We start from the raw sequence: 60,948 nt of genomic DNA on the forward strand, positions 1-60,948 counted from the left end.
TTTGATACAACGTAATGGAAGATTTTTGCATTCTCCGCTAACGCAGGAACATTGTTTTTCAATTTAAATCCTGCCGTAACGCTGAACTTCCGCCGTAAGGAAATCTCTGAATCAGAGAGGTGCGGGGGGCTGCCTTAATCGACATCCACATCTTTGGCGGAATAGGCTATGTCATGCCCTCTTCAAGACTGTCTTAGTGTGTTTAAGACCATGATAGTTTGTTGGTGATGTTGACACCAAGGAACTTGAAGCTCTCAACCTGCTCCACTACAGCCCCGTCGATGAGAATGGGGGCGTGCTCAGTCCACTTGTTCCTGTAGTCCACAATCATCTCTTTGTCTTGTTCACATTGAGGGAGAGGTTGTTATCCTGGCACCACACGGCCAGGTCTCTGACCTCCTCCCCATAGGCTGTCTCATCTTTGTCTGTGATCAGGCCTACCACTTGTGTTGTCGGAAAACTTAATGATGATGTAGGAGTCGTGCCTGGCCATGCAGTCATGAGTGAACAGGGAGTACAGGAGGGGACTGAACACACACCCCTGAGGGGCCCCTGTGTTGAGGATCCGCGTGGTGGATGTGTTGTTACCTAACCTTACCTCCTGGGGATGGCCCGTCAGGAAGTCCAGGATCCAGTTGCAGAGGGAGGTGTTTAGTCCCAGGGTCCTTAGCTTAGTGATGAGCTTTGGGGGCACTGTGGTGTTGAACGCTGAGCTGTAGTCAATGAATAGCATTCTCACATAGGTGTTCCTTTTGTCCAGGTGGGAAAGGACAGTGTGGAGTGCAACAGAGGTTGCATCATCAGTGGATCTGTTGCGGTGGTATGCAAATTGGAGTGGGTCTAGGGTTTCTGGGATAATGGTGTTGATGTGAGCCATGACCAGCCTTTCAAAGCACTTCATGGCTACAGACATGAGTGCTACGGGTAGGTCTGACATGCACTGTCAACTGTGGGACCTTATATAAACGTGTTGTGGGTTTGAATTCTTTCCGAAGGCACTGTATAACGTCTGTGTGTTCAACACTGTATAGATAGACTGTTGTTCTTAGAGAGGTGATGAGTTTTACTCTGACGGTTTTTCCTTTCACATGCCTGTCTCTGAGTCAATGTGCTTACTGAAATGTGGTGTAACAGTTAGCCAATAAATAAGTAAATTCTTAACTTCTTACTTGCTCAACACATCACAAATTGCCAAATTTTTATTCTTTGTGCAATACTCCTGTTCGCTGCAGCTGATTCAGCTTTTTTGCTCTTAGGCAAATTCTTACATTGATTCGATCATAGATTACGTAACGTTCCAATATTAATACTAACATGACACTTAGAATGCATTCCCTATACAACACATTCCTTAATAAGTGGTAGCCTATGCTATGGATATTGGAACAGAGCATATGGAGCCCAATGGCATTCATATGCAGACCTCGATCAATAGAAAGGTTGTTCCACAAAATGAGTGTCTTTTATTTGAAGTAGAAATTGTGCACAAATATGTCATTTTAAAAGCCTGTTATTTTAAATAAAGTGCCCTTTAGTGTAGACCACATGGAAAGTTCAATAAATCAGATATTTATATATAAATAAGACTTGCTAAGGAGCAATAATTCTGCATTCTGACATGTCCCTCTGTGCACCCACTGTGATTTTAACCCACTTTTTAACATTTTAACACCAACATTTTCACCATCATTATAAAGCCCTAGATATTTTGTGGTTTGACAAAGTCATTTCTGAAGATTATTATTTATTTCATATGATTTAGTCATTCATAAAAACTGTCCCTTGTTTTAAGATCAACTCTGTTACGTGAACTGAACTTTTGTTTTAATATGGTGAAACTATGCTTAAAAAAAAATCTTATTCAAGGAAACATTCAACATCTAATAGTCAAATCATAGTGTTAAAGTAGGTGAGCTGGTTCTGGCCCTTTTCTTTTTGGGTTGAGCATAACACGCCAATGTTACCCACAGATAGACAGGCTAGAAACGTTTTCAATTGTTTTGTGAAGCTTGTATTCCCCCATTCCCTCTGTCAAAATGGGATTTATAACTGAATTACGATGAAATCGTCAACCCTTTTTGGTATTTAACCTCTTGAGATGGGAAAACATGATTATATATTTTTTTTACCAAGTTACACTACTCAAAAGGCACCTAATTGGTGGAACCACCCAGAAGTCTGTTGGAATGATGTCTCATTATGTTTTGGTACCCTGCTTTAGACAGTAAGATGGAAATTATATATTACTCCTATCACAGGCTCTAATTTAATGTTCAGTTGGAAGAACTTTAAGGACAGCATATTTGCTTCTCTATTGCCCTATTGTCTTTCTGTAATAACTCATTATTACATTATTTTAATCATGAATAGGTGTGCAGCATAAGCACCATAATGCTTGATAGAGGGCCACTGTGGCCGTTAAGGGCACTCAGTCACAACTCTTAGGGAAAAGAAAATAAGACCCATTTATAACCCCCATGGATATTAACCAGCGTCTTTTTGGTCTTCCCTCATCCTCTTATCCAGGTACAAGGAGCTGGTGACGGGTACGAGGGCCAGACGAATCATCGCCATCTTATGGATCCTGTCTTTCGTCATCGGCCTCATCCCATTCCTGGGTTGGAACCTGAAGGTGACTTCCTGCCGTCAGAATGTCTCCAGTAGCCTGACGAATGGCAAGTCTTTGGGGGACAATGCCAGTACCACCATCCCCCCCCTGGTGGATGATCTGGGCAGAGCAGGTGACTTCCTGAGCAGCTGCAAGCTTAACTGCCTGTTTGAGAGTGTGGTGGACATGCACTACATGGTCTACTTCAACTTCTTCGGCTGCGTCCTGCCTCCTCTGTTTATCATGCTGGGCATCTATGTGAAGATCTTCACCGTGGCCCGCAAGCAGATGCACCAGATTGAACTCAAGTGCTCAGTGAGCAGCAATGGGGACAGCCACCATCACGGGCTCCTGCAACGTGAGATCCGTGCTGCCAAGTCTCTGTCCATCATTGTGGGGCTGTTTGCCCTATGCTGGCTGCCCGTGCACATCCTCAACTGCCTGACCCTGTTTTACAAGGACCTGTGCAAGCCGGCCCCCGTCATGTACATAGCCATCATGCTGTCACATGCCAACTCAGCCGTCAACCCCGTTATCTATGCCTACCGCATCCAGGACTTCAGGAACACATTCCGAAAGATCCTGACGCGTCACGTCCTATGTCAGAAGGAGGAGCCTTACCTCCACTCCTCCAATGGGAGCAGGCGGAACAGAGACCAGATCCACATGACCATTGACCCTTTACTCTGAGGGGTGGGGCTACATGGGGCATGACCCTTTACTGTAAGGGCAGACACCAGTGTTCGTGAGGCGACTAGCCCCGCCTACATAACTTTACTTCAAGGGTGGGGCCACAGGCCGGGGGTATGACTCAAGGAGAGACCCAACCCCCCAAAATACTATCTGTGTTCATGTTTTTGTTGTATTGTATTCTTCAATGACATTTTAAGTGAGATTATAAATGTTTACAGAACAAAGAGAGTGGGTATGATGAAATGTGAAACTGAATAGATGATCTGCCTTGAATGGGGAGCATTGCTTATGAGTTAATCTGAGTATCAGGGGCCAGGTGATGAAAAGGTAGCCTGGTCCCAGATGTGTTTGTGCTGTCTGGCCCACTCCTATGGTCATTGTCATGGCCATAGGAGTTGGCAAGACACCACAAACACATCTGGGACCAGGCAAGTGAAAAGCAGGCAAGAGTCTTAAAGCTGGAATCCGTATTAGGTAAAACTGCCACGTCCTTTTGCAATTTATAACAACAAAGAAGTTACTTCAAACAACGAACTTCGAGTTGTTTTCCCTCTGATATAATTTCACATGCATTAGAACAGCCACTCTGCTGGATGCTTCTCTCCTCTGTTTCATCAACAAAACAAAAACAATAACAAATGCACTGGGGTGAACAATGGCACAGTTCACCTTATGATTTCAACTGTTAAGGATTTAATTTTTATTTTGTCAAAGCTAACTGGATTTGCAGGACTGTGAAATGAACCCATTACTACAAGATAACACATAATTTACCATTCCTACACATTAACCATAACTCAAAACATTGCTTTTTCTAAGCCTTAACGTTTCAAAATAATATACATCAATTGTTCAACTTTTATACCAATGTTTGGTATTTTATTTATTGTCATGTAGCAGACATTTATTTAACCTGGCTGAGGTGTGTACTGTATTGTTCATCATGGGCTACATCGCACTTGCTCAGTACAGGTCTTGTGTAAAAAACAGACATAGGAAAGTCTGTCCAGTGGAACAATTTACGACAGCAACATCAGCAAAATCTCCAGTGAGAGGGCATAACACACACGCAACACAGCTCGGAGTGGAAAAGTATTTTTACACATAATATAAACTTGTGGGGTGTTATTGTGCTCTGCTTAAATTTAGCAAATGTCATGGCTTCTTTCGTGTCATGGAGAAAGCTCAGGAATATACAGAATGTGGTGAGGAAGACTGACTGAGTGGGGGGAAAATAACCCTGAAATTCACAGACACAGAGGATATTTGGAGGTTGAGATGTCTGGCAAAAAAACTATATATAAATCATCACTCACAAATACAGTTGAAGTCATAAGTTTAAATACACTTAGGTTGGAGTCATTATATCTCGTTTTTCAACCACTCCACAAATGTCATGTTAACAAACTATAGTTTTGGCAAGTCGGTTAGGACATCTACTTTCTGCATGACACAAGCCATTTTTCCAACAATTGTTTACAGATAGATTATTTAACTTATAATTCACTGTATCACAATTCCAGTAGGTCAGAAGTTTACATACACTAAGTTGACTGCCTTTAAACAGCTTGGAAAATTCCAGAAAATGATGTCATGGCTTTAGAAGCTTCTGACAGACTAATTGACATCATTTTAATCAATTGGAGGTGTACCTGTGGATGTATTTCAAGGCCTACCTTCAAACTCAGTGCCTCTTTGCTTGACATCATGGGAACATCAAAAGAAATCAGCCAAAAATTTGTAGGCCTCCACAAGTCTGGTTCATCCTTGGGAGCAATTTCCAAACGCCTGAAGGTACCACGTTCATCTGTTCAAACAATAGTTCACAAGTATAAACACCAGGGGACCAAATAGCCGTCATACCGCTCAGGAAGGAGACGCGTTCTGTCTCCTAGAGATGAACGTACTTTGGTGCGAAAAGTGCAAATCAATCCCAGAACAACAGCAAAGGACCTTGTGAAGATGCTTGAGGAAACAGGTACAACAATATCTATATTCACAGTACAACGAGTCCCATATCGACATAACCTGAAAGGCCTCTCAGCAAGAAAGAAGCCACTGCTCCAAAACCGTCATAAAAAAGCCAGACAAAGGATTGCAACTGCACATGGGGACAAAGATTGTACTTTTTGGAGAAATGTCCTCTGGTCTGATGAAACAAACATAGAACTGTTTGGCCATAATGACCATCATTATTTTTGGAGGAAAAGGGGGAGGCTTGCAAGTCAACATCATCCCAACCGTGAAACACGGGGGTGGCAGCATCATGTTGTGGGGGTGCTTTGCTGCAGGAGGGACTGGTGTACTTCACAAAATAGATGGCATCATGAGTTAGGAAAAATATGTGGATATATTGAAGCAACATCTCAAGACATCAGTCAGAAAGTTAAAGCTTGGTCGCAAATGGGTCTTCCAAATGGACAATGACCCCAAGCATACTTCCAAAGTTGTGGCAAAATGGCTTAAGGACAACAAAGTCAAGGTATTGGAATCCTGACCTCAATCCTATAGAATATTTGTGGGCAGAACTGAAAAAGCGTGTGCGAGCAAGGAGGCCTACAAACCTGAGTCAGTTATGCCAGCTCTGTCAAGAGGAATAGGCCAAAATTCACACAACTTATTGTGGAAAGCTTGTGGAAGGCTATCCGAAACGTTTGATCCAAGTTAAACAATTTAAAGGCAATGCTACCAAATACTAATTGAGTGTATGTAAACTTCTGACCGACTGGGAATGTGATGAAAGAAATTAAAGCTGAAATAAATCATTCTCTCTACTATTATTCTGACATTTCACATTCTTAAAATAAAGTGATGATCTTAACTGCTTTGAATTATATTCTACTTCCTTCAATTCAAAGCCAATTCAAAATCACGGTTTGAATTGAAATAAATTCAAAAAATCCAAATTGACCCCAACCCTGCTAGGAACACTTAAGCCTAACCAAATATTAGGGGGCTGACAAGTTCTTGTTCTGTGAAAGACAAAAACATGCTTTGTCAGTGTAAGAGTGTCATTGCGGTATTGTATCTGTGAGTCTGAGACAGATCTGTTAAATAGACGGTGCATCGCTCTTGGTTTGAATTCCAAGATGTCTCTCTCTACTTGACCACCCAACGTATGGTCTTGCACATGTTTCCTGTGTGGAGATAGAAAACCAAACCTCAAAAGAATTCCAGTTTAACGAGGCTCCGTTTGGACATAATGGCACTCTGTTATGAGAAGAGCCATCCTTCGTGTGGTCAGATGAGGATTTAAATGCACTGACATTTTAGATAACGCTATTACATTTTTATGCTTTAAGATAAAATGTGTTATGTAGTGTTTTTCGAGTGTTCACAAGGTTAAAGAGATTGAACGGGATCTTAAGCACTTACAAATTCATAATATATTGTACAAATTGGAGGACAGTATTTCCATTTCCTTGTTTTTTTTTATTTCTTCACCATACTTCACCATACTCATCAACCTCTTCAACTTCAAGGGCTAAACTATAGGAGTGTGTAGAACCTCAAGTACATTCCATTTGAGACTGCACTGTACTGGTATTACTATCATTTGTTCACTCAAATGTGACCTTAGCATCAAGATACCAGGGCTGGGGTCAATTCCATTCCACTTCAGTCAATAAACTGAAATTCCAATTTCCCTAAAAGTGCTTCTCAATTAGCAAAATGTGGAATTGGAATCTCAGTTTATTTCCAGAGTTGACTGAATTGAAATGGAATTGATCCCAACCCTGCTAGATACTGTGGGTTGTAAAAGCCTTCAACAAGCATGACTTGTGAATGAATGAGAAAAACCATATAAAAACAAGCTTGTCATAGTGATCCTGCCTTCCATTCCAACCTGTGTGTTTGCACATGTTATAGTATTGATGTCACTAATCAGTAGCCTAAACAGTCCACTGTGGTTCACGTCTATGATGTTCAATGTTTAAATAATAATTATTTCACTCAACTGACTACAACTGTAAACCAATACTGCTATTTAACATGAAAAGATCTGTATGTAAGGCAAATTATTTTGTTAATAAAAGCTATGCTTATATTGTTACAGGTCAGACTTTCATATTCTTACAGGAAGAGTTTACAAACCTATACAACAATTTTCAATGATTTTAGTTCAGAACAAATAATAAATATACAAAGCCTTCTGAAAAACTGAAACATCTTTGTCGTCTCTGGTCACTGAACCACTGGACTGAGTAAAATGCATCTTACCTTTATAGTTCCCTTTCAGCAGGCAGCACCATAGGGTGACTGACTTGTCTTCAAATAAAAGGAGAGTCTAAGACTAAAGTCAATGAACAGATGCACATTCTCTGGCAACATATTAAGAACACTTACACGGTCACAAACAAATGTAACGTCTGTTGACAGATTTTCTGAAAGAGAACCACACCAGATGTCCAGAAGAACAGCACAATGACCTAAAAGCCATAAAATAATCTTCACACATGCAGATAGACTGGAGGGGACCATGCAGCAGCAGTAGGCTTTGGCTTTTAAACATCTTTCCCCAGGATGTGCTTTAGCAGCTTGGTCTTAGATGGTTCTGCAAGGCTTTGAGTCTGTTTCAGTGACCTGTTGGGCTGTGATCTACGTGTCTGTGCTTTGGGTCTGTCATAGCTGCAGTCTGGTGGTCTATGTATAGGTCTGGATGAGTGTCCAGGGGTCAGGTGGTCTACTTGTAAGTCTGGATAAGTGTCCTGGGGTTGGGTGGTCTACCTAAAGGTCTGGGTGAGTGTCCTGGGGTCAGGTGGTCTACCTGTTCCCATCAAATTGATATGTTGCAGATAAAAGGCTGTGTCTGATGATGAGGTGCACACAAAAATAACTTTTTCTGTTAAATTCACACGTACCGAATAAAGAATACAAGTTAAATGGGTTTCCAAAGCATTTTCAACTCTACTGATGGTTTTGTAAAACAATATGTATATTGTGATTGTGCGTTCCCACTCTGGTGGTGGCAGGTGTGCTCTAGCCAACAGTTAGCAGATCCAGTGCGGGTAGGATAACCTACATGATGACATTAATATAAAAGAAAAAAGAAGATTATTTGTATTTGTCAAACTGCAGACAAGTATCGATCATCATGTATCCAGGATAAGACCCTCAATATTTATTGGAAAGGAGAACTTTCACTTTCACCACCCCGTGAAGTTCATCATAATATATTTCATCTGTTGCCTAATAAACTGCATTCTTTCAAAACTAATTTCTCGCAGAATAAATTTTACCGACACAAAAAGATTGAGCATATTTTGTTTTGTCGACATTTGTACATTTTACCGACCGATTTGCTGTTTCCATCAGGTCTGTCATGACATTTTTTTCCCGACATGTACTTTACTTCCATAAAAAGGTTGAATGGAATCATGGTTACTAACCACTTTTCCATCCACAATTTTTATCGCGTAAAGTCATACTGCATAAAATAATGACAGCTGTGATGGAAACAGCAAATGTGTTGGGAAACTTTACTAATCTCGACAAAACAAAATACGCTCGATGGGTGGGACTTTTTTGTGTCTGTAAAATAAATTATGCGAGAAATGGCAATGGAAACGTCTTTATGTGCAAATATTGATATAATAACCATCATATCGAAGTAAATTTGGAGTCACCGATATGGTGTGTGGTCCTCCCACTACGACTTGGGAAACCATGGCGTTTTTTAGATTAAATAAATGATGATGAACTTCCCAGGGTGGTGAAAGTGCATGGTGATGAGCTTGATTATCCTTTCCAATAAATATTGAGGGTCTTATTCTGGTGACATGATGATTGATGCTTGACTGCCATTTGAAAAATATTCTCGCTCTTGTGATGTGGTGAGGTTGGACCCAGGTGCAGAGAAGAGACCAGAAATCAGTGTTTAAGGATAAACATAGTACTGAGAAACAGTAGCCGCAGGATCACAGTGCACTTGAAAAACACCAAACACTAAGTGACACAAACGCACACAGTAAACAATTCAGTCCTCGGGACCTGATTGGTGTCACACTTTTGCCCCAGCTAACACACCTGACTCCAATTATCAACCAATTATGAACTTCAGTTAAGAATGCAATTAGTTTAATCAACTGTGTTTGCTAGGGATGGGGGAAAAAAATTGAAAAATGTCTGCTTGTTTTGCATGCATGGCTGCAACAAGATGTTTTGGGGTGGGGGGTGCTGTCAAGAAGCTGATATCAAGAAGCTGATTAAACAGTATGATCATTACACAGGTACACCTTGTGCTGGGGACAATATAAGGCCACTATAAAATGTGTAGTTTTGTCACACAACAAAATGCAACAAATGTCTCGGATTTTGAGGGAGCTTGCAATTGGCATGCTGACCGCAGGAATGTCCACCAGAGCTGTTGCCAGACAATTGAATGTTAATTTCTCTACCATAATCTGCCTCCAACGTCGTTTTAGAGAATTTGGCAGTACATCCAACCCGCCTCACAACCGCAGACCACGTGTATGGCATCGTGTGGGCGAGCGGTTTTGCTGATGTCAATTTTGTGAACAGAGTGCCCCAGGGTGGCGGTGGGGTTATGGTATGGGCAGGCATAAACTACGGACAACGAACACAATTATATTTTATCGTTGGCAATTTGAATGCACAGACATACCGTGATGAGATCCTGAGGCCCATTGTCGTGCCATTCATCTGCCGCCCTCACCTCATGTTTCAGCATGATAGCCACGGCCCCATGTTGCAAGGATCTGTACACAATTCATGAAAGCTGAAAATGTCCCAGTTCTTTCATGGCCTGCAAAACTCACCCATTGAGCATGTTTGGGATGGTCTGGATCGATGTTTATGACAGCGTGTTCCAGTTCCCGCCAATATTCAGCAACTTGGCACAGAGGAGTGGGACAAGATTCCATAGGCCACAGGCCACAGTCAACTGCCTGATAAACTCCATGCAAAGAAAATGTGAGGCGTTGCATGAGGCAAATGTTGGTCACACCAGATACTGACTGGTTTTCTGATCCAAGCCCCTACTTTTAAAAAAGTTCTCTGTGACCAACAGATGCATATCTGTATTCCCTGCCATGTGAAATCCATAGATTAGGGTCTAATTTATTTATTTCAATTGACTGATTTCCTTATATGAACAGTAACTCAGTAAAATCTTTGAAATTGTTGCATGTTGCATTTATATATTTTTTCTGTATTTATGTTTTATATTTTTTTCAGATTTATCAGGGGATGCTGCAGCACCCTCAGCACTGCCTGCCGCAGTATACATTCATAGACCAATAACAAAGACAGTTTCAAACCTCTCTACCAATAACAGGTAGTTTTCAGGTGACATATCCCTCCCATTAGGCTCATCCAACTAGGCCCCTTACTCAGACCACTCCCAGACAGTCCTAGCTAAACAGACAGTCTAGCTTGAGAAATTGCTCTTTTTGAAGAAGCTATTTTTGTTTATTTTTGACAATTTTAATTGAAAACAATCACTGTAAGGTACTCATTAACCAGAAATTATTTGATATTAAGATACAAATGGTTGCATCCTGTAAAACAACACAGACAGCTCTGGCTCTATGTGGGAGAGGGGGGAGAAGTGTAGTCAACCTCACTGTGAGGTATGGATATACAGTATTCTGTTTTCAGGGATATATTCAGAGGCAGCTGAGGGTTGATGGGATTTTGGGGTCTTATTGGTTTTGGGCTCCTGGGTGTCATATGGGATGGACAGGTTTAAATGAGACGTAAAAAGACCCCTAGTGCCAGTGTCCAATAAGGATCTCTTTTGTCTCATGGACATCAATGGTAGAAGCAGACTTTAAGAATATACAGTACATGGTGAACCCTTTAGTCTCTTGCTGCTTTCTGTTTCTCAGGCTGATTTTTAGCTCTGCCTCTCTAGGGACTGGAGTTGTCCTTATGCAAGGGGTAGCTAGGCGACCCAGGATGTTTTGTAGAAAAAAACTGATATTTACAATCCAAATAGAAACATTCAATCAAAGATGAGACCTGACCAAAATATCCCGTCTGCTCAGTGCAACTGCTATATCGGTCCGCTAATACAGGACTAATAAAGGCCCAGTGCACTACTTTTGTGAATTTCTTTCATGTTTACAGAACAAAGAGAGAGTGGTATGATGATATGTGAAGCTGAATAGATGAATCAGTCAAATGCGCCTTGAATGGGGAGCATTACTTATGAGTTAATCTGAGTATCAGGGGCCAGTTGATGAAAAGCTAGCCTGATCCCAGATCTGTTTGTGCTGTCTTGGCCATCGGAGTTGGCCAGACTGCTCAAACACATCTGGGACCAGGCTTGTGAAAAGCAGTCTTATTTAAAAAAAGAAATCCCACTCTGCTGGATGCTTCTCTCCTCTGTTTCATCAACAAAACAAAAACAATAACAAATGCACTGGGGTGAACAATGGCACAGTTCACCTTATGATTCCAGCTTTAACGGTTAAGGATTTTATTTTTATTTTGTCAAAGCTAACTGGATTTGCAGGACTGTGAAATGAACCCATTACTACAAGATAACACATCATTTACCATTCCTACAAATTCCTACAAAACGTAGCTTTTTCTAAGCCTTAACTTTTCAAAATAATGTTTTTTTTTTACCAATGTTTGGTATTTTATATATTGTCACTAAGCTAAGAAACCTGGCTGAGGTGTGTACTGTATTGTTCATCATGGACTTCCTCAGTACAGGTCTTGTGTAAAAAACAGACATAGGAAAGTCTGGACAGTGGAACAATTTACGACAGCAACATCAGCAAAATCTCCAGTGAGAGGGCATAACACACACATACTGCTTCCTCGCAGAGTTACGCGGAAGATTAAACTACCAACGGGACATTAAAAACGGTAACATCTTATGCTTCATGGAGTCATGGCTTAACGACGACAATATCAACATACAGCTGGCTGGTTATACGATGTCCCGGAAGGTTAGAACAGCAACGTCTGGTAAGACAAGGGGCGGCGGACTATGTATTTTTGAAAATAACAGCTGGTGCACGATATCTAAGGAAGTCTCGAGCTATTTCTCGACTGAGGTAGAGTATCTCATGATAAGCTGTAGACCACACTACCTACTAGGAGAGTTTTCATCTGTGTTCTTCGTAGCTGTTTACATACCACCACAGTCAGAGGCTGGCACTAAGACAGCATTGAATGAGCTGTATTCCTCCATATGCAAACAATAAAACTTGCACCCAGAGGCGGCGCTCCTACTAGCCGGGGACTTTAATGCAGGGAAACTTAAATCCGTTTTACCAAATTTCTATCAGCATGTCACATGTGCAACCAGAGGAATTTTTATATATATATTTTTAAGTTTGATATATTATTAAGTTTTACACACACACACACACACACACACACACACACACACACACACACACACACACACACACACACACACACACACACATACACACACACACACACACACACACACACACACACACACACACACACACACACACACACACACACACACACACACACACACACACACACACAGACACACACACACAGACACACACACACACACACACACACACACACACACACACACACACACACACACACACACACACACACACACACACACACACACACACACACACACACACACACACACACACACACACACACACACACACACAGACACACACACACACACACAGACACACACACACAGACACACACACACACACACAGACACACACACACACACAGACACACACACACACACACACAGACACACACACACACACACACAGACACACACACACACACACACAGACACACACACACACACACACAGACACACACACACACAGACACACACACAGACACACACACACACACACACACACAGACACACACACACACACACACAGACACACACACAGACACACACACACACACACACACACACACAGACACACACACACACACACACACACACACACACACACACACAGACACACACACACACACACACAGACACACACACACACACACAGACACACACACACACACACACAGAGACAAGACAAAGCAATATAAATAATATACTCAACTAGAAAAAAAATACAAATACAAATAAAAAAATGTCTTTAAAGATCCCAGACTTTAGACAAGTTAAACACACCAGGCAGAAGGCTACAGAGGTTAAAGGGCAATCTATAGTACAGGGACAGAGCAAACACCTCACCATTGTTCCTGTAAACAGTCAAGGGATAAGGGGGGAGAAATGCAACTACTCACAGAGAGTCATGGCCACAGACCGACCATCCACTGAACAGATTTTCTTTTTTACAATGCTTTAAAATAAAAAAATAAAATGATTATTCAAACAAGCTCACACTTCAGTCTCTGCCCGAGCAAGATGAACAAGGCATCTGCGGATCACAATCAATAAGCACATGGACCTTAATGCCCCCCCCAGCAAAAACACAGAGAGAGGCTCCTCCAACCCTTAAGTCACAGACTTATTTTAGTATGAATTGGAATGCCATCAGAGGATGGACTGTTTAAAGTAAGACCGGAATGGAACCCAAGCCTCATCAAACAGTTTGGGGTTCCCACGTGAATTGAATTGAATTTTTTCTAGTTTCAGAGAGCACAACACATCCCTCACCCAATATTTATAAGATGGGGGAGCTGCCATCTTCCAGTTCTGTAGTATTAGCCGTCTAGCTAAAAGAGTTGTATAAGCAACAGTGTCCGAATGGATTCTTGATAGGCGGGTACCCATGGGCAGTACTCCAAAAAGTGCTGTAAGGGGAGACCTAGATCTATAACGGTGTCATATATATCAGAGAAACATTTAAATATTAATTCCCAGAAACCTGACAGTTTATGACAGCCCCAAAACATATGCAACAGTGTGTCTGGTTCCACTTTACATCTGACACAGGTAGGATCAAAATCAGAGAATATTCTTCCAAGTTTGGCCCCCGACCAGTGGATACGGTGAACCACCTTGAATTGAACGAGGCTGTGTCTAGTGCTAAAAGAGGACGAGTGCACCCTGTGCAGCACAGATTCCCAGGCGTCTTCCCCAAGTTCCTCCCCCAAATCCTTTTCCCATCGAGTCTTTAAAGGCACCAAAGAAGGGTTCTGTAAGTCATGAACGATTGCATATACATCTGAAATTGCGCCCCTAGGAAGCTTGTTCAGCTCCAAGATGCTCTCTATAGCTGTATTCGCAGGCCTATTGGGAAATCCAGGTGTGTTAGCCCTGACAAAGTTTCTAGTCTGGAGATAGCGGAAAAAGTGGGATTGGGGGAGATTGAACTTTTCCTGCAGCTGAGAAAAAGAGGCAAATGTATCATCAAAGAATAATTGGGCTACCGAGGAGAGAGCTAGTGAGTGCCAAATGCCAAAAGCCCCATCATTCAAAGATGGAGGAAATAAAATGTTCTGATTGATTGGGCCTGATAGAGAAAAGCCTCGGAGGTTAAAGGCTAAACGGAACTGATTCCAAATTTTAAGAGACTGCTTTACAATTGGGTTGACACACCTTTTGCCTAGGGACACTGGGAGAGACGAGCACAGCACAGAGGAAAGTGCTGCAGGTTTACACGATTCAGACTCCATCTGGACCCAGAGTGGTCTAGGGCCAGTAGGATCAGTCTGCAGCCAGTACAGAACGGCTCTGAAATTTGCAGCCCAGTAGTATGTCTGAAAATTTGGTAGAGCTAAACCCCCCAATGACCTAGGCTTCTGTAAATGTTTTCTACCAATCCGTGGTACCTTGCCATCCCAAATAAAATGCATGAATGTTTGATCCAGTGAAATAAAAAAAGATTTTGGAATAAAAATGGGTAAACATTGAAATAAATATAAAAATTTGGGCAACACATTCATTTTAATGACATTAATCCTTCCGATAAGAGAAAGGGGTAGCGAATTCCAAAAAAGTAAAAGATTGAAACAATCTGTCTGCTAGAGCAACAAAGTTTTCCTGAAACAAATTTGAATATTTCCTTGTCACTTTTACTCCCAAGTAAGTGAATTGATCCCGGACAATCCTAAACTGAGAACTTGTAAAAGAGCACTTTAAAGCAGCCTTGTTTACCGGAAAAAGCTCACTCTTGCCTAGATTCAGCTTGTACCCTGAGATTGATCCAAACTTTTTAAGAACAGATAGGGCACGTGGCAATGAGGTATCGGGGTTGGAGATAAACAAAAGGAGGTCGTCAGCATATAGCGAGACTTTCTGCTCCCAGCCCGCCCTGATTATGCCTTGAATGGCATCATCAGAGCGTAGTGCAATGGCGAGAGGCTCGATTGCCAAAGCAAACAACAAGGGGGAGAGTGGGCAACCCTGTCTGGATCCGCGGTGCAAGGGAAAATAGTCAGAGGACAAGTTATTAGTCCGTACCGAAGCCATGGGGGAAAAATTAAGAATCTTTATCCACGCAATGAATTTGGGGCCAAAGCCAAATCTATAAAGGGCAGCTGTTAGGTAATCCCACTCAACGCGGTCAAACGCTTTTTCGGCATCAAGTGAGACCACCACCTCCGGGTCCTCCGACGCTGGGGAGTACAGTATATTCATAAGGCGCCTAATATTGAAAAATAAATGCCTATTTCTCACAAAGCCAGTCTGGTCAGAGTGTATTACTTGGTGCAGCAAGCCTTCCATACGGATGGCTAAAAGCTTAGCTAGGATTTTGTAATCACAGTTTAAAAGCGAGATTGGGCGATAGGATCCACATTCCAGGGGGTCTTTGTTTTTCTTTAGTAGTAATGAAATTGAAGCCTGAGAAAGACTAGGCGGTAGCTTTGAAGTATTGAGGCACTCTGCAAATAGTCGAGACAAGAATGGGCAAAGCAGACCAGAAAACGTCCTGTAAAATTCGGTTGGAAAACCGTCCGGACCCGGTGATTTACCACTTTTCATTGCGGACACTGCTGGTGCAATCTCCTCAAGCATAAATTCTTCTTCTAAACAGTCATGGGAGTCTGTATCAATTGAAGGCATATTCAAGCCATTAAAGAAGGAGTCAATCAGCAAGGGGTCTTGAGGGGATTCAGAGGTGTATAGCGCAGAGTAAAATTGTTTAAATTGATCGTTGATCTCTTTATGTATAACTGTGGGGGCACCAGACGGGGTCCTTATTTGTGGGATTAAACGTGAGGCCTCAGATTTACGGATCTGATGCGCAAGGAGTTTACTGGCCTTGTCGCCTTGTTCATAGACTTTGTATCGAGCTCGCAAGAGTAACTGTTCAGCTTGCCTGGTAGAAAGCTCATCAAATTCAGATTGGAGTAGTTGGCGCTCTTTATGCAGATCAGAGGAAGGATCCGTAAGCATACTTCTCATCCAGTGTGGCTATGGATTCGCTCAGGTCCCGAAGTCGCTGGGAGCGAACTCTGTTTTGGTTGGCTGTATAAGAAATAATTTGGCCACGTAGGTATGCTTTGAGAGACTCCCACATGGTAGAGCAGGACATACCTGGTGTTGAATTAGTTTCTAGGAATAAGGTGATTTCAGAAGAAATGAGATTGACAAACTCCTATCTGAGAGTAAAATGGGGTTGAGACGCCATTGATAACACATAGGAGGTCGCTGGGGAAACTCTAGTTCAAGCACTAATGGTGAATGGTCAGAGATAACAATACTCTCGTAAGTACACTGCCGAAGGTTAGGCAAAAGTTTTTTGTCCAAAAATAAGTAATCAATCCGGGAGTATGTTTGATGAACATGAGAATAAAAGGAATACTGTCTATCTGTAGGATGTAGGAAACGCCAGGCCTCAAACATAGCATATTTCTGAAGAAAGGATTGAATAAGTAGGGCACATTTAGATGGGCCTGTATTTGTTTGTGAGGACTTGTCAAGAACTGGGGACATTTTACAGTTGAAATCCCCCCCTAAAATCAACAAATGAGAATCTAAATTGGGAATAGCAGACAGAAAGGAAGACATGAAACTTGTGTCATCCCAATTGGGAGCATAAACACTAGCCAAAACAAGAGGGGTAGAAAACAGTTCACCGGTTACTATGACGTATCGTCCCTTAGGATCAGCAATAACCTCAGAAGCTACAAAGGGAGTAGCTTTATCAACCAGAATAGCAGCACCTCTTGATTTACTATGAAAGTTTGAGTGGAACACTTGACCAACCCAGTCCTTACGCATCCTAAAATACTCACCAATCCTCAAGTGAGTCTCTTGTAGAAATGCAATATTTGCATTCAAACCCTTTAAGTGTGTCAACACCCTCTTACGCTTCACCGGGTTGTTAACCCCTTTGGTATTCCAAGAAATGTACTTGATCGTATTATTTCGGCCCCTCTGGGCATTCCCGTTATTCAACCCTGTCATTAGAGCATAGAATGGAAAAGCAATGAGCGCCCAAAACCCCCAGAATAACTTGTCTCAGAGTAATAATGTACGGAGGTAAATGTTTGGAAAAAGTACAGAAAAAAACAGATAAAAACCTAAAAAGACAGAATGACAACATTAGAACTGAACAATTCAACCTGCCCCCCCACCCCCTCCCCCCATCCCAGACAATACCTTCCCAAACGAGATACAAGCCTAAATAGAACATGTTCTCTTCGCACAGTATGTCTGTGAGAGTGCGGTCTTAAACCTAAACCCACAGTCCCGCTCTTTAAAGTCGCGTTTTGTTAGTGGATCAAGCAGCAAAAAGAAAGATTTGTATGTATTTTTTCAAATAAAAAAAAGGCGAATCCATTGTGCAAACGGAATGACAAAAGCACCACCTGTAGATGTATATAATTGTATTCCCAGTCTTATAACAGGCATTGAGAGAGAAAATAAATCAAATGTATAAAGGCTCTCAGCCAAAAATCTAATTTGAAGTAAGGAAATCGTAGTAAGACAATCAAAAATAATAGTAATTATAATAGTAGTCTAGTTGAAGCTGAGACAGCTTACAACTAATACCAAAAAACTACGTGTGCTGGTTGAACGTTTGCTGGGCATAAACTTTTAAAATTAAAGTGAGGCCCCAAAAACCGTGTAGCCTCGGGAGACATTTACTGTTTACTGGGTCAATGCAAACGGATGCAGTAAACAAATAACCAAAAATATTTTGAGTCACCGAGACAATGTGTAAACAAACTAAATAGGTGAGCGAGATAAGGCACGCACACTAGATGATCAAAACATTAGATCACATCAAATAAGCCTGAATAGTTTCACCAACTATACAAGACTAGCCTGTTATATCTAAGCGTAATTGTACCACAAGTGGGTTACTTACTATCCACAGTTCGCAGGCAACAGTTGCTGAACTGTGAGCATATTCAAGACTTCTTGATGTGACGTTGAATGTGAGCCATAGCCTCATCCGGAGATTCAAATGTGTAGTCTTTACCCTCATGAGATATCCATAAATGGGCCGGGAATCGCAGTCCATACTTCACACTTGGATGGTCCCGAAGTACTCGTTTGGCCTGTCCGAAAGCTGCGCGCTGCCTGGAAACAGTGGGGGAGTAGTCCTGGTAGATGGAAAAGCTCTGTCCTTGAAAGCTCAGAGTGGTATTGCGGGCTAGTCGGAGGATCTCCATCTACTCATGAAAAAAGTGCACTCGAAGAATTATGTCACGGGGCCTCTCCCCATCCCGGGGCTTTGGGCGCAGCGACCGGTGGGCTCGATCAATCAGGGGCTTTTCATCTAAGGCAAGAACATCCTTCAGCAGCCCTGAAACGAAATCCGTGGCGCGATGCATTTCCGCGGACTCTGGGACCGATACAAGTCTCAGATTATTGCGGCGAGAGAATCCCTCTAGACTCACACAGCTCTCCTTCACCTTTTTCAAATCCGCAGCTAGGCGTTTAACTTCAGCCTCCAGGGATGTAGTTAAATCGGAGACATTAGTAGCGGAGGTCTCTAGTGCTGCAATCGTTGTAGTGTGTGACGCAGTTGTTGTTTTGAGTATTGTGATTGCTGGCACAGTCTCGTTCCGCAGGATGGTTAAATCTGCTTTTAAAGAATCAGAAACCTCCTGTATTCTGGCCTCAATCGTAGCAACCACCTGTGTTTTCATTTCAACTATCTCAGAGTGTAGTAGTTTGATAGCCTCGAGAATGTTCATTTCAGTGCCGCCAGGCCAAGCCGCGCCCCCGGTTAAAGTGTGCGTCCCCGGGCCCTCAGACTCAGGAGAGGGCGGTGATGAGAGCGGGTCTTGTAGGCCGGGTTTTCTCAAAGTCATGCTTTTGGCCTTATGTTTGGTCGACATGCTGACATTCGGAAGCAAAGTAGTCTTGTTTTTTACGGAAAGGGATCACCAAATTCATATTTGAAAATAAATACGGTTCTGCTGCAGAATTCACATAAACTTTAAGAATACCACGGGAGCAAACGGAAAACACGTCAGTCGCACATGGCGTCCCCTACCATCCCCCCCACCAGAGGAAAATTAACTCTGGATCACCTATATCCCACACACAGCGATGCATACTAAGCTCTCATTCTCCCTCCATTTGGCAAATCTGACCATATTTCTATCCTCCTGATTCCCGCTTACAAGCAAAAATTAAAGCAGGAAGCACAAGTGACAAGATCAATAAAAAAGTGGTCAGATGAAGCAGATGCTAAACTACAGGACTGTTTTGCTAGCACATACTGGAATATGTTCTGGGATTCATCAGATGGCATTGAGTAGTACACCACATCAGTCATTGGCTTCATAAATAAGTGCATCGATGACATCGTCCCCACAGTGACTGTACGTACATACCCCAACCAGAAGCCATGGATTACAGGCAGCATTCGCACTGAGCTAAAGGCTAGAGCTGCCAATTTCAAGGAGCGGGACTCTAACCCGGAAGCTTATAAGAAATCCCGCTATGCCCTCCGACGAACCATCAAACAGGCAAAGTGTCAATATGTCAATAGATCAAATCATACTCCACCGGCTCTGACGCTCGTTGGATGTGGCAGGGCTTGCAAACCATTACAGACTATGAAGGGAAGCACAGCCGAGAGCTGCCCAGTGACACGAGCCTACCAGACGAGTTAAACTACTTCTATGCTCGCTTCGAGGCAAATAACCATGAAACATGCATGAGAGCACCAGCTGTTCAGGAAGACTGTGTGATCACGCTCTCCGAAGCCGATGTGAGTGGGACCTTTAAACAGGTCAACATTCGCAAGGCCGCAGAGCCAGACGGATTACCAGGACGTGTAATTGCGAGCATGTGCTGATCAACTGGAACGCGTCTTCACTGACATTTTCAACCTCTCCCTGTCGGAGCCTGTAATACCAACATGTTTTAAGCAGACCACCATAGTGCCTATGCCCAAGAACACTAAGGTAACCTGCCTAAATTACTACCGACCCGTAGCACTGACGTCTGTAGTCATGAAGTGCTCTGAAAGACTGGTCATGTAAGAATATGCCTAAGAGCAAAAAAGCTGAATCAGCTGCAGCGAACAGGAGTATTGCACAAAGAATGACAATTTGGCAATTTGTGATGTGTTGAGCAAGTAAGAAGGTAAGAATTATATATTGGCTAACTGTTACACCACATTTCAGTGAGCACATTGACTCAGAGACAGGCATGTGAAAGGAAAAACCGTCAGAGTAAAACTCATCACCTCTCTAAGAACAACAGTCTATCTATACAGTGTTGAACACACAGACGTTATACAGTGCCTTCGGAAAGAATTCAAACCCACAACACGTTTATATAAGGTCCCACAGTTGACAGTGCATGTCAGACCTACCTGTAGCACTCACGTCTGTAGTGATGAAGTGCTTTGAAAGGCTGGTCATGGCTCACATCAACACCATTATCCCAGAAACCCTAGACAAACTCCAATTTGCATACCACCCCAACAGATCCACAGATGATGCAATCTCTATTGCACTCCACACTTCCCTTTCCCACCTGGACAAAAGGAACATCTATGTGAGAATGCTATTATTTGACTACAGCTCAGCGATCAACACCATAGTGCCCTCAAAGCTCATCACTAAGCTAAGGACCCTGGGACTTAACACCTCCCTCTGCAACTGGATCCTGGACTTCCTGACGGGCCGCCTCCAGGTGGTAAGGGTGGGTAACAACACATCTGCCACACTGATCCTCAGCACAGAGGCCCCACAGGGGTGCATGCTCAGTCCCCTCCTGTACTCCCTGTTCACTTATGACTGCACGGCCAGGCATGACTCCAACATCATCATTCAATTTGCCAATGACACCGACAACGGCGAGACAGCCTATAAGGGAGGTGGTGCCAGGACCACTCCTTCAACGTGATCAAGACATAGGAGATGATTGTGGACAACAAGAAAAAGAGGAGAGTTTCAAGTTCCTTGGTGTCCACATCACCAACAAACTATCATGGTCCAAGCATACCAAGACAGTCGTGAAGAGGGCACAACAAAACCTATTCCCCATCAGGAGATTGAAAAGATTTGGCATGGGTCCACAGATCCTCAAAAGGTTCTACAGCTGCACCATCGAGAGCATGGTTGCATCACTGGTTGCATCACTGCCTGGTATGGCAACTGCTCAGCCTCTGACGGCAAGGCACTACAGAGGGGCCAAGCTTCCTACCATCCAGGCGGTGTCAGAGGAAGGCCCTAACAACTGTCAAAGTCTCCAGCCACCCTAGTCATAGACAGCTCTCTCTGCTACCGCACGGCAAGCAGTACCGGAGCGTCAAGTCTAGGTACAAGAGGCTTCTAAACAGCTTCTACCCCCAAGCCGTAAGACTCCTGAACATCTAGTCAAATGGCTACCCAGACTATTTGCATTGCCCCCACCTCTCTTTACACCACTGCTACTCTCTGTTGTCATCTATGCATAGTCACTTTAATAACTCTACCTACATGCAAATACTACCTCAACTAACCGGTGCCCCCACACATTGACTCTGTATCGGTACCCCTCTGTATATCGTCTCGCTATTGCTATTTTACTGCTGCTCTTTAATTACTTGTTACTTTTATATCTTATTCTTTTCTGTATTTTTTTGAAAAGGCATTGTTGGTTAGGGGCTCGTAAGTAAGCATTTCACCGTAAGGTCTTCTGTTGTATTCAGTGCATGTGACTAATAACATTTAATTTTATTGAATGTAGTGAGGAAGACTGACTGATTCATGTGAATAAAATACATCTGAAATGCACAGACACAGAGGATATTTAGAGGTTGAGACCTTTTGCAAGAATACCATGTAAATCATTACTAACAAATACATGTCTCATTATTTGATCATTACTTACCTTTTTAAATGTATGGATTTACATTATTATTCCTGACAAAATGCAGACATATTTTAGGGTCTTGTTCAACATAGCCTAAATCATATGGGAAAAACAAATCTAGGATATGATGTCACCCTCTTTTCTTGGCATCCCTAAAAGGCATATTATACAACCCTCACATGGACACATATACACAAACACAGACTCGCACACACAGACACACACACAGACACCTACACACCCTTCACATGGACACAGCTGTGATCATTTGCCCAACTGGCACATTCCATTCCACCACAGGCCACCATCGTCATAGAGTGGCAACTGTGACTAACTGCCTCTGTAATAAACGAGAAAAGAGAGAGGCTGGCATCTCCACAAGGACAAGCTTTTAACACTCAATATTGTCAAACTGCATATTGTCTGTCCTTGTCCTAGCAGTTAAGTGCCATGTGGCTCTAGTTTTTAATTTCTTCACCATACTCATCGACCTTGACCTCTACAACCTCAAGTACATTCCATTTGAGACTGCACTGTACTGGTATTACTATCATTTGTTCACTCAAATGTGACCTTAGCATCAAGATACCAGGGCTGGGGTCAATTCCATTCCACTTCAGTCAATAAACTGAAATTCCAATTTCCCTAAGTGCTTCTCAATTAGCAAAATGTGGAATTGGAATCTCAGTTTATTTCCAGAGTTGACTGAATTGAAATGGAATTGATCCCAACCCTGCTAGATACTGTGGGTTGTAAAAGCCTTCAACAAGCATGACTTGTGAATGAATGAGAAAAACCATATAAAATCAAGCTTGTCACAGTGATCCTGCCTTCCATTCCAACCTGTGTGTTTGCAAATGTGTTATAGTATTGATGTCACTAATCAGTAGCCTATGATGTTCAATGTTTAAATAATTATTCTTTCACTCAACTGGCTACAACTGTAAACCAATACTGCTATTTAACATGAGAAGATCTGTATGTACTGTGGACACCTGTCATTCAAGGCTGTTTTGAGCCCCACCTGTTTAGCAAAAAAAGTCAATAAAAATGATGGTTTTTTTGCGTGTTATTTTGGCATTAGTATGTGTCACATATCAGTTTGCAAACAATGCAAATCAAATAAAGAATCCTTGAATTAATAAAGCCGCATACAAACCTGGTCTCTTTTTGCTTTCTTGAATAAGGCAGCTTCGAAATGCAGGTGTTTCATCATCCTAGTGCTTTCTTGGTGGTGGTGGTGGTGGTGGTGGTGGTGGTGGTGCAGCCAGCGAAAAATAAGAAGCGTAGGGTTGGTAATGTTCTCTTGTTGCACCGTAGATTGGTTCAGTGTTCTGTCACTCATGTGGACACTACGTCACCGCAGAATCTACGTGGAGAGCACGAAAATTCAAGCCCCATGGGGGCTACCATAGAGTTGCATTAGAAGTGCCCATTCAAGAAGGCTCAAGGTCATTGGCCACAGATAAAAGGATGTCAAATCACGTTATATCTACCATAGTGTTGATTGGACTGATCATGTCAACATCATACTTTCAACATATTAGCTAGCAAGCTAGCATTCATCATCATATATCAAGTTGATTATCTACTGGCAAATCCTTTACAATCCTTGTCATATGAAGAGAAATTATAGATAAAATGTATCGGTGCTCATCGGCCATTGGACATAAACATTACACAATAAGTTTGAAATTGCAAATTCCACAATGAGTGGTTTGGAAGGAATCAGTGGCTAACTGCAAGCATTGCAAAGCAATCACTAGCCTGCTATTCAGTAGAGTGGGTGTGTGGTCCAAGTCTGGGTTTAAGGGTCTCTTTTCCAAGCTTAAAATTATAAACATTCAACATTGGCCATGCTGTCAATCCAGCATGACTTCTGCCTTGTTCAAAACAACTGGAAACTCGGAACTGGGAAATCTCAGAATTCAGTGAGTTCAAGACAACTGGGAACTCAGAAAAAACGAGCTCCAACTGGTAAAATATGTTTTGAATGGTCATCCAACTCTGAATTTCTAGTCGGAACTCAGACCTATTTCTAGAGCCTGACCTGTCATCATGATTCAACATTGTTTTTTCTGAGTTCCCAGTTGTCTTGGAAGCACCATCAATCTAGAGAATGCCAGACTTTGATGACAAAATTTTCACACCAAGGACCGTTGCACCATCTTCCTGTTCACATGAGCACAACAAGGTGAGTCCAAAAATGTATTGCATGCTGCTGCATAAGTGATGCAATATGCCAGGGAGATACTAAGAAAGTAATACTAAGTGTATGTTGTGTAGTAAGATGTTAGTAGCCCATGTGCCTCACCCTAATCATTTGGTCCCTTTTCCCCTCATAACTTAGCCTACTGTTCTGACTTGGTGGTACACATTTAGCCTATAGCCTGTTTTAGAGAAATGTAATCATTGAATATTGTAAGAGCTTTCATTGTCTGCATATATGCCCCCTTTATTTATCCTACGGTTCAGACTTGGTGTACAGGGAGAATACCATAAGAATCGCCCATGTTCTGAATTCAAAAGTGCTGAACAAATAGTTATATTGACTACATCCATCCTAGCTCGCTCATTAATGTCTTAATTTGTAACGCTCTGATCTGTTTCACCTGTCTTTGTGATTGTCTCTACCAATCTCCTGGTGTCACCTGTTTTCCCAATTAGTCCCTGGGTATTTACTCCTGTGTTCTCTGTTTGTCTGTTGCCAGTTCGTCTTGTCTTGTCAAGTCAACCGGCGTGTTTTTTTTCAGTGCTCCTGATTTTTTCCTTATCTCCTTTTTTGTAGTCCTCCCAGTTTTGACCCTTGCCTGCCCTGACTCTGAGCCCGCCTGCCACTCTGTACCTCCTGGACTCTGACCTGGTTTATGATCTTTTGCCTGTCCATGACCTGTCTCGTCTGCTCCTTGGATTATAATAAATATCAGAGACTCAAACCATCTGCCTCCCGTGTCTGCATCTGGGTCTCGCCCTGTATCGTTATATAATGAAATTACGGATTGCCTCTTATTCGCTCGAAGTCCCCTTATGCCATAGTTTGTACATCTCAGTTGTCAGTAGAAACCTCATTTGTTTAAGCAAGTCAGCAATATCAGCTATGTTTTTTTTAAGACAGTAAATGAGGCTGAATGAACTGTTTCGCTGACAGACAAGGCTCCACTGATAGCCAGGTGTAACAGTGGTAATGTGTTGGGACTGCTGTTGGGACAGCTTTATGTAGGCCCTAACAGTTTCTGGGCAACCTTTGTCACCGTTATAGTGCAATTAATGTATTGTTTAGTGTTGTGTTGTGTAGTGGCTTTGGTGGCATGCATCTAAAACATGTTTTGGGAGTTTTCCCCACCAAGATTTACATGCTAAAATTGCCAATGTGTATGTATGGTGAATTATTTTGTTAATAAAAGCTGTGCCTATATTGTTACAGGTCAAATTGTCCTATTCTTACAAGAAGAGTTTACAAACCCACATATAACAATGTTCAATGTTTTAAATTCAGAACAAATAATAAAGATACAAAGCATTCTGAAAAACTGAAACATCTTTGTAGTCTCTGGTCACTGAACCACTGGACTGAGTAAAATGTATCTTACCTTTACAGTTCCCTTTCAGCAGGCAGCACCATAGGGTGACTGACTTGTCTTCAAATAAAAGGAGAGTCTAAGACTAAAGTCAATGAACAGATGCACATTCTCTGGCAACATATTAAGAACACTTACACAGTCACAAACAAATGCAATGTCTGTTAACAGATTTTCAGAAAGCAGAGAACCACACCAGATGTCCAGAAGAACAGCACAATGACCTAAAAGCCATAAATATAATCTTCACACATGCAGATAGACTGGAGGGGACCATGCAGCAGCAGTAGGCTTTGGCTTTTAAACATCTTTCCCCAGGATGTGCTTTAGCAGCTTGGTCTTAGATGGTTCTGCAAGGCTTTGAGTTTGTTTCAGTGACCTGTTGGATTGAGTTCTACTGTCCTGCTGGGACAGTCCCATGGCATGACTGAGGTAAGCCATCAGGATATGCTTACACTGACACAGGAGGAGGAATTTTAGGAATTTTAGCTAGCTTATTAAATCTAATGCGTTGGAGCCATGAGAGTGTGCAGCTTTTCTTTTCTGTGTGTGTGTGTGTGTCACAAACAGAATTCAACTTCAGACAAGTTTGCACATACGCTTATCATCATCATGATTAATATATGTATGACTCATTTGTTTTTAACTTACGGTTATTACATATATAAAACATTTAATAACCACAACGTCAGTATTTGTCATACCAATGTAATAAGGTAGGAAGAATGTATTATATTCCCTAAAAACATTTGGCAAAAATAAGTTCCATCATCTCAGGGATATTTTTCAGAGTAACAGTTCAGTACACAGTGGTCTCTCTCATGCTGGTCTGCGGTTCTGGAGCCGGGAGCCTGGGCTTTCAAGGTCTGTAGACTGTCCAGCCAGTATGCTCCATGTGAAACCCCCAGTGGCCCACTAGGGTGACCTAGTTCTGTTTGATAGACATAGACCAATGATGCGGATGATGACGCGGTCTACAGTGAGACTGTGGCCCACCCCCTGGTCTGGTCTGGCCCTGATTTGCCCTAACTGACCCATGACGGGGTCACAATGATGATGACATGGTCTGCAGTGTCCTTAAAACAACACAGACAGCTCTGGCTCTATGTGGGAGAGGGGGGAGAAGTGTGGTCAACCTCACTGTGAGGTATGGATATACAGTATTCTGTTTTCAGGGATATATTCAGAGGCAGCTGAGGGTTGATGGGATTTTGGGGTCTTATTGGTTTTGGGCTCCTGTGTGTCATATGGGATGGACAGGTTTAAATGAGACGTAAAAAGACCACTTGTGCCAGTGTCTTGCTAATAATGATCCAATAAGGATCTCTTTTATCTCTTGAACATCAGTCTAAGAATATAAGACTATGATTGACCCTTTAGTCTCTCGCTGCTTTCTGTTACTCAGGTTGATTTTAGCATTGTCACTCTAGGGACTGGAGTTGTCCTTATTCAAGGTGTAGCTAGCAGCCCACATGGTTTTGTAGCAAATAGAAACCCTAAATCAAAGACGAAACCTGACCAAAATATCCGCTGTCTGCTCAGTGCTACTGTTATACAGATTAACATGTGAGCACTTTCTGGGAGGGAGTAACCCTGAAAGGTTGAATTCCGCATCTTGTCTTGCTCAGGATCTATGCATTATCCAAGACATAGAGCCTGATCCGACAAGGTGGTGTGTGTGTTTGTGTTTGTTTGTGTGTGTGAGTGTGCTTGCGTGCATAGGTTTTGTATGATGTCTTTGTAGTATATGGCTGTATGTTCTATTAATATATGAATACGTTATTATTGCTCTGTGCTCACCAGCAGGCTCTCGTTCTTCTTGAGCACGGTGTAAGTGAAGGCTGGGCAGGGGCAGTAGTGACAGGAGGTGTAGCAGGTGCACCACTGAGAGCATCTTTACTGGCTGCATCAGTGCTTTGTATGGTAACTGCTTGTCATCCAATCGCATGGCCCAGTACATCACTGTGGCTGAGCTCCCTGACATCCAGGACCTCCATACCAGGCGGTGTCAGAGGAAGGCCCTAAAAACGGTCAAAGACACCACCACATAAGTCACAGACTGTTCTATCTGCTACCGCATGACAAGCGGTGCTGATGCACCAAGTCTGGAACCAACAGGACCATGAACAGCTTCTACCCCCAAACCATAACACTGCTAAATAGTTAACCAAATAGCTACCCAGATGATCTGAATTGACCCCCCCCTAACTCTTTTTACCCATCTGCTTATTATTTATCCTGTTGCCTAGTCACTTCACCCCTTCCCATGCGTACATACAGTATCTATCTGAATTACCTCGTACTCCTGCACACGGTACTGGTACCCCGTGAATATAGCCAAGTTATCGTTACTCATTGTGTATTTATTCCTTGTTTTATTATGTTTCTATTATTTTTCTATGTTTCTCTCTGCATTGTTGGGAAGGGCCCATAAGTAAGCATTTCACTGTTAGTCTACACCTGTTGTTTACAAAGCATATGACAAATACCATTTGATTTGATTTAAAGTGTACAGCAGCCCTGACCCGACCATTACATTCAACAAAACAATTTTTAAAATAAAAAAAATGTAACCTTTATTTAACTAGGCAAGTCAGTTAAGAACAAATTCTTATTTACAATGATGGCCTACACCGGCCAAACCCGGACGACGCCGGGCCAATTGTGAGCCGCTTTATGGGACACCCAATCACGGCCGGTTGTGATACAGACTGGATTTGAACCAGGGTGTCCGTATTGACGCCTCAAGCACTGAGTTGTAGTGCCTTAGACCGCTACAGACACAGTAACAAAAACAACAAGTAGGATTCAAAGACAAAGGCAGAGCTGGACAAAAACACAGGACTGTGGATTTATGCAAACAAGGAAATAAACAACCATGGAAAGATTCTCTGAATCATCACAGTGTTGTAGAAGAGAGAGAATGTCTTGTGTCTCGAGCAAGTACTTGATCTAACAAAGTTGTCCAAAAATTCTGTAAATTCTGTTCGTACTTATACTGCCTTTGTCTGCCAGTGATAACAGCTTGAGTCAATTCCACACATGTTCACAACAGCTGAGGAAGGAGCTCTGAAAACGGTCGATCAGTAGAACAGGTTGAGGAATGAGGTGAAACAAGCTCCCACTGACCTCATCTCATCCTTATCTCACCAATCCCTGAGCTCCTCCAAAGAGCCCTAACACATCCTGCTAACTTCACCCCAAGTGGTGAGGGTAGGCAACATCACCCCCGCCGCGCTGACCCTCAACACGAGGGCCCCACAGAGATGTGTGCCTAGTTCCCTCCTGTACTTCCTGTTCACCCACTACCGTGTGGTCATGCACGACTCCAACACCATCATTAAGTTTGCTGATGACACAACGGTGGTAGGAGGTCAGTAACCTGGCATTGTGGGGCCGGAACAACCACCTCTCCCTCAACGGAGCTGATCGTGGACTACAGGAAATGGGAGGGGGCAAGCACACCCCCAGCCACATCGACGGGGCTGTAGTGGAGCAGGTCGAGAGCTTCAAGTTCCTCGGTGTCGACAGCACCTCCTCCCCCTCGGGAGGTTGAAAAGATTTGGCATGGACCCTCAAATCCTCAAAATGTTCTACAGCTGTACAAATAAGAGCATATTGACTGGCTTCATCACTGCTTGGTATGGCAATAGCACTGCCTCGAGCACTACCTTGATCGCTACAGAGGGTGGTCAGGACAGCCCAGCACATCACTGGATCTGAGCTCCCTGCCATCCTGGACCTCTATATCAGGCAGTGTGAAAGGATGGACCGGACTCCAACCACCCAAGCCATGGACTGTTCTCTCTGCTTCCACACAGCAAGCGGTACCAGTGCATTTAGTCTGACACCAACAGGCTCCTGAACAGCTTCTATCCCCATGCCATAAGACTGCTAAATAGCTAACTAAATAGCAAACAAAATGGCTACACGGACAATCTGTGTTGACTTTTGTATTTTATTCTTATTTTTGCACTGTCTCCATTCACACTCACAGGGCCCTACACACTATGCACACTGACACTCCAACACACATACAAACACTCGATCAATTTTTTGCTCACACACACACATACATTTATACTAACTCTACACACACCCACAAACAATCATCATACACACTGCTGCTACTCTGTTTATCATATATCCTGATGCCGAGTCACCTTACCCCTACACATTTCTACCTCTATCGATCCAGTATTCCTGCACATTGTAAATATGGTATTGTAACTGACCTTGTATATAGTATGCTTACTTACTTTATCGTGTTCTTCTTATTTCTTGTTTGTATATATTGTGTGTTTTTGTTCTACCTTGTTATTTGTATTATTACATTGATATAGATTACTGCATTGTTGGGGTTAGAGCTTGCAAGAAAGGCATTTCACTGTACTTGTCCATGTGTCATTAAATCTTGGGGCTTGTTCAGGATGATGTTACGTTACAGAACATTCAGATAGGAATAAATGTATGGTGTAGAACAAATATGATTGTCCGTCAGATAGAATATGGAATTGTGTCAGGTCTGTTCATTCTATTTTTACCTGAAACATCCACAATGTTTTACATCACTAAATACACCCCTGGTGTCTGGAAGAGGGAGCATGTTAAACATCTATTGGATTTAAGAGTGGTAGACAGTAATCTCATAAAGCTAGCCAGGTTTCTCCAAATATTGCATATACTCCTACAAATACTGTAGCTGTAAAGTATACCTAAACTCGCATGCCAGACAACAACTCCTGGCCATACCAGACACTTAGTCCATACTCAGTGGTGGAAAAAGTACCCAATGTCATACTTGAGTAAAAGTATATATACCTTAATAGAAAGTTACTCAAGTAAAAGTAAAAGTTACCAAGTAAAATACTACTTGAGTAAAAGTCTAAAAGTATTTGGTTCTAAATATACTTAAGTATCAAAAGTAGAAGTTAAAATATAAATCATGTCAAAGTCCTTATATTAAGCAAAGCAGACGGCATCATTTTCAGGTTTTTAAATGTATGGATAGCCTGGTGCACACTCCAACACTCAGACACAATTGACAAATTATGCATTTATGTTTAGTGAGCCCACCAGATCAGAGGCAATAGAGATGACCACGTATTCTCTTGATATGTGTGTGAATCGGACCATTTTCCTGCCCTGCTAAGCATTCAAAATGTAACGAGTACTTGTGGGTGTCAAGGAAAATGTAAGGAGTAAAAAGTACATTATTTTCATTAGGAATGTAGTGAAGTAAAAGTTGTCAGAAATATAAATAGTATAGTACAGATACCCCAAAGTACAAAGTATTTCTACTTAAGTACTTTATGCCACTGTTCATACTTGGTGACGGACTCCAGCCCCATTCTGAAGATGAAGCATGAGGGCATTAATTCAGAAGATTACACAGCCTCGTCACCACAACTAATGACTCTCAACATGGCAGAAACAGGCTCCATTATTCACAGTCGTGTAGTCCCTTCCTAGTGACCTACAAAATAAAACACCTCATTCATTGAAATGTTACATTATAAACGAGTTACTCCGCAGGGACAATTCCATGGAGTCGATTTAAAAAGTGACAAAAGCAGAGTAACGAGACTGAAAACCACCCAGCTGAGAGCACTGGAGGGAGACTGTAACTGTGGTGTGTATTCGTTCACTCCCCCTCAAGGATTTATGAGCATTAAATTGATATAACAATGCCGGTATGGTAGACAATCTATCTACAAACTAACTCAATGCTTTTATAGTAGTTGAGGGGGAGTGAACAAGTGCACACTTCAAGGAGAGGGGAAAAATGGGAAATTTGGCCTGACATATTGTTAGGTTCTAATTCTCAGTGTAAAAAACTCAACAGACATTATGAAAGCTTAACCAAGTTTATTCTTCCCAGAGGATCAATACAGCTGCATTAGACAACAAAAAATCACACAACCACTGAAGCACAAGCATTTCACTACACTCGCATTAACATCTGCTAACCATGTGTATGTGACAAATAAAACGTTTGATTTGATTTGATTTGATGTAACCCTTCCTCCTACACATCTTTACTGCTAGGCAGGACACAAAGTGATACGGCCTTCATCAGTAATACATGGCTCTCTCCCCTTATCAATGCCTGCCATGTGACCTGATATAATGTAAACGTTATACATTACCCTCTCTCCCTCAGTGACATGAATAAGTATATTTCATATTCTCAGAACCCAACAGTATGAAGGACTGGCCATACAAGATACCTTGGCAAACAAAACTACCATCTGTGTAACTGAAACCAGGGAAATGAAAAGAAAGGATAGCAGATGAAAAAAAGAGGAGAAGGGAGTCTCATTTATCAACCTCTTGTTCATGTAAAACAAACTCATGAGAGAGGCAACATGGCTACTATCAGTTAGTGTCCCACACTAGAACTAAGGGAGCCTCTAGCCAGGGCTAACAAGGTAATACAGACACTGGACTGTAGGCTACTGTCTGACTAGGGATTCTGCAGCGAGGCATTTTAAAGAGAGAATGTAAAACACACACTGTCAATAGCCCTGGTTTTCATTTGGAGGGTTGCCAAATATAAGAAAAATAGGATGCAGGTGCTGTGGCAATCCTCCGCCACCATGAACAACACCATGACATTCAACGTTGTGCCACTTGGACAGCAGTGTTAATTTCGTCAACAAAACTCATTGTTTAACACCTATTTTTCAGAGGCACTGACTAAATTGCCCCAGAAAAAACTATAACTAAACAAAAACTATTTGTGACTAAAATCTGACTACTAAGTGGACTGGAAAAAACTACACCGGGCACACACAGCCTCCATCAGCTGGTGATCTACGGGGGAGCAAGCGATGAGTGTGGGCAGACAGGCAGACAGGCTCCGCTCCAGCTCCGCCTCCGATTATACACATGCGACTCTCTTGCTTCCCCATAGCTAACCAGTTACCACCATCATTCTAGTTAGCTACCCGTTGCTTGGTTAAGAAACCCAAGCTGCTTTATGAAATAAAAAAACAATAGCAACATTAAGTTTAATAGTAAAAACAGTCTAGTTATGTTTTTCTCTACCTTGAGTATAGAAAATGTGTCGGTCTTTGAATTTGTAGTCTCGCTCAACCCTACCATTTTCCCCACTGAATTTCATAGCCAGGTTCTGTAGCCAATGTACAAGTCAAGTCTCCTACTTTTCCTCAGAGAAAACAGCTTGAGAGATTACCGTTCAGAAGATAATAATACGGGCGCTACATTTTGTTCTTTCTATCGTGCATTGGTGGGCCGCATTTTACATTAAAAAAGCATATCGGTTCAGTTCTAAAACTAGGCTAATTGTGGACCAGACCATTAATCACTTGTTTAGGTTACACCTTGTTCAGTCATGTTACCTCATTAGCTAGCTATAGGCCTAGCTAACAACCTGGGGCGTGTTCAGTAGAACGCAACGTTTTGGAACGTTCAGAAAGAAATATACTATGTAGAACAAACATGCCTCTCTGACATGTTGAATAAGAAATAACCTTGGCTCTATTCATGGAATGCAACTTTTGAAAACATTTTGCAACTGAACGTGGCCCTGGTAATATTACCAGTGGCCTATATGCAAACATTTGGTGGCACAGAAAGAAAGAAAAGGCAAACTATTTATTGACTAAATTCTTCTTGCCACTACACTATATCTAACTGGTTGAGAGAATGCCAAGAGTGTGCAAAGCTGTCATCAAGGCAAAGTGTGGCTACTTTGAAAAATCTAAAATATGTTTTGTCTAACACTTTTTTGGTCACTACATGATTCCGTATGTGTTTTTTAATAGTTTTGATGTCTTCACTATTATTATGCCATGTAGAAAATAGTACAAATAAAGAAAAACCCTTGAATGAGTAGGTGTGTCCAAACTTTTGACTGGTACTGTATATTTGTCATATTTATACTTTTGGGAAGAGAATAGGATGTTATGATGCAAAATATGTTGGTAGGACAAGGCTATGTATGTTTGTGCACATGGAAATCAGGGATTTATGTTTACTATGGGTTAATGATCCAATACAAATATGATGTGACTAAAATGTGACTAAAATTAAAGGGCATTTAGTTGACTAAAATGGCCCACTGTTTTTGTCATTTTGACAGTAACTAGACTAAATAATTATTCAAATGACAAAAATGTGACTAGGCTTACGATTTTTTTAAAGACTGAATGAACACTGTGACAATTAACCCAGGTTGCGTTGTTGTATTGCCCATTATAATTGACATGTTGATTAAAATCCCCCAGAGATCAAAGTTCAATTCAAATAAAGGACAAAGTATTCCTTCCTGGCTAAGAACTCAGTGGAGAAGATAAATAAAAGGTCTTTCACTACTGAATCAGAGGAAACCTTGAATCTCAACTGCCCAAATATGGTGTACCCTCCCCCTCAGACCACAAAACAAGGCACCCTAACCTAAATGAAGACCAGGTTATCCCAAACACAAATACCCACACACTTTTGCACTCAGGGGCAGCAGGTAGTCTAGCGGTTAAGAGCATTGGGCTAGTATCTGAAAGGTCGCTGGTTCGATTCCCCGAGCTGACTAGGTGAGCAATGTCTTAAATGTAAAAAATATAATGAATTTTATTTCCATGGGACAATCAGAGATTCTAAAGCATTAGAGTAATTGAAAACCAGCTCACATTTGGGTATTTTTTTGTCCTCTGTTGGCATTTCAGAATGTACTACTGTTAAGCTCTGGCCACAAAGCCAACGGGTAGGCCCAACATAAAACCACACTTAAACGCTCCCTGGTATTCTCCTTCCACTGTTTGGCAGGTGTACAAGCTATCCTAACAGGGGACTCCACAGTCAGCTAGACTGCAAATCAAGCATGAGCTACTTCAATCTCAGCAAATGACATGAACATGAGATTCAGCTCCAGTGTGACTGGAGTTGGCTTCTCTATTTTTATGGTAGAAATGCCGGGTTCTCTGGGCACTACTTAGAGGGAAGCCATCATGTGCCAGAGAGCTCAGAGGTTTGGAGCGATGGCTTTTTCATCAGTCCATCAGTGCCAGCCCCAATTATCAGTTACAACCCGTCAGGGAGGACTATAGAGGACTGTAGTTGTTTGTGGGAAGTCACGACAGGCACAGGGCCAATGATGCATCTTACTCAAGGCTTCAGACTGCATCATAACTCTGGATTGTTTGGCTAGATTTGTCACAAAGGGGTGAAATGTCTGCCTTTGAGCGTTAACTCAGTCATATTTCAACCAAACATGGTAAATATTTAACCACATTTAAGGCCTCAAACTATAACCACATGGCAGAGATCCATGTAAAACTTTATTGCAGGAAGGAAAGAGGAAAAGTGACAAAAACACAAGTCAGCAGATTCAACACGTGCATGAATCTGCAAACTGTTAACTTTTCCTTTTAAAGCAATAAACTGACTTTTTAAAAGTCACTGAGGGCGACACTGATTACATTTCAACAGGAAGGATGGTTTGGAAAAGCAAAGGCTGAGTGGGTGAAATGATAACACAATTGGAGAGCTGCTGCTACTGCCTGGGCTTTACACAGAGTCAATATCCAGGGGCTAAGATTTGGTGAGGACTCATCAGCAATACCCCCAACCCCCCTCAACCCCCCTCTCTACCCTGTGGCCCCATAGACTAATATACATTAATGGGGAGACAGAAACATAATTAGAGACATAGGGGCCTGAGCAAAGGTGCAAACGGAGCAGCTGCACCCCCACTTGCAAAGTAGGGGTGCAAAAATCCTCCTTTAACCTGTCTCCTCCCCTTTCATCTACACTGATTGAAGTGGTTTGAACAACTGACATCAATAAGGGATCATAGCTTTCACATGGATTCATCTGGTCAGTCTACAGTGCCTTGCGAAAGTATTCGGCCCCCTTGAACTTTGCGACCTTTTGCCACATTTCAGGCTTCAAACATAAAGATATAAAACTGTATTTTTTGGTGAAGAATCAACAACAAGTGGGACACAATCATGAAGTGGAACGACATTTATTGGATATTTCAAACTTTTTTAACAAATCAAAAACTGAAAAATTGGGCGTGCAAAATTATTCAGCCCCTTTACTTTCAGTGCAGCAAACTCTCTCCTGAAGTTCAGTGAGGATCGCTGAATGATCCAATGTTGACCTAAATGACTAATGATGATAAATACAATCCACCTGTGTGTAATCAAGTCTCCGTATAAATGCACCTGCACTGTGATAGTCTCAGAGGTCCGTTAAAAGCGCAGAGAGCATCGTGAAGAACAAGGAACACACCAGGCAGGTCCGAGATACTGTTGTGAAGAAGTTTAAAGCCGGATTTGGATACAAAAAGATTTCCCAAGCTTTAAACATCCCAAGGAGCACTGTGCAAGCGATAATATTGAAATGGAAGGAGTATCAGACCACTGCAAATCTACCAAGACCTGGCCGTCCCTCTAAACTTTCAGCTCATACAAGGAGAAGATTGATCAGAGATGCAGCCAAGAGGCCCATGATCACTCTGGATGAACTGCAGAGATCTACAGCTGAGGTGGGAGACTCTGTCCATAGGACAACAATCAGTCGTATATTGCACAAATCGGGCCTTTATGGAAGAGTGGCAAGTAGAAAGCCATTTCTTAAAGATATCCATAAAAAGTGTTGTTTAAAGTTTGCCACAATCCACCTGGGAGACACACCAAACATGTGGAAGAATGTGCTCTGGTCAGATGAAACCAAAATGGAACTTTTTGGCAACAATGCAAAACGTTATGTTTGGCGTAAAAGCAACACAGCTCATCACCCTGAACACAGCATCCCCACTGTCAAACATGGTGGTGGCAGCATCATGGTTTGGGCCTGCTTTTCTTCAGTAGGGACAGGGAAGATGGTTAAAATTGATGGGAAGATGGATGGAGCCAAATACAGGACCATTCTGGAAGAAAACCTGATGGAGTCTGCAAAAGACCTGAGACTGGGACGGAGATGTGTCTTCCAACAAGACAATGATCCAAAACATAAAGCAAAATCTACAATGGAATGGTTCAAAAATAAACATATCCAGGTGTTAGAATGGCCAAGTCAAAGTCCAGACCTGAATCCAATCGAGAATCTGTGGAAAGAACTGAAAACTGCTGTTCACAAATGCTCTCCATCCAACCTCACTGAGCTCGAGCTGTTTTGCAAGGAGGAATGGGAAAACATTTCAGTCTCTCGATGTGCAAAACTGATAGAGACATACCCCAAGCGACTTACAGCTGTAATCGCAGCAAAAGGTGGCGCTACAAAGTATTAACTTAAGGGGGCTGAATAATTTTGCACGCCCAATTTTTCAGTTTTTGATTTGTAAAAAAAGTTTGAAAAATCCAATAAATGTCGTTCCACTTCATGATTGTGTCCCACTTGATGTTGATTCTTCACAAAAAAATACAGTTTTATATCTTTATGTTTGAAGCCTGAAATGTGGCAAAAGGTCGCAAAGTTCAAGGGGGCCGAATACTTTCGCAAGGCACTGTACATCATGGAAACGGCAGGAATTCGTAACGTTTTGTATACTCAGTGTATATAATAATTATCAGATTGCATTTTGCACCCCCTTACCCCGTTGCTCCCAAGCCACTGTCTTGGTTCAGTGCAGTTAGAAAGCACTAATGGCACCACTGGTGTTTAAATTAAAAGGCACCTGCAAAGTAAAATTGGTTAACTATAGTTGAAGTTGGAAGTTTACATACACCTTAGCCAAATACATTTAAACTCAGTTTTTCACAATTCCTGACATTTAATCCTAGTAAAACGTCCCTGTCTTAGGTCAGTTAGGATCACCACTTTATTTTAAGAATGTGAAACGTCAGAATAATATTAGAGAGAATTATTTATTTCAGCTTTAATTTCTTTCATCACATTCCCAGCGAGTCAGAAATTTACATACACTTAATTAATATTTGGTAGCATTGCCTTCAAATTGTTTAACTTGGGTCAAACGTTTTGGGTAGCCTTCCACAAGCTTCCCACAATAAGTTGGGTGATTTTGGGCCCATTCCTACTGATAGAGCTGGTGCAACTGAGTCAGGTTTGTCGGCCTTCTTGCTCACATACGCTTTTTCAGTTCTGCCCACAAATGTTCTATGGGAGTGAGGTCAGGGCTTTGTGATGGCCACTCCAATGCCTTGACTTTTTTGTCCTTAAGTCATTTTGCCACAACTTCGTAAGTATGCTTGGGGTCATTGTCCATTTGGAGACCCATTTGCGACCAAGCTTGAACTTCCTGACTGATGTCTTGAAATGTTGTTTCAATATATCGACTTAATTTGGCTACCTCATGATGCCATCTATTTTGTGAAGTGCACCAGTCCCTCCTGCAGCAAAGCACCCCCACGACATGATGCTGCCACCCCCGTGCTTCATGGTTGGAATTGTGTTCTTCGGCTTGCAAGTGTACCCCATATTATGCAAGAACAGCTCAAATATACAAAGACAACAACTGTTTGAATGATGTCTGTGAGTATAACAGAACTTATTTGGCAGGCAAAACCCAGAGGACAAACCATCCAGGAAAAAACATTTTTAAGGTCACTCTCTTTTCAATGGGTTTTCTTTGTGGATCTAGATTTGTTTGCAGTGCAAGCACTTGCTTGCATTTCCTATCGCTTCCACTAGATGTCAACAGTCTTTAGAAATTGGTTGATGTTTTTATTTGAGAAGTGAAGAAGTAGGGCTGTTCAGAATGAGGGTCGAGTCTAGTGTACTGTTGTGGTTGGGGTGCGCGACCTGAAAGCTCGCTCCACAATGTTTGTATCCGCTATTGAACGCAGTTTATCCCGTCTTAAATTGTATCGAATATTTGCGTTAAAAATACCTTAAATTGTATTAGGAAAGTTGTTTGAAATGTTTGGACAAAGATTACAGGTAACTTATTAGATATTTTTTAGTCATGTTGTGCGAGTTGGAACTGGTGTTTTCTGGATCAAACCCGCCAAATAAATTGACATTTTTGAGATATAACGACAGAATTAATCGAAAAAAAGGACCATTTGTGATGTTTATGGAACATATTGGAGTGCCAACAGAAGAAGCTCTTCAAAGGTAGGGCATGAATTATATCGTTATTTCTGAGTTTTGTGTCGCGCCTGGCGTGATGAAATATGTCTGTGTTTGTTTGATGGGGTGTTGTTCTCAGATATTCACATGGTTTATTTTCGCCGTAAAGCCTTTTTGAAATCTGACACAGTGGCTGGATTAACAAGAAGTTAAGCTTTATTTTGACATATTGCATGTGTATTTTCAGGAATATTTACAATTCTGTAGTTTGAATTTGGCGCCCTGCACTTTCACTGGACGTTGGTCAGGTGGGACGGTAGCGTCCCATGTAGCCTAGAGAGGTTTTAAGACATGAAGGTCAGTCAATGCGTGGCTACTTTGAAGAATCTCAAATATAAAATAGATTTTGATTTGTTTAACACTTTTTTGGTTACTACATGATTCAATATGTGTTATTTAATAGTTTAGATGTCTTCACTATTATTATTAAATATAAAAATAAAGAAAAACCCAGGAATGAGAGGGTCTGTCCAAACCTTTGACTGGTACTGTATAATTTGAGATGCGAGCACCACGAGCAAATTCACTGTATCATTTCACAATGCCTGCTCTAAAAATTAGGGGTTCAATGAGGGTTCTGAGATCCTCAAAGTTCCTTGAAGAACCTTAGGCTTCTTGGCACTGAAAAATGCCCCCAAAAGGTTCTTCCAAGAACCCCATAGGTGGTGGGGTTAATTGAGGAACCTATTTAGTTCTTGGGGGTTCTTGCAGAACCCTAACAGCCCAACCAAAATGTTTTGATTTGAATTTAGCACTTAACTGAAAAATGTAAAGATCTCAATTTAAGGTAAGTTTTCTCCATTTATGATCTAAATTAAAATTGTCTTTATGATGACACCATTGATGAGATCTGACTCTAAACATGAAATCTTGTTAATTATCAGGTATCCTATTGAAATATTGAGTGCCATAGTCAGAAGTGAATTGTTATCTGTAGGAGGAATGTATATGGTGGAGACAATTAAGCTTGGAATGTACTGCGTAAAGGAAAGGCAATCACATGTTGGCAGGCACTGATAAGGGTGGAGAGATGTGGTTTGAAGAATGGGGGGCCTAGGTTAGGTCAGATCACATTAAAGGAGAAGGAACAGTTTATTATGCGCATCACTTGATTTCCAGACTAGCAATAAAGATGTCATGTTTAGAGAGAAGGAAAACGTCACCCAAATTGGGGTATATACAGTGCCTTGTGAAAGTATTCGGCCCCCTTGAACTTTGCGACCTTTTGCCAAATTTCAGGCTTCAAACATAAAGATATAAAACTGTATTTTTTTGTGAAGAATCAACAACAAGTGGGACACAATCATGAAGTGGAACGACATTTATTGGATATTTCAAACTTTTTTAACAAATTAAAAACTGAAAAATTGGGCGTGCAAAATTATTCAGCCCCTTTACTTTCAGTGCAGCAAACTCTCTCCAGAAGTTCAGTGAGGATCTCTGAATGATCCAATGTTGACCTAAATGACTAATGATGATAAATACAATCCACCTGTGTGTAATCAAGTCTCCGTATAAATGCACCTGCACTGTGATAGTCTCAGAGGTCCGTTAAAAGCGCAGAGAGCATCATGAAGAACAAGGAACACACCAGGCAGGTCCGAGATACTGTTGTGAAGACGTTTAAAGCCGGATTTGGATACAAAAAGATTTCCCAAGCTTTAAACATCCCAAGGAGCACTGTGCAAGCGATAATATTGAAATGGAAGGAGTATCAGACCACTGCAAATCTACCAAGACCTGGCCGTCCCTCTAAACTTTCAGCTCATACAAGGAGAAGACTGATCAGAGATGCAGCCAAGAGGCCCATGATCACTCTGGATGAACTGCAGAGATCTACAGCTGAGGTGGGAGACTCTGTCCATAGGACAACAATCAGTCGTATATTGCACAAATCTGGCCTTTATGGAAGAGTGGCAAGAAGCAAGCCATTTCTTAAAGATATCCATAAAAAGTGTTGTTTAAAGTTTGCCACAAGCCACCTGGGAGACAAACCAAACAGGTGGAAGAAGGTGCTCTGGTCAGATGAAACCAAAATTGAACTTTTTGGCAACAATGCAAAATGTTATGTTTGGCGTAAAAGCAACACAGCTCATCACCCTGAACACACCATCCCCACTGTCAAACATGGTGGTGGCAGCATCATGGTTTGGGCCTGCTTTTCTTCAGCAGGGACAGGGAAGATGGTTAAAATTGATGGGAAGATGGATGGAGCCAAATACAGGACCATTCTGGAAGAAAACCTGATGGAGTCTGCAAAAGACCTGAGACTGGGACGGAGATTTGTCTTCCAACAAGACAATGATCCAAAACATAAAGCAAAATCTACAATGGAATGGTTCAAAAATAAACATATCCATGTGTTGGAATGGCCAAGTCAAAGTCCAGACCTGAATCCAATCGAGAATCTGTGGAAAGAACTGAAAACTGCTGTTCACAAATGCTCTCCATCCAACCTCACTGAGCTCGAGCTGTTTTGCAAGGAGGAATGGGAAAAAATTTCAGTCTCTCGATGTGCAAAACTGATAGAGACATACCCCAAGCGACTTACAGCTGTAATCGCAGCAAAAGGTGGCGCTACAAAGTATTAACTTAAGGGGGCTGAATAATTTTGCACGCCCAATTTTTCCGTTTTTGATTTGTTAAAAAAGTTTGAAATATCCAATAAATGTCGTTCCACTTCATGATTGTGTCCCACTTGGTGTTGATTCTTCACAAAAAAATACAGTTTTATATCTTTATGTTTGAAGCCTGAAATGTGGCAAAAGGTCGCAAAGTTCAAGGGGGCTGAATACTTTCGCAAGGCACTGTATACTACCACTGGTGGAACCATGTCTTTGTCTTTTGCAGCTGTATGACCCAATGGGTCAATAAACTTGGGTTAAGTTTTACTAGTTGTCCGTGAGTTTTACTCACATGTGTAATGGTTGTCTTCTTCCTCTTCTGAGGAGGAGTAGGAAATATCGGACCAATATGCAGTGTGGTAAGTGTTCGTCATATTTATTTCACTGAACACAGAAAACAAGCGAATGAAGAAAAAACGAAACAGTCCCGTATGGTGGAAAACACTGAAACGGAAAATAACCACCCACCAACAAGAGTGGGAAAACAGGCTACCTAAGTATGGTTCTCAATCAGAGACAACGATTGACAGCTGCCTCTGATTGGGAACCATACCAGGCCAAACACATAGAAATATAAACACAAGAACAAAACATAGAATGCCCACCCCAACTCACACCCTGACCAATCTAAAATAGAAACAAACAAAAGGAACTAAGGTCAGGATGTGACAACATGGCTGTTGTTTGACACTTTCTCCCCTTTTAAAATGATTTCCCCCAAAAAATTCAAACCAGAAAATTGAATCAGTTCAATGGATATCAATGCAAAAAGAGATATGAATATGTAAGAATAAGTTAAAGGCTAGTGCTGCATTGGGCACAGATGACTAAACTGCTCCCTTATTTGTGTGTGTCTGTGTCTGCTTGTATACTGATGAGAAGTCACACAAAGGTATGTACAATTGGTATTGGGTTGCCGCATAATGTTATGCAGATCACGTATCATCTACAGTTAATTTGTATTAATGGTTTATCTAAAACCTTATAGGACTCTGTCACAGCAGCCATCTTTTGTAACCGATGTGAAATAGCTAGCTAGTTAGCGGGGTGAGCGCTAATAGCGTTTCAATTGGTGACGTAACTCGCTCTGAGACCTTGAAGTAGTTGCTCCCCTTGCTCTGCAAGGGCTGCAGCTTTTGTGGAGTGATGGGTAACGATGCTTCGTGGGTGTCCAATTGTTGATGTGTGCAGAGGGTCCCTGGTTCGAGCCCAGGTAGGGGCGAGGAGAGGGACGGAAGCTATACTGTTACATTGGTGCCGTGACCCGGATCACTGGTTGCTGCGGAAAAGGAGGAGGTCAAAAGGGGGGTGAGTGTAACCAATGTGAAATGGCTAGCTAGTTAGCGGGGTGCGCGCTAATAGTGTTTCAAATGGTGACGAAACTCGCTCTGAGACCTTGAAGTAGTTGCTCCCCTTGCTCTGCAAGGGCCGTGGAGAGATGGGTAACGATGCTTCTGGGGTGTCAGTTGTTGATGTGTGCGGAGGGTCCCTGGTTCTAGCCCAGGTAGGGGTCGAGAAGAGGGACGGAAGCTATAGTGTTACATCTCTACATTATGAACAAGGTATGTGTATGAAAATCGTTGCCAAAAGTGAAAATGTGTTGCATTCAAATTTACCACAAAAACCAAGGTGCTAATCATTTGTATAATTATTATTTTTTGCATTTATAGACTTCACCCTCCCTACACCTCCGATGAATATAATAGGAAACCTGTTTGATCACCATGCACTTCAAAATCATTCTGGCTATGGATAGCCTGCAAAGGCCATTCAACACATCAACATCAACACGTCAGAGGATATATCCAATGGACTTTCGGCTCTGCTGGATATTTACCTCGTATTTGTTTTATTCTGCTTTTATGCTTTTAACTAAAACCATAATAAACACTGACAACTAAAATGTTGTGTTATTGTTATGCTGATTATTATTAATAATAATAATAAAGGGGGGGTTGAACTTTTTACCCCAAAAGGTTATAGGAGGAACCATTAATGGGAGTTATTTGAAGAACTTATAGGGGTTGCCCCAGTTTCAATTTGAAGAACCCATAAAGGATCCTCCAGGAACCTTTTCTTTTTAGAGTGTGTAATAACCATAATGAGCACGGGCATGTCTGATTAGGCTTCGCTGTAGTGCAGATTCTGACTTAGTAGCCTTCCATCAGCAGCTTTGTCGATATAACAGAGGTAAAAAAGAGTCAATTATTGTGAGTTACTGGACACATTATTTGTGGCCTTGCTCATGCATGCAGTATGGTGTGGGTCTTCATGCTACAGCTGGGTCTCATTTAGCGATTATCCCATGCCCATGCCCTAACAGTCACCACAAATCTTTGTCATTTTCACTTGAAGCAAACACTTCCCACGAACAAGTCACTTGCAGCTGAAACAGATGTTGTTCCGAGTGCGTCTGCCAACCTTGCAGCTGAAACAGATGTTGTTCCGAGTGCGTCTGCCAACATTGCAGCTGAAACAGATGTTGTTCCGAGTGCGTCTGCCAACCTTGCAGCTTTTCTTCCCCTAGAGCTGTGTGCAATTTTGCTGCTGCCTTGGCCTTCATATGTCTCTCACGTAGCCCGTGTGACAGACTCTCTCCTGCTCATGGTGTTGTTCATGCACAGCTTGAACAAAACATGTGCGTTAACAGCAACCAAGTCAAGAATGTTGTACCTAGTACCTAGTACAGCCATGCCAGCTGATCCAAAACATCAGACACTCGCTCACTTGCTACCCGATATGAATCCTTTCACAGATATGGAAAGTCATTCAGAATAAATCAGAATAACAATCATCAGAGATGTCATGATCCATTTGTTCCTACCATCTGAGTCGTTTTCATTCAGATTTCGTAGTATTGGTCTTGCCATTGTAAATGACTCATGCTCTCACTGTGTAGCCTTCTCCCAGGGCAGGCTTAATGCAGGAGTTTAACATGGCTGAATCCCCCGGCCCAGGTCCGTGGGGGGCGCAAGAGGAAGCAAAAAATGAAATACTAATCATTTTTACCCCCAGAAATTATAGAGAAAATATATATACTGTATACATTATACATGTAATATATAGGGCCTCGTTTTTTTTTACTGCAGCCACCAACCACAGGAAGACTCAGGAGCCAGCTCTCAATGAGTGTAGACAGCCTGCTGCTGCCTGCTGTTGCTCTGTTAATCATCAGATGGGGAGGACAGGAGGTAGGGGGGCCACGTGGGTAACTGGGGGGGACCAGCCTTGATTGGGTAACTGTTTAATAAAAATATATATATAAACTGAATAAGAAATACATGTGACTGGTTGTGTGAGTCAGGGGCTGGGCCCCAGCCTGTAGGTTGCGCATATGTTTTTGTTATTGTTATTATAATAATGTTTTATCCAAACACAGGAGCCCGCTCTCAATGTTCAAAATAACGAGAGAGCATAATTTAGCCACAGTGGATCAATAATGTATAAAAAAATAACTGTGGATTAAGTTTGCCAAAATAAAGGGGCCATAATGAGCTACCAGAACAGCTTCAATGCGCCATGGCATAGATTCTATAAGTGTACCTAAACCATGCCAGGAAAATGCACCCCACACCATAATATATACTTTGTAACCCTTATTAACTTAAGTGTTTCCTTTATTTTGGCAGTTAACGCAGTTTGGGCAGCATACACTCCAAATATGTCACACCCTGATCTGTTTCACCTGTCTTTGTGATTGTCTCCACCCCCCTCCAGGTGTCGCCCATCTTCCCCATTATCCCCTGTGTATTTATACCTGTGTTCTTTGTTTGTTTGGTGCCAGTTTGTCTTGTTTGTCAAGTTAGCCAGCATTTTTTGTTCTCAGTGCCTGCTTTTCCCAGTCAATCTTTTTCCTCGCCCTCCTGGTTTTGACCCTTGCCTGTCCTGACTCTGAGCCTGCCTGCCTGACCACTCTGCCTGACCCTGCCTGCTTACCTGTACCTTTGCCCCACCTCTGGGATTATTGACCTCTGCCTGCTTTGACTTGTCTATTGCCTAACCCCTGTTGGATTATTAAACCATTGTTAATTCAACGTTGTCTGCATCTGGGTCTTACCTTCATACCTGATAAATATGCAGGTTGTTGCATTGTGGCCATGGACATATAATCCATATAAGGGTTTTGTAACCTCTTACCCTGGCAATTTGACTGTGAAACTCATGGGTACACAAGCAATGGTTGTCAGTCCTGGGAACTGCCATCTATGGATTATATTTCCATGGTTGGTTGCGGCTGTCGTTTTGCCTTTTGCAGATTTCAAAATACAATTGCGGGAAAAACATACAGTTTGAAAGCAAATGGCTACTGCTGAATAGAGGAGACTAATCTGTCCGTAGAACCAATATTATAAATTTTCTTAACAACTCCTAATGTTTTTGCTAACAACAGCATTGTTTTCAAAGTATTTCATCTGGAGATAGGCTATTGGCATGACAAGCTCACCGGCCATCACCATGAGAAGCCTATGGCTGTTGTAGCCTGTTGTAGCCTATGATAAACAGTACCAGTCAAGTTTCTTTATTTTATAAACAGTACCAGTTTCTTTATTTTTACTATTTTCTACATTGTAGAATAATAGTGAAGACATTAAAACTATGAAATAACACATATGGAATCATGTCGTAACCAAAAGTGTTAAACAAATCAAAATATATTTGAGATTCTTCAAAGTAGCCACCCTTTGCCTTAATGACAGCTTTGCACACACTGCACTTTTTTGGTTACTACATGATTCCATAGGTGTTATTTCATAGTTTTGACATCTTCACTATTATTCTATATTGTAGAGAATAGTAAAAATAAAGAACAACCCTGTCACGGCTTCTATAAGTATTGGGTGGAGGAGTCAGGCGCAGAAAGCAGGGTAGTTCAAAAGATGTGGATCTTTATTTTCCAAAAAAACAGAGAGATGGTCACACCACACACACACGTGTAAAGACCCAGTCAAACAAACAAACAAGACAAAACTGATCGGAAAAATGACCACAAAACCGAGGGTCATGTCAGGGTGAGCCTGCAGGAAGGGTACCACATGAGGGAGGAGGATGTCTTCCCTGTAACGCACAGTGTTGAGATTGCCTGCAATGACAACAAGCTCAGTCCGATGATGCTGCCCCATGACGGACCCTCCACCTCCAAATCGATCCAACTCAAGAGTACAGGCCTTGGTGTAACGCTCATTCCTTCGACGATAAGCGCAAATCCGACCATCACCCCTGGTGAGACAAAACCTTGACTCGTCAGTGAAGAACACTTTTTGCCAGTCCTGTCTGGTCCAGCGACGGTCGGTTTGTGCCCATAGGCGACATTGTTGCCGGTGATGTCTGGTGAGGACCTGCCTTACAACAGGCCTACAAGCCCTCAGTCTAGCCTCTCTCAGCCTATTACAGACAGTCTGAGCACTGATGGAGCGATTGTGCGTTCCTGGTGTTACCTGGGCAGTTGTTGTTGCCATCCTGTACCTGTCCCGCAGGTGTGATGTTCGGATGTACCGATCCTTTGCAGGTGCAGCTGTCCGTCCTGTCTCCCTGTAGCGCTGTCTTAGGTGTCTCACAGTACGGACATTGCAATTTATTGCCCTGGCCACATCTGCAGTCCTCCTTGCAGCATGCCTAAGGCACGTTCACACAGATGAGCAGGGACCCTGGGCATCTTTCTTTTGGGGTTTTTCAGAGTCAGTAGAAATCCTCTTTACTGTCCAAAGATTTCATAACTGTGACCTTAATTGCCTACCGTCTGTAAGCTGTTAGTGTCTTAACAACCATTCCACAGGTGCATGTTCATTAATTGTTTATGGTTCATTGAACAAGCATGGGAAACAGTGTTGAAACCGTTTACAATGAAGATCTGGAAAGTTATGATAATTTTTACGAATTATCTTTGAAAGACAGGATTCTAAAAAGGGGACTTTTCTTTTTTTGCTGAGGTTAAATGTATTAATTTAGCAATATTTATACAATTTAAATAGAAATGGTCAGAATGAACATCATGGCCTTTATAGTTATGGCAGGGTTTCCCAAACTCGGTCCTCGGGACCCCAAGAGGTGCACGTTTTGGTTTTAGCCCTAGAATTATACAGCTGATTCAAATAATCAACTAATCATCAAACCCAAACACCAAAAAGTGCACCCCTTGGGGTCCCGAGTACCAAGTTTGGGAAACGCTGAGTTATGGAATTCCGGTGCTCTGAGTGTTAAAACACTTCTTCAATATAATTTATTGTAGCAAAACCTAAGAAATGGTTGTGTTATGGTCATAAATATGGATTCCCCTTGTTAAGAAACAGTGTAGTCTTGGCTTAGTTACAGTAGACATGTCAATCTCACTCACCAAAACAGGGCTGGTGTTGCTACACATATCAGGTCTAATCCTTACAAAGAGAAGGCAACTGCAGAGAGCTAAACATATATGTTTAATTGTTCCTAATATTCCAAATATTAGCCAGTACCCAATGCTGTGGCCAAATGGTCACCTAAAGTTATGGATGAGCCAATGTGGCAAACAAAGAGGAGCAACCTATGAGCAGGGAAAGGCCAGCTTATTCATTAGTTTCACAGCAGACATAAAAATAAATCAAAGACCAGAGCAACAAGTCCCAGAGTGGCTCCTCTCCCTAGCCCAGAGCTACAAAGTAGCATTAGGCTAAGCTCCGCAGACGGAGTAAGGTAGGTATTATTGCAAGCTTCTTCTCAGAAGTGATGTCCAAGTGGCTGTGTCATGGTTCCAGACACTAAATCCAGGGTCTGAAGTTTCTGACCTCATAAAAGCATTGAGCTGCTGGACAGAGTCAGGGGTGTGGGTTGGTGAGATGACAGTGGCCAGACATGAAGCTACTGACGTATCTGACCTTGTAGGTGGGTCTTAAACATTTGGGATTTAAGACCCACCTACTGTCACACCCTGATCTGTTTCACCAGTCTTTGTGATTTTCTCCATCCCCCTCCAGCTGTTGCCCATCTTCCCCATTTTTAAAATGTTTATTTAATTTTTTTTTATTTCACCTTTATTTAACCAGGTAGGCTAGTTGAGAACAAGTTCTCATTTACAACTGCGACCTGGCCAAGATAAAGCAAAGCAGTGCGACACAAACAACAACACAGAGTTACACATGAAATAAACAAGAGTACAGTCAATTACACTATAGAAAAAAAGAAAGTCTATATACAGTGTGTGGAAATGGCGTGAGGAGGTAAGGCAATAAATAGGCCATAGTAGCAAGTTTTAGCAAATTAACACTGGAGTAGGTCTCCCCAGCCTGGTGGGCACTGTGGCAGCCCCACGCACCAGGCTATCTCTGTGTCTTCTCCATCCAGAGTCTCCCTCCAGTCCGGACCGCCCGTCTGTCCGGAGCTGCCAGGGCCACCCGTCAGTCGGCAGCTGCCAGAGCCGCCCGTCAGTCGGGAGCTGCCAGAGCCGCCCTTCACTCCGGAGCTGCCAGAGTCGCCCTTCACTCCGGAGCTGCCAGTCGCCCTTCACTCAGGAGCTGCCAGAGTCGCCCTTCACTCAGGAGCTGCCAGAGTCGCCCTTCACTCCGTAGCTGCCAGAGTCGCCCTTCACTCCGGCACTGCCAGAGTCTCCCGCCTATCCGGCGCTGCCAGAGTCTCCCATCTATTCGGGGTCGCTGCAAGGGGCCCCAGTCCTGGGTCAGCGGCGAGGGTCGCCGCTCCAAAGGCACCACCTAAGTGGGCCAAGACTAAGGTAGAGTGGGGTCCACGTCCCGCGCCAGAGCCGCCACCGCGGACAGATGCCCACCCAGACCCTCCCCTATGGGTTTAGGTTTTGCGGCCAGAGTCCGCACCTTTGGGGGGAGGTACTGTCACATCCTGACCTTAGTTCCTTTTTTATGTCTCTATTTTAGTTTGGTCAGGGCGTGAGTTGGGGTGGGCATTCTATGTTTTGGTTCTGTGTGTTATATTTCTAGGTGTTTGGCAAGGTATGATTCCCAATCAGAGGCAGCTGTCAAATAGTTGTCTCTGATTGAGAACCATACTTAGGCAGCCTGTTTTCCCACTATGGGTTGTGGGTAGTCGTTTCAGTGTTTGCACCATACGGGACTGTTTCGGATTTCATTAATTCTCTTGTTCTTTTGTATTTAGTGTTCAGTTAATTAAAGGAAATATGAAGACGTACCACGCTGCGCTTTGGTCTGCTCCTTCTTCCTCAGACGAACATCGTTACAAAGGATGGCACTGTGATAGACAGCATCCAGTTTGCTGAGTAGAGTGTTGGAGGTTATTTTGTAAATGACATCAGCGAAGTAGAGGATCGGTAAGATAGTCAGTTCTACTAGGGTACGTGTGGCGGCATGAGTGAACAAGGCTTTGTTGCGAAATAGAAAGTCGATTCTAGATTTGATTTTAGATTGGAGATGTTTAATATGAGTCTGGAAGGAGAGTTTACAGTCTAGCCAGACACCTAGGTATTTGTAGATGTCCACATATTCTATGTCCGAACCGTCCAGAGTAGTGATGCTAGTCGGGCAGGCAGGTGCGGGCAGCGAACAGTTGAAAAGCATGCATTTCATTTTACTAGCGTTTAAGAGCAGTTGGAGGCCACAGAAGGAGTGTTGTATGGCATTGAAGCTTGTTTGGAGGTTTGTTAACACAGTGTCCAAAGAAGGGACAGATGTATACAGAACGGTGTCGCCTGCGTAGAGGTGGATCAGGGAATCACCCGCAGCAAGAGCGACATCGGTGATATATACAGAGAAAAGAGTCGGCCTGAGAATTCAACCCTGTGGTACCCCCATAAAGACTGCCAGAGGTCTGGACAACAGGCCCAACGATTTGACACACTGAACTCTGTCTGAGAAGTAGTTGGTGAACCAGATGAGGCAATCATTTGAGAAACTAAGGCTGTTGAGTCTGCCGATAAGAATATGGTGATTGACAGAGTCGAAAGCATTGGCCAGGTCGATGAAGACGGCTGCACAGTACAATCTTTTATCGATGGTGGTTATGATATCATTTAGTACCTTGAGCGTGGCTGAGATGCACCCGTGACCAGCTCAGAAACCGGATTGCACAGCGGAGAAGGTACGGTGGGATTCGAAATGGTCAGTGATCTGTTGATTAACTTGGCTTTCGAAGACTTTAGAAAGGCAGGGCAGGATGGATATAGGTCTATAACAGTTTGGGTCTAGAGTGTCACCCCCTTTGAAGAGGGGGATGACTGCGGCAGGTTTCCAATCTTTAGGGATCCCATTATCCCCTGTGTATTTATACCTGTGGTTTCTGTTTGTCTGTTGACAGTTCGTCTTGTTTGTTTACGTCAACCAGCAGTTTGTGTCTCAGCTCCTGCACTTTCCCAAACTCTCTTTTCTTGTCCTCCCGGTTTGGACCCTTGCCTGTCCTGGCCCTGAGTCCGCCTGCCTGACCACTCTGCCTGTCCCTGAGCCCACCTGCCTGACCACTCTGCCTGTCCCTGAGCCTGCATGCCGATCGGTACCTCTGCTCCCTTCTGGATTACCGACCTCTGCCTATCCTGAGCCTGCTGGCCGTCCTGTACCTTTGCTCTTACTCTGGATTATCGACCCCTGCCTGCCTTGACCTGTCTTTGCCTGCCCCTGTTGCTACAATAAACATTGTTACTTCGACAGTCTGCATCTGGGTCTTACCTTGATACCTGATACCTACAAGGTCGGATACTTAATGATACAGTATGTCAAAAAATATATATTTGCAACATAAAAAAGTTGCTTTCCAAGAATTATGCCCTTTGAAAAGCTGCTTCAAAAGAACATGTTGCTATTCCGCCAAAAACGTTCCCCTGATTCTCTGTGCCCTGTCACAACCAATGGGTCACAACCAATGGGTCACAACTGTCAACCAGTGCACAACCTCATATCCTCACGGAAAAGGTCACCTAAAGTTATGGATGAGCCAATGTGGCAAACAAACAGAAGCAAGCTATGAGCAGGGAAAGGCCAGCTTATTCATTAGTTTCACAGCAGGCACAATAATAAAACAAAGACCAGAGCAACAAGTCCCAGAGCGGCTCCTCTCCCTAGCCCAGAGCTACAAAGTACATAGGAAAAGGGGGTTAAAGTATTAGGCTAAGCTCCTCCGACTGAGTTAGGTGTTATTGCAAGCTTCTCCTCAGAAGTGACGTCCAAGTAACTGTGTCATGGTTCCAGACACTAAAGTTTCTGACCTCATAAAACATTGAGCTGCTGGACAGAGTCAGACGCGTGGGTTGGTGAGATGACAGTGGCCAGACACCTACATGATGCTGACAGATTTACCCTAAATAATGCTCCTGGAATCTTTCTGGAAAATGTTTTCGTAAAAGACCGGGCAGAGTACCCCTGCTAACACCTGTCCACCCAACAGCCTACATCAAATCAAATCAAATCAAATGTATTTATATAAGCCCTTCGTACATCAGCTGATATCTCAAAGTGCTGTACAGAAACCCAGCCTAAAACCCCAAACAGCAAGCAATGCAGGTGTAGGTCCCCTAGCCTATTTTTCAATGATTTGGACAGAAATACTCACACTTGTCTCACAAATGTATTCTTGAGTTAATGTCTTCCATAAGTGGTGCTAAATGCCATAATAGTGTAAATCAATCCAACACTGTGGAAGCAATGTGCAATCAATCAAACAGATTCATTCATCATGTGTCCTCGGGTACTGGGGTGAGGAGCGTATTGTGTCCTTCACAGGCAGAAAGGTGATATTTGTAGTCATAATACAGAACAATCAGGTAGAGATAATTATCTGTAACTCCATGGGTTACATCCTGGTTATGAGCGTGGAACACAGAGAATAGGGCAGGTTTTTAACAATGATTTACAATTATAGATACAACTATAGACCACTACTACAAGATATCTTGGCAAGCATAACTAACTACCATCTGTGTAACTGAACACTGGGAAATGAGAAGGGAGAGCAGAAGAAAAGAAGAGGAGAAGGGAAAGCAGGAGTCGCATTTATCAACCTCTTGTTTATGTAAAACAAACTCATGAGAGAGGCAATGTGGCTACTATCAGTTAGTATCCTATACTAGAACTATAGGAGCCTCTAGCCAGGACTGACATTATCACGACTTAGGATATGACCCAGATGCAGACACGGGAGGCAGATAGTACAGTTCTCTATTTATTAGAAACAAGGGGCAGACAAAGAGCAGGTCGAGGTTTGTGATCAGGTCAGAGTCAGTCAGGTACAGGACGGCAGACAGGCACGGGGTCAGGACAGGCAGAGGTTCTTAATTAGATCAGAGTCAGGCAGGTACAGGACGGCAGACAGGCACGGGGTCAGGACAGGCAGAGGTTCGTAATTAGATCAGAGTCAGGCAGGTACAGGACGGCAGACAGGCACGGGGTCAGGACAGGCAGAGGTTCGTAATTAGATCAGAGTCAGGCAGGTACAGGACGGCAGACAGGCACGGGGTCAGGACAGGCAGAGGTTCGTAATTAGATCAGAGTCAGGCAGGTACAGGACGGCAGACAGGCACGGGGTCAGGACAGGCAGAGGTTCGTAATTAGATCAGTCAGGCAGGTACAGGACGGCAGACAGGCACGGGGTCAGGACAGGCAGAGGTTTGTAATTAGATCAGAGTCAGGCAGGTACAGGACGGCAGACAGGCACGAGGTCAGGACAGGCAGAATGGTCAGGCAGAATGGGCAAGTCTGCTGGTAAGACCTAACAAGACAATATGAACTGACAACCGACAAACAGAGAACACAGGTATAAATACATGGGATAATGGGAAGATGGGCGACACCTGGAGGGGGGTGGAGACAAGCACAAAGACAGGTGAAACAGATCAAGGTGTGACAGACAAGGTAATACAGACACTGGACTGTAGGCTACTGTCTGACTAGGGATACTGCAGCAAGGCATTTTAAAGAGAGAACATAAAACACACACTGTCAATAGCCTGGTTTTCATTTGAAGGGTTGCCAAATGGAAGAAAAATAGGATGCAGGTGCTGTGGCAATCCTCCACCACTATGAACAACACCATGACATTCAACGTTGTGCCACTTGGACAGTTGCCCCAGGTTACATTGTTGTGTTGCCCATTATAATGTAATTGACATGTTGATTAAAATCCCCTGGAGACCAAAGTTCAATTAAATTCAGAGAAGGACAAACTATTTCCTCCTGACTAAGAACACAGGGGAGGAGAGAAACAAAAGGTCTTCCAATACTGAATCAGAGGAAACCTTGAATCTCAACTGCCCAAATATGGTGTACCCTCCCCCTCCGACCACAAAACAAGGCACCCTAACCTAAATGAAGATCAGGTTAACACAAACACCCACACATTTACGCACTTCCTCCCTCGGGATGTGTCCCAATACTTCTGAATGACCTCCTTTCCTCCATGGACAGAAATGTCCAGGGGAGGGGTAGATTGAAAACAATAGCTAGGTGACATTTGCTCTCAAATCACATCCTCCCTAAAGATTAGTGGTCAAAAGTAAAAAAATTTAACAAAAAGTTATCTAAGAGAAATGACATAGCTAGCATTTCATGATTTTGGGGGTTTATGTTTTTAAAGAACAACAAAGCCACGGTAATGAGCTACTCTAAATATATTGGAAGATAGCACAGCTCACTGATGCTGTACAGAATCTTTCCAGATCCTTGATATTCTTCGTCTTCACTTATGGACTGCCCTCTTCAATTCAAACCACAGATTTTCAATGGGGTTCAACCAGTAGAAGCAAAATAGCCCCTTAACATCTGACCATAGATCCGCCTACAATGGCACTTGGATTGAACCGGTGCTTATGGTCATATGACACAAAAATAGAGGTCTTTGGCCAAGCACACCAGCGGTGTAGCGCAGATGAAGGATATCAAGGATTTGGAAAGATTCTGTATGGAGGAATGTTCTGAGATCTCTCCCAACGTGTTCTCCAATCTCATAACACATTTTAGAATGTGTCTTAAGTAATGAAAAAGTAATGAAAATAGGGGATTTTCATTTATACAGTCTTTTGGCTCATCTCTATCAAGGAATCACATAACTTTGGACCTGACTAAATGGTGTGATTGGAAGACTGGAAGATCTTCTTGTTTCTTTTAAGGCTCTCCAACACTTTATCTGCGTGGTAGGATTTGTGCTTTCTTTTCACTCACACATATGTTTTAATCACATCATTAAAAATATTGACATATCTTTTTGAATGTAGAACTGAATTTGTGCCCGGAACCACATCATATTATAGCTTAATCATTTTGAATAAACATCACATCATTTGACCACAGAGGTCACCAAAACCTTGAGGGAAAGGGGATAAAACAATTTATCCTAAAAAAAAGCAGAAACCACTGTCTGTATTTAGCCTCATTGTGTTTTTTCTGTCCCATTATATAAAAGCAGTCGAAGGCATTTACAGGAAACTTAAGTCACAATGACCACAAACTGAACTACACTGACTGGACTGGACAGGCCCTGCTATCAGCCAAGACAACATGACCTACAGGGAGTCTGGGCCTGGTACTGTAGGGAACAGTTATGGATTCTGGTGGTTTTCCATGAGAATAAACACAGCAATATATGTTAAGAACTTTTTTGAAAGAGCACAGTTTGAAAGATATGGCAAATAGAACCAGGTGGACATCATAAATATATAGGAGAGGTTGAGGGAAGAGGAAGGACAAGAATTAAAACAAACAAAATAAATCTATTGTAAAATAGACTGTGTCCATAAAATGTATATAATACAGTGTGTATAGTACAGTATGTATAAGCTGAAAATACAGGCCTAAGCGTTGTTGTTCACTAGTTTGCTCCAACTGGGGGAGGGGTGGAAGGGTTGGAGGGTAATAAAGGAAATATAAATATATATATATATAAAAAAGATATGTGTATATACAGTGGGGCAAAAAAGTATTTAGTCAGTCACCAATTGTGCAAGTTCTCCCACTTAAAAATATGAGAGAGGCCTGTAATTTTCATCATAGGCACACTTCAACTATGACAGACAAAATGAGAAAAACTATTCCAGAAAATCACATTGTAGGATTTTTAATGAATTTATTTGCAAATTATGGTGGAAAATAAGTATTTGGTCAATAACAAAAGTTTATCTCAATACTTTGTTATATACCCTTTGTTGGCAATGACAGAGGTCAAACATTATGTATATGTATATATTTGTCCAAAAATAGATGGGGAATTTGAAGTGATGCAGGCTACAATCTATCTGCAATATTAAAGCTGATCTACCCCATAAAGAAAGAAAAAAAATCTATGAAATAACCCATATGGTATCATGTAGTAACCAAAAGATAAAACATATATCTTTTAGATTTTAGATTCTTCAAAGTAGCCATGTCCTTTGCCTTGATGACAGCTTTGCACACTCTTGGCATTCTCTCAACCAGCTTCATGAGGTAGTCACCTGGAATGCAATTAACATGTGTGCCTTATTAAAAGCTAATTTGGTGGATTTCTTTCCTTCTTAATGTGTGTGAGCCAATCAGTTGTGTTGTGACAAGGTAGGGTTGGTATACAGAAGATAGTCCTATTTGGTAAAACACCAAGTCCATATTATGGCAAGAACAGCTAAAATAAGCAAAGAGAAACGACGGTCTATCATTACTTTAAGACATGAAAGTCAGTCAATCCGGAAAATTTCAAGACCTTCGAAAGTTTCTTCAAGTGCAGTCTCAAAAACCATCAAGCGCTATGATGAAACTGGCTTTTATGAGGACCTCCACAGGAAAGTAAGACCCAGTTGCCTCTGCTGCAGAGGATAAGTTCATTAGAGTTACAAGCCTCAGAAATTGCAGCCCAAATAAATGCTTCACAGAGTTCAAGTAACGGACACATCTCAACATAAACTGTTCAGAGGAGACTATGTGAATCAGGCCATCATTGTTGAATTGCTGCAAAGAAACCACTACTAAAGTGAAGCATGGAGGAGGAGGTGTGATGGTGCTTTGCTGGTGACACTGTCTGTGATTTATTTAGAATTCAAGGCACACTTTACCAGCATGGCTACCACAGCATTCTGCAGCGATACTCCATCCCATCTGGGTTGTGCTTTGTGGGACTATTATTTGATTTTCAACAGGACAATGACCCAACACAGGTCAACAACCATTTGTCTATTTCTATTTCTGAGTTCTTTGCCTTTCACCATGGGGATAAATTAAACATGTATTTTACATACGTGTTACCTCATTTTAATACATCTGTGACACAGGACACAATGGAAGGCCACAATACAGTTTTTAAAATTAGATGAATTTATAAATGCAATTTTAATTGTAAGAATCTTTATGATTGACAATAATTTTGAACTTGTTCAACAAAATCTCTTTCTCTGAGCAACTGTATCGGTATAAAATAATATAATTTTCCTTTTTCTGCATACAATATAGCTGAGTTTGTATTATTTATTTCATACAGTATTTTATGTTCGTCTTTATCAAGGGTGCTAATAATTTTGGAGCTGACTGTAAGTCCACGGTAACCGTCGGGATATCTCGGGATACCGGTCACCAGTATTAAACCCTAGTACAAAGTGGGCAGCAGATGTTCACCTGATATGCTGTCCATCCACTGGAGGATGAGACACAGGTGACAGAGCGCTGGTCCACCAGGTCCAGGGCCTGCAGGGCACAGGAGCCAAACACAAATCTTATCCTGGGAGAGAAACAGGGACAGGGGACAGGCAGGGAGAGGGACCCATATTAAGGCTAGCTCTTTTAATGGAGAAAATACTAAACCAGGCAAATGACCCTTCAGGATTAACAAAACACAGGACAGGATGTGACCCAGCCACAGCTATGGCCACAGCACCCACTACATCAGGAAATGCCTCACCAACCAGCCAACCAATAAGGGAGGGTATGTCTGTTTAGGTGACAGTCACGGCATCTCCATCTCACTGTGGCCACAAAAGGCCATTCACTCATCCACCAGTTTCCCCAATAAAACACACTCACTCAGTATCAGTAACGTGAGACCGTTTTTAGAAGGATCACCCCTACAAAAAGCTATGACTATTGTGTTGTGGTGTATTTTGATTGTCGTGGAGTGTTCCAAACTATTTTTAGTGACCTTAAATGTGACGTGTGTAGGATTGGCAAAAAAAGATGTCCGGAATGGTAAATGTGATTATTGGTAAAACAAGGTGTGTCCATGATGAGAAAGGGTTTGGTGCAACACCATGAGAAGAATCCCATGTCAAATAGAGGTGAAAGGTACAGTAACACTCACGCAATGAGCAGATCATCAGCAACTGCAAAGAAAACACACAAAAACAGTGATGGAGTTAGAATCATTTCTTTATCTGGTTTTAAATAAGCTATAGGCCTAAAATAGGATCTTTTTTTATTTTTATGTAAACTTTATTTAACTAGGCAAGTCAGTGAAAAACAAATTCTTATTTACAATGATGGCCTACCCCGGACGAAGCTGGGACAATTGTGCGCCGCCCTATGGGACTCCCAATCACAGCCGGATGTAATGCAGCCTGGATTTGAACCAGGTACTGCAATGACTCCTCTTGCACTGAGATGCAGTGCCTTAGACCACTGCGCCACTCGGGAGACCTTATTGCTAAATAATTCCACAGAGACAGTATAATGAAAAGTGAATTCGCAATTTGCTTTTATTTCCTTAATTATCATGAAGACAGTAAGAGAGGAGTAGGCTGACAGCTTCTGGAGAAAGTAAGGGCTTGACCTCAATGAAGAGGAGTGTAGCTACTGACATCATGAAGGGCATAGAATAGCCTAGGCATACTATCTCTCCCTAGCCCACATCATGCAATGCCTTCTGCAGTCCTCCCTCTTGTGCAATAGCATGCCAGGATTTTTTCTATTTTTAATTCTCAGGAAGCCTGCTATAGGGTATACTATATTCACAGTAAAGATTCAGGCTATAAATCAGCACTTGGTCATCTTTTCTTGAAATATGTTTTCAAAGACGTTCAACATTTGGTTTGGAAAGGAGGAGTTCATTTTTCATCTCTTTGATCCAGAGGTCATTATTCAAAGTCTGGTCTCTGATACAAACATAGTCTACTGGTGATGACTAAACCAGTGTGTGTTAATCTCACGGGGCGAGAGAGGAAATATCAGTGGTGCAAAGTAAAGAGAGAAATTACTAAAAATCGTTTAGAATTAAATCCATGTCCAAAATGTTGAAGGGAGAATATGGCTGGCTGATACAATTAATGGAACAGTCTTCAGTCCAATGAGAGTTGTGTTGTGTTGTCTCAACAGATGTGATAAAAACAGGAAACTCAGACAAAATGGTCAGTCATAACAAAGCCATAACAACAGTGCCATCTGCTGGCTAGCACACCCGACTAGAGATGTGTTTGCATGACATTCACAGATGAGATAACTAGTGGGTTTTATTCAAGCTATAACTCACTTAGAGTTTTCTCTTCTGTCTTCTGTATGTCTTTGAAGATTTGTTCGGACACCGCAGGTAAAAAAATAAAGGCATCTCAGAACCTGCAAATGTGCCAGAGAAAAGCACGAGATACAAAATGTATGATAGAAAATTAATCAGAGGTCTACCTGTAATCCATTAGAAGCTAGCAATATTTGTAGTGCATATTGGGATTGGGATATATGTTGGTCAAAGTACTAAGTTGTTTACATTATATTTAGCCAATAGTAAAATAATAGCTACTGTAATTTGTATCCCTCATTTACTCAATTGTTTCCTTTATTTTGGCAGTTACCTGTAATTCATTCAGTGCCTATAGAAAGTCTACAGCCCTTTGAATATCTTCAAATTTTATTGTGTAACAAAGTGGGATTAATGGATTTAATTATCATTTTTTTTGTCAACGATCTACACAAAAATACTCTTTAAAAAATCTCAAATTTTTGAAAGATGAATAGAAATAAACAACACTAAAATACCTTGATTAGATATGGATTCACATGTTAGAAACACCTTTGGCAGTGATTAAAGCTATGAGTCTTCTTGGGTAAGTCTCATAAGAGCTTTACCCATTATTCTTTTCATGGCTAGACAGCAATTTTTATGTCTTGCTATATATTTTCATGTGGACTTAAATCAAAACTGTTATTTGACCACTAAGGAACATTCACTGTCTTCTTGGTAAGAACCTCCAGTGTAGATTTGGCTTTGTGTTGTAGGTTATTGTATTGCTAAAAGGTACATTCCTCTCCCAGTGTCTGATGTAAAGCAGACTGAAGCAGGTTTTCCTTTAGGATTTTGCCTGTCCCTAGCTCCATCACGTTTTTTTTTCATCCTGAAAAACTCCCCAGTCTTTGCCAATGTCAACCATACCCACATGATGCAGCCACCACCATGCTTGACAATAGGGAGGCAGTTACTCAGCGATGTGTTGGATTTGCCCAAAATGAAGTCTTTGCATTTAGGCCAAAACGTGTATTCCTTTGCAGTGTTTTTTTTCTTGCAGTATACTTTAGTGCCTTACAGTACATATGCATGTTTTGGAATGTTTTAATTCTTAATATTTGTGTTCTTCTTTTCACTCTGTCATTTAGGTCTGCAAAGATGCAGTCATTAAGGATGACTGCATCTTTGATGTGTCAGGGTGGTTTAATACATGATCCACAGCATAATGATTAACTTGAACATGCGTAAAGATACAGTATATTCAGTGTCTGTTTTATTGTTGTTACTCATCTACCAATCACTGCCCTTCTTTGAGGCTTTTGAAAAGCTCTCTGGTCTTTGTAGTTGAATCTGTGCTTGAAATTCAACACTTGACTGACAGACCTTACAGATCTATGTTTGGGGGACAGAGGACGGGGTAGTCATTCAAAAATGATGTCAACCCTATTATGTATTTATGCAATGACTACATTTTAGTTATGTAATTTGTATTAATTTGTCAAAATTCATATATATAAAAAAAAACACTTCGAAATTGAGTATTTTGTGTAAATCAATGAAAAAAAAAGTACAATTAAATCATTTTCAATCCTCCCCAAGTTTCTAACAATTGAGAAAGAGGGTGTTTAAAATATAAACTCTGTAGGCCTACAAGAAATAAGAGACAGGGAATTCTCCATGTCAGCCATTTTCCCCACTTTTCTTCAATCACATAATCTACATCAGCCATACTGAACAGGCAGACCGTAGTCCGGATCCGTATGTTAGTAAAACATTTCCTAAATAACACATCTTGCCATATGGAGAATTATATACTGCTCAAAAAAACAAAGGGAACACTAAAATAACACATCCTAGATCTGAATGAATGAA

The 60,948-nt window shown here is 42.1% G+C and overlaps 2 protein-coding genes across 2 annotated transcripts in view; one reads left to right on the forward strand and one right to left on the reverse strand.

Moving 5' to 3' along the window:
• LOC109872643 (adenosine receptor A2b-like) overlaps positions 1 to 7,362 on the forward strand; it is a 26,099-nt gene extending 18,737 nt beyond the window's left edge. Inside the window, exon 3 of the mRNA XM_020463954.2 lies at positions 2,527 to 7,362. Coding sequence (XP_020319543.1) covers positions 2,527 to 3,298 — 772 coding nt within the window. The 3' untranslated portion in view covers positions 3,299 to 7,362. The remainder of the gene's footprint in view (positions 1 to 2,526) is intronic.
• A 19,006-nt stretch (positions 7,363 to 26,368) lies between these two features.
• LOC109873439 (zinc finger SWIM domain-containing protein 7-like) lies at positions 26,369 to 59,703 on the reverse strand. The gene is made up of 7 exons (XM_031808577.1): positions 59,700 to 59,703; positions 59,110 to 59,184; positions 57,946 to 57,967; positions 57,267 to 57,369; positions 51,132 to 51,152; positions 27,869 to 27,952; positions 26,369 to 26,524 (listed from the first exon to the last, which is right to left on the reverse strand). Exons 1-7 carry the CDS (start codon positions 59,701 to 59,703, stop codon positions 26,369 to 26,371), a joined length of 465 nt encoding a protein of 154 aa, XP_031664437.1.
• Positions 59,704 to 60,948: the final 1,245 nt, after the last annotated feature.

The sequence above is a fragment of the Oncorhynchus kisutch genome, linkage group LG28, assembly GCF_002021735.2.
Source record: "Oncorhynchus kisutch isolate 150728-3 linkage group LG28, Okis_V2, whole genome shotgun sequence".
Lineage (NCBI taxonomy): Eukaryota > Metazoa > Chordata > Actinopteri > Salmoniformes > Salmonidae > Oncorhynchus > Oncorhynchus kisutch.

Bases quoted from the DNA above. Each gene is read 5' to 3' on its own strand.
- LOC109873439 (XM_031808577.1), bottom strand. The intron at 57,370-57,945 runs GTGAGTGTTACT...TTTCTCTCCCAG, and splicing joins GCTGATGATCTGCTCATTGC to GATAAGATTTGTGTTTGGCT. The intron at 26,525-27,868 runs GTGAGCACAGAG...CTCCTGTGTCAG, and splicing joins AGAAGAACGAGAGCCTGCTG to TGTAAGCATATCCTGATGGC.